General features: G+C 36.2%; 4 protein-coding genes across 5 annotated transcripts in view; 2 read left to right on the top strand and 2 right to left on the bottom strand.

Moving 5' to 3' along the window:
* LOC136811263 (nuclear pore complex protein DDB_G0274915-like) overlaps nucleotides 1-5,737 on the bottom strand; it is a 19,415-nt gene extending 13,678 nt beyond the window's left edge. The window contains exon 1 of the mRNA XM_067067878.1: nucleotides 5,587-5,737. The gene's annotated coding sequence lies outside the window, so the exon portion shown is untranslated. The remainder of the gene's footprint in view (nucleotides 1-5,586) is intronic.
* A 12,495-nt stretch (nucleotides 5,738-18,232) lies between these two features.
* On the bottom strand, nucleotides 18,233-39,549 carry LOC136811262 (mucosa-associated lymphoid tissue lymphoma translocation protein 1-like). The gene is made up of 17 exons (XM_067067877.1): nucleotides 39,340-39,549; nucleotides 32,145-32,301; nucleotides 31,144-31,343; nucleotides 30,659-30,731; nucleotides 30,317-30,370; nucleotides 29,724-29,960; nucleotides 29,290-29,433; nucleotides 28,921-28,983; nucleotides 27,517-27,729; nucleotides 26,291-26,480; nucleotides 24,914-25,003; nucleotides 21,944-22,065; nucleotides 21,379-21,528; nucleotides 20,731-20,888; nucleotides 20,396-20,446; nucleotides 19,683-19,784; nucleotides 18,233-18,436 (listed from the first exon to the last, which is right to left on the bottom strand). Exons 1-17 carry the CDS (start codon nucleotides 39,484-39,486, stop codon nucleotides 18,311-18,313), a joined length of 2,277 nt encoding a protein of 758 aa, XP_066923978.1. The 5' UTR covers nucleotides 39,487-39,549; the 3' UTR covers nucleotides 18,233-18,310.
* LOC136811312 (pre-mRNA-splicing factor CWC22 homolog) lies at nucleotides 34,938-37,977 on the top strand. Of its 2 annotated transcripts, none has more exons than XM_067067929.1 (5): nucleotides 34,938-35,061; nucleotides 35,390-35,794; nucleotides 36,302-36,475; nucleotides 36,843-36,959; nucleotides 37,265-37,977. In XM_067067929.1, exons 1-5 carry the CDS (start codon nucleotides 35,007-35,009, stop codon nucleotides 37,816-37,818), a joined length of 1,305 nt encoding a protein of 434 aa, XP_066924030.1. In that variant the 5' UTR covers nucleotides 34,938-35,006; the 3' UTR covers nucleotides 37,819-37,977. The 2 variants fall into 2 exon arrangements, with proteins under 2 accessions (XP_066924030.1, XP_066924028.1); XM_067067927.1 differs by having other exon boundaries at nucleotides 36,840-36,959.
* An 8,482-nt stretch (nucleotides 39,550-48,031) lies between the features above and the next one.
* Nucleotides 48,032-64,421, top strand: LOC136811261 (26S proteasome regulatory subunit 6A-B). The gene is made up of 6 exons (XM_067067876.1): nucleotides 48,032-48,458; nucleotides 60,060-60,224; nucleotides 61,189-61,314; nucleotides 61,706-62,040; nucleotides 62,705-62,857; nucleotides 63,818-64,421. The coding sequence occupies exons 1-6, from the start codon at nucleotides 48,134-48,136 to the stop codon at nucleotides 64,001-64,003; spliced, it is 1,290 nt and encodes a 429-aa protein (XP_066923977.1). The 5' UTR covers nucleotides 48,032-48,133; the 3' UTR covers nucleotides 64,004-64,421.
* The last annotated feature ends 7,668 nt before the right edge of the window (nucleotides 64,422-72,089 follow it).

Genomic DNA, 72,089 nt, shown 5'->3' with positions numbered 1-72,089 from the left:
TCATAAATGTGCCCTCCATCTTATGGTGGTGGAGGATGGAAAAATTCGAGGGAAAAACAACAATCGAAAACTAAAACACTTCTTTTCCCTTTTTTCCAGTTATTATGAGATTTTTTGTTGAGAATAAAATTTCCCTCTCTTTTACTCTACTTTTTGCACAATGTTGATGTAGATATTATGTTCTAATACTTTTAATAACACAAAAAAACTTTAATGGGAAAAGGAGACATCAAAAAATGTGAGAATAAAAACATAAAGGTCTAACCATGTGACATAAAAAGCTCATTACCAGGGGGTAAAACAGTAGTTGATTACAAAATAAAATAAATGTCTGACCCCCGTCTTTTCATTCAGTTATAAAGAGGCAGATATAAGAAGTCTGAAGGAAATTTCAACACTACAGTGTAAAAGAGTGTGTTTGAATGTACACAGAAAAGAAAAGTCAGTGACAATGTCGTTTAAAATATTATAATTCAAATCCAAATTTTTTAATATAAATATTTTTAGCATAAACCTTACCTCCCGTAAAACAAAATCCATTACTACCTTTACTGACTAGAGATCACTCTGTTCAAAGATTTTTAAAGTATTCTCCCATCAACAATATCTAAATACGAAAGTCAAAATGACTAACCAACAATTCACTCCCTCAATTTTGGTAGGTTTCTGTTTCATACCATGCAAAATGAAAAGCCAAACTCTGTCACTGCACACTGGATATTTTCTTGGTATAGTCTTTAATACTTTAAAACTCAAACTTCAAAATCCAAATTCAATAGGTGAAATTTCATATACAGTATCCTTAAAAATTTCCAACAAATGTTATGCTAAATTCTGTTTTTCTAGATCAAAAAGGCTAATTTTCATCAATGGCTCAAAATCTCAAAATCAAATCAATCAAAACTTTGACCAAATTCCACCGTTTTTATGTTCTGTATATACATAGTTCTGTAAGACTTGCTTTTCCATAACAAAATAACCTCTCCATCTTTGGTTACATCTTTATCTTTCAATTTTTCTCACATTATACCATGAGATCGGGTAACTTGCATTAGTGGAGGCTAACATGCATAGCCCTCAAATGAATGACCGGGCTGGTCATTAAAATACAACTACGCAGCTCCGCTCCCAGCTCTACTCTACCGTTTTTGTTTTGATTTATTTTTGTATTTAAATGACCAGTCAGGCCTTTCATTTGAGGGCTATGCATGATAGCCTCCACTGATGCAAGTTACTTGATCTCACGGTACAGACTTTTAAGACAGCACAAAAAAAATCCTACAGTATAATCTTTTCAAACTTCAGATTTATTTTTGATTCTTTCAAAATTTCTTTCAATGTTTCATCTGAGAATATATTTGAAGATCTAAGGAGTTTCTGGTATGAGAAATGAATTATTGTGAATGCGCTGCTAAAATGAAATGATAAAAGAAAATGTGTTTTTATATTTTGATTTTTTGATCCACAATCTTTGGCTATTTATGTTTGATTTATTGAAGATTTAAAATTTCCATTCTACCATCTACCATTTCTTTAGGGGGCAGTTAGGGGTTTCATTGTTGGTGCTTTTTGTGAATGAAGTGGCAGATCTCAACAGAACTTTGGAAATATAGGTAGGGTGGGGCGTCAAATGTCAAAGTCAGAAAATTCAAGATGTAGTGTTTTTTTATGAAAATTTAACCTATTGTGAGGTATTCTACGCAATTTTTAAGGTCAGAAGTTCAAAATTGGCCGAACCCCCCTGGGGGTACTGATTCGCACTACAGGCAAAAATTGGAAAAAATGGCATTTTCTGGCCTTTTCAGGCCTGTAAATATGTCAAAACTATTGCAAATCTTATTTTTTTCACTTGCTGTACTAAATTTTATGAAGAAACAACAAAATAATCATATTGGATTGAAAATTGTGCCCATTAGAGCCCTAAACGAGCCGTTTTAAGCCAATTTTGGGTAGCAAAATGCTTTTTAAGGCCAATTTTGCAAGCTCATAAACTTTAAACTGATTGATTCACATGCCTGAAATTTTCAGAGATGGAAGTCTTTAATAAAGTCTTTAAGCAAAATGAATTTCAAGTTTTTCACTGTTTTCAAAAAATCATAATGGCGTCTTCAAAATTCGCTTTTTAGCAAAAAGAAGTCAAATTTCTCAAAAAATATCATTTTATAAGGCAAGCTTCTACAAACTGAGTTTAAATGCTGACTGAAATTTTTTTTTCAGTGATAGTATACTGGAGATACTCCAGGGAAATCAAAATCATTTGGGTCTGGGATGCGTCTATGTCCGCCATTATGGAAATAAAATCCCTGCTAAGAGCCATTTTCAGGCCAAAAACTCAAATTTGGACTGAAAAAATCTCTAAAATGTCAATAGACATGGGTCCAAATTTTCTTGCAGCTGATAGTATTCTGGAAATACTACAGGAAAATCAAAGTCATCTGGGCTTGGGATTTGGGTATATCCACCATTTTGGAATTGAGATTCCTGCTAAAAAAACCAATATTTCAATCAAAAATCCAATTTTTGACTCAAAAAATCTTAAAAATGGCAATAGACATGAACCTAAAATCTTTTGCAGTGATAGTCTTCTGGAAATACTCCAGGGAAATCAAAATTGTTTGGGTTTAGGATTTGGGTATATCCGCCATTATGGAATTGAAATATGTGTTAAAACTGGCTAAAATACAACGTTTCAAGCAAAAGCCCCGTTTTTGAATAAAAATTGCTCTAAAATGACAATAGACATGGACCCAAAGTTTTTTGAAGTGATAGTATTCTGTGAATATTCCTGGAAAAACAAAATCATTTCAGTCTGAGATTTGTTTACATCCACCCTTATGGAAATGAAATCTCTGTTAAAATGCTACATATTTCCATCCGATACATCATAATTGACTAAATATTTTGTATATTATATTAAGCAAAGAATGTGAATTTACAATCCTTTAATTTAGAAATACTAGTTGAAATATATTATTTAAAAAATCCCATTTCAATCAACAATACTTTATAGCCCACTTACATTTCCATTTTCAAGACTTGTTTTGTCAAAAAAAGATTGAATTTTAGCTTGAAATATCATATACATTTTAAAACTGGCTTCAGTTTAAAAATTGCGGTCCCAGAAGCATGTTATACCTGAATAGTTTTTACCCCTAGAGTATTTACAGAACACTATAACTCCAAAAAGATTTTAGGTTCATATCTATTGCCATATTAGAGCAGTTTTTAAGTCAATATGGGATTTTTGCTTGAAATGTTGCAATTTAGCCAGTTTTAACACATATTTCAATTCCATAATGGCGGATATACCCAAATCCTAGACCCAAACAATTTTGATTTCCCTGGAGTATTTCCAGAAGACTATCACTGCAAAAAAATTTGGGTCCATGTCTATTGTCATTTTAGAGCAATTTTTATTCAAAAACGGGGTTTTTGCTTGAAACGTTGTATTTTAGCCAGTTTAAACACATATTTCAATTCCATAATGGCGGATATATCCAAATCCTAAACCCAAACAATTTTGATTTCCCTGGAGTATTTCCAGAAGACTATCACTGCAAAAAGATTTTAGGTTCATGTCTATTGCCATTTTTAAGATTTTTTGAGTGAAAAAGTGGATTTTTGATTGAAATATTGCGTTTTAGCAGGAATTTCAATTCCAAAATGGTGGATATACCCAAATCCCAAGCCCAGATGACTTTGATTTTCCTGTAGTATTTCCAGAATACTATCACTGCAAGAAAATTTGGACCCATGTCTATTGACATTTTAGAGATTTTTTCAGTCCAAATTTGGGTTTTTGGCCTGAAAAATGGCTCTTAGCAGGGATTTTATTTCCATAATGGCGGACATAGACCCATCCCAGACGCAAATGATTTTGATTTCCCTGGAGTATCTCCAGTATACTATCACTGCAAAAAAAATTTCAGTCAGCATTTAAACTCAGTTTGTAGAAGCTTGCCTTAAAAAAGGCTATTTTTTGAGAAATATGATTTTTTTTTGCTAAAAAGCAATTTTTGAAGACGCCATTATGATTTTTTGAAAATAGTGAAAAACTTGAAATTCATTTTGCTTAAAGACTTTATTGAAGACTTCCATCTCTGAAAATTTCAGGCATGTGAATCAATCAGTTTAAAGTTTAAGAGCTTGCAAAATTGGCCTTAAAAAGCATTTTGCTACCCAAAATTGGCTTAAAACGGCTCGTTTAGGGCTCTAATGGGCACAATTTTCAATCCAATATGATTATTTTGTTGTTTCTTCATAAAATTTAGTACAGCAAGTGAAAAAAATAAGATTTGCAATAGTTTTGACATATTTACAGGCCTGAAAAGGCCAGAAAATGCCATTTTTTCCAATTTTTGCCTGTAGTGCGAATCAGAACCCCCAGGGGGGTTCGGCCAATTTTGAACTTCTGACCTTAAAAATTGCGCAGAATGCCTCACAATAGGTTAAATTTTCATAAAAAAACACTACATCTTGAATTTTCCGACTTTGCCCCAAAAATGACTGTTGACGCCCTACCCTAATATAGGGTCCACTGTCAACTAAAGAAAATTTTAATGCTGAAAAACAGTATTAGCAACTAGTTTTGCAGAATACAGAAACTGGCAAATAAAAAATCAGAAATTGCTGTAATTTTTTACAAAACCTTGAATTTCAAAGGAACTTTTTTTGACCGAATTGTGGTTCTTTTCAAGACAGTTTGACAGAAATTGCCGGAAGTGCAGTAGTATTTCAGTTCTGTATTAACGGTTTCTCTGAAAACATCTTCATCTTCCCAGACTGCCACAGACTGCTATTTGGAATAGTAGTATAATGCGTACCGGGGGGGGGGGTACTTAGGCAAATGGAGGTTACAGTATGTGCCGCCCTTAAGGGTTTTTTAAGTTGGTGTTTCAGTGGTGTTTGAAGAAAAAGTTGTTTTAGCAATGTCTATCAGATAGAAAGAAAAAACAAAGATTTCTGGATTTCTGAATTTAAAAAATCCGTCAATATTTGAGTATTCAAAGTGGGTTGATATTTTGGCATTATGAAGACTTGGCTTATGAGGCCCTACCCCTCTATCTAACCACCCACTAACCAGTCAGAAGGCTGAAATGGCGAGGAAACTGAAACTGTGCCCTAACTGTCCAACCGTACGCCAGTCCATAAATGATAAAAAGACCAAGCTTTTGTCTTCCAAAAGCAAAGGGAACTCAAAATTCTTTTGACACAATCTGTCTTTTTTAAAGCTAAAAATTGTCATTTGAAGGGTAAAACCAGTACCACCGAATTGGATATCAGTTTCCAGTAGAGAGAAGGCAACAGACACAAATTAAAGCATAATCAAAGACAGGGGTGGTGGTGACAGAGGAGCAAAGGAGTCAAACTTCTTGATTTTGTTATGAAATAAATTCAAACGAGGATTCACAATCATAGACATTTTAAAAGGAAATATTCGAGTAAACAGTGCATTGAGTGAATGAGCATTCAACTCACGACTTGAATAAACTAAAAAAGCAAGGCCATTGGCAAGGAGAATTTTCATGGTGTAGACTAAACATTGTTGTATCGAAATAGTATTGCAAAATAGAAAAGTGCACTTACTATATATTTTCTAAATTCTTGACAGCAAATACTTCTATGTTTATGTGGATAAAAAACAGCAAAATATAACTTTTGACTTTTATAAATGATTCTTAGCTCTCAAAACACTTCTTTCTCGCTCGATGTAACACGGTGGAAGAAACATAACACTGATAAGCGAGGCAACCTACAAAATACATAATAGAGCCTATTTTTGTTTTTTTCTCGGGCCTATTCTTGGACGGCTCAAATTACTTATTAAATCAGTCAGGGGGTAACTTATATCAAACAAACCCTTGTAAGTGTGTGGCAAACTGACTGAAACCCTCAAAATTGCCCTCAAAATTATTTCAATATTATTTTTTGAAAGTATCACCTTTTAGACTAAAGAAAGATTTATCAAACTTGTAAAAATTGATGCTTATTTTTTTAAATTGAACCCCCTTACAAAATTAATCATTCAATACTCATATATTTTCAAAACAGCTGAATGGAACAAAAGGTCCAATCATTCACTTAGCGATAGCATTGGTTCAAAACATTTTTAACCAATCAGATTTAAGAAAACAGATATTATTTTCCAAATATGGAAAATAAAACAATAAGAGACCTTTCTCTTTCTCAGACAAAAAAAAACGCTGAGTGAAATAAAACGTTGTGGGACTTTGAGGAGATCAAAATATAAATAGCTTTTTTTTTCATTTACCGAAATCGCTCTCCTTTGTAGAGGCTGGAATCATTTTTATACAATTCAGGAATTTTTTATTAACATAAAAATATCTGATGTGACTTGACAAAGACTAAAACAAAACAGTTTGACCTCAGTTTTTTTTCTATAGTCGAGTATAACGCCTTTTTCATTATATATAAGAACAAGTTCCTTGGCTGGTGATTCTTGGCTGCTCTTAAAAGTAAATCTTCTGGCGAATTACTGTTTACAGTAATAAATATAAATAACTATAATATAATTAAACTATAAATATAATTAACTATAAATATTATTTTGATTTGATTTCCTAAGGAAAATTGAAAAAATACTAAGGAAGTTTTGAAAATACGAACATGAAATGTTAGGGACATTTTTAGGCTTAAACTCGAAAATATTCGCGGAGTTTACAGCCATTACGGCGACGCACAGCGGTCACTGAAAAAACAGCGGTGGTAAGTTCAGAACAAATATGTGAACACCTCATACTGTAAAATGTTTACAAATTACGTCGCCGTAATGACTGTAAACTCCGCGAATATTTTCGAGTTTAAGCCTAAAAATGTCCCTAACATTTCATGTTCGTATTTTCAAAACTTCCTTAGTATTTTTTCAATTTTCCTTAGGAAATCAAATCAAAATAATATTTATAGTTTGTTCCGTACATCCTGTGCCCAGGTTCAGGAGTTGCCATAAAGCCATTATGGTGATAACCGGGAGGGCACATTGCTATACATTGTAGTTTGTTCTTATAAAAAAATGTATATGAATTTCCCCGCTATCCATCTACCCACGATACACACGCTTTTTATATAAGAATACACTTTATAAGAATGTCCATGATGAAAATGGCCACAAAAACTAAGAATATGCTAAGAATATCATGGAATTTTGCTACTACACGTTTTTTTTTTATAAGGAACCTTAACTTTACTCTGAGCCTGGAGTTCCTTATTTTTACAGAGAATTTAAGCCTCAAAGTTCCTTATCGAGTTCCTTATTTACATAGCTGCTAAGTTTGGATAACCATCTCTTACTGTTCCTTAAAACTTGTTTTCTTATTCTCAGCCTGAGCAGTTCCTAAACAATTCGTTATTTTTTGGACCATTTTCAGCCTCGAGTTCCTTATATAAACGTGTTCCTTATATAAAAAAAAAACGTGTAAAGCTAAGCTAAGAATGTCATTTTAAGAGCATTTTCAATTATAAATTATCAATTATCCCCAAGTTATTAGGCCCAAGTTAGGCTCACTGCTTTTACAAAAGTGCCATTTTATGCTTGAGACGTATGTACTAAATGTTAAATCTATTATGAATTAGGATCATAACCTAAGAATGTGCTGTAAGAATATTTTAGGATGATTTTCCCAAAAACGTTAAGAATATCCATGATGAAATGGATTTACACCATTCTTATAAAAAAAAAGCGTGTAGCATCGTCTATTTTTTTGGCCAAAATTGAGCCTTGTGTTCTTATTATATTTCATCGCAGGATAAAGTCATCTTTCACAACGACAATTGGGGACGGCAATGGCTACTGATTTCTCGCTGTATTTAAATATATTTCATTTTTAGAAATGTTCTTTTCAATGAAACTTTAATGCAGTGAAATATTGACGCGAATATTTCGAATATTGAGAAGTCACAAGGAGGTCTGGGACCGTTTAGTTCACTACCAGTTGCTAGGAATTGTCGGCACAGTTTTCGCCTGCTGATAACCTCGCAGATAACAACGATTTTCAAAAGCGGCATATAAATAAACGTGTGAATTATTTCACGGTCTATTGGTTTTCTCGGTCTGTTCGCAAAACATCTTTTTAATAGATTAAATAATTTTGTTTGAGTATGGTGGCATGGGTGGCATGTTGGTAAATGAAAGCTCGGAAAACAGGGAGATGGGATCAGTGAGGAGTTGAAGTTCAATTGCCCTGAAAGTAACTATTAAAGAAATGATTTTGGTTAAAATATCGCCCTTGGGGGGGGGGGGTTGTACGGGGTTTGCAATTTCCGAAATACCGAATAATTTTGCCAAAATTTCCGAAATTCCGTAAAAAAATACCTGAAATTCCGATATCGTTTTGACTAATTTTTCATCAAATTTGGTTTTCCTTGTATGAATTCCGAAAAAAGGGGATAAAAACTTTATAATACCGAAATTTCGAAGCAAAAATTCATGGATTTCCGATTCCGAAACAATTTCAGAATTATACAAAAACAAAAATACCGAAGTAATTTTGCCTGATTTCCGAAATTCCTAAGAAAAAAGGGTCGATTTCCGATATTCCGAAAAACCGTACGCCCCCTTGGGATCCCAGCTAGTTTCGACTCAAATCAAAGGCCAAGTTTGACAGTGTTGTATTTAGTTTTTGCCCTTTTAAAATATACACGTTTTTTTTTATATAAGGAACACGTTTATAAGGAACTCGAGGCTGAAAATGGTCCAAAAAATAAGGAATTGTTTAGGAACTGCTCAGGCTGAGAATAAGAAAACAAGTTTTAAGGAACAGTAAGAGATGGTTATCCAAACTTAGCAGCTATGTAAATAAGGAACTCGATAAGGAACTTTGAGGCTTAAATTCTCTGTAAAAATAAGGAACTCCAGGCTCAGAGCAAAGTTAAGGTTCCTTATAAAAAAAAAACGTGTGATCTGAAGATAAGTCCAAGGTATAATCATAAACTGCATCTGCATCATAAAAAAGCTTTGCATGTGATATACAACTAACAATGCGATAAGAAAAGATTTCTAAACCACAGGAAAAATAGAAACCACAAAGCATCATATAACCAGTATTTCTTTATAACTCTTTATGGCCTGGTTTCCATTTACGATACTGTAAAAGAAAAAAGAGCGGAACTGCAATATTCGCCATGATCAAATCACGTGATTAGGAGGGTTTTGAGACGATTATCTCTCTGTCAAATATTTGTGTGACGTAGCATAAAAAAGATTAATAGCAGCAAAGATAATTTCGTTTCCAGCTGTCACAGAACGTCGAAACGACGTCCGTTTTACGTCAATAACGGACCCCGGTAAAGTCAACAACTTTGAGAAAAATTTTATGGAGTTTAAGGTAAAAGCAGTGTCGTCTTTGCTAGCTTATTATTCTTTAATGGCGTATTGGCGTATTGGCGGCCGCCCACGCTAGAAACTCTCATGGTAAACTTGTTGAAAATTCAACCATAAAATAAGAAAATAAGAAAATTAGAAAGAGGTTAATTGCCTTTTAATGGGTCAGTATAATGGCTGACACTGGTTCTTCTCGTAAGCAAAAAATACTGAGGTAAAAGGAAACGAAAATGAATAAATATAGTCTCGCTGCTAACAGCAACATACTTCCAGACACGTTTTAGTGGTACAGCTTATCTGAAAGTTTACCTGTTAAACTTGACGGAGAAAATCAATCATTTTTCTTGGAGAGTGACATAATTTATTTCATATAACAAGCCAAAGTCTGTCCATTGGCTTCAGGGAAATGTTTCGAATGGATGTGGGGGATTTCGAGTTTGTATTAATGGAGTTACTTTCTATGGAGTTTAATTGTGTATCAATTTACGCTTGTTATATGAAATATATGTTTTACAATGGAAAATCATGTTGGATGAAATGCTGTGCTGGTTTTCCCCAGCCTTTAGTTGCTTTTTTGTGATTCTGCTCAAAGCATTACTTTGACCACACTTTGGCGCTTTGGCCCACAAATTATTGTCTTGGCCGTCTGGCCTTACACAGGACCTAATAATATGAAATGCACTTTAAAGCAGCGGAAAAATCCCTCTGAATCCGCCTGGTAAAGTTTGTCCATAATAAAGTATCGAGAAAGCTCTCCATGCATACCACGACAGCATTTTTATTCACAATATTTGGTTGGTTTAGCGAGGCTTGTCATTAATCACATCAAATTATCGTTGTGTCATAAGAGGATTTGTAAAGCCAACTGATGTTTTATTTATAAGAATATCTTTCCCCTGCATACGAAGGAAGTGTCCGAAACTATGTTAATACCGGATTTTAATGCTTTTATGCAATAGAATGGGCTTTTATTTAAACATCCCGGTAATATCAGGGTTTTAAACCTGGTCCCAATGTATCCCAGACTTCATTTATATGACTGTTGGACACTAGAGAACATACTATGTGGTTCTATCCAAAGGCACTTAAAAAGTCGATAATACGTAGGGAGCGAGGATGGGACTAAAAGACAAATCCAATTTTGTAGTATAATCCATTTTGTCGAGTTTCTTCAATTAAATTGGGAAACTCTTGAGTAAGAATGTAGAATGCACCGCGTTTAGAATTGCGGATTGAAATTGAATCTAGCCTTTTTTTAATTTTTACACAGCAAATTTTTCAAAATCTGACGATGGACTTTACTTTCAATCTGGCGTTTGTGTGAAAAGCAAACCAAACAATTGCCCTTATTACCTATTCATGAATTTTGCGTCCAGCTCCTTCGGGGAAGATGCAAGAAGCTCTAAGGAGAAAACTAGTCTGAATCACAGACCTCTACAAAACCCAATGTACATGGGCCCCGGCGAGCCATTTTGAGTGAGGGGGCCAACATTTTGAAAAAGAATGTCGCCCACCATGGTTGGGCGGCGAAAATTTTTTTTCACTTTTTACACCCTCAAAACACCTTAAAACGATTTATATTTGGGGAGAATAATAGTTTTTGTGGTTCTCGGGGTACCTAAGGCACTCCCCAATGGTCGCATGAGGTTCCGCCCCTTAACGTAAATGTTTTTTAGGTTTTTTCGAAGCATTTTGATATAGGAAATAGGATGGGGCATGGTCAGATGGTCCCACTTGCTGAAAAATTGAAAATTTTTGAGAAAAACCTATTTTTTAGCCAATTTTCATAATTTTGATGACGTCACAGAAATAAGAATTTGAATAACTTCTAGTAGGTAAAAGCCTTTGACTTCAAATTTTCACCAAATGTGTAAATCAATAAAAGGAAGCGATTCAGGAAAAAAAAATAAGATTTTTTGCTGACGTCAGCATATTTCAGCAAAAACGGTTTTTTTGATAATTTTGCTGACGTCAGCAAAAATTGAAAAAAATTTTTTCGTACATCACTTTCTTTCGTCGATTTACACCATTGGTGAAAATTTGAAATCAAAAGCTTTCTCCAACTTAAAGTTATTCAAGATTTTCTTTTTATGACGTCATCAAAATGGGGCAAAAATGAGGTTTTCTCGAAATTTTTCAAATTTGGAGCAAGTGGGACCATCTGACCATGCCCCATCTCATTTTCTATATCAAAATGCTTCGAAAAAACCTAAAAAACGTTTACATTAAGGGGCGGAACCTCGTGCGACCATTGGGGAGTGCCTTAGGTACCCCGAGTTTGATTTGGTCTCAAACCAATTTAAAATAATACCTCTTAAAAACGTATGACATGGTCTTCCAAAAAGTGGGGGGGGGCATGGACCCCCCGGCCCCCCCCCCGTTGACGGGGCCCATGCAAGGTAGTATAAGGGGCATCCTAGCTGGCACACAACGTTGTTATAACGTTTATCTAACGTTCACAACGTCCATATAACGTTAGATAAACGCGTTGAACCATGTTCATAGTTGAACCAACGTTGTGTGCCAGCTGGGATGACTCCGTTTGTGGATGCCAGCAGCCTAAGGAGAGAAGGAAGTCAATTTTTCAGGTGTCATTTTGTTTACGAATTTGATGAAAAACAAAAGTGGCGCGATTATCAACTTACTAAGGAAACGACCGTTAGATATTTAGTGATCATGTCATCAAAAAATGTTGAAATTTGATTCTTGAAAAAATGTTGTTTGTCTAAACAGGTCTCTTCAGGTTAAATTAGTTTTCATACGAATATTGACTCACTCAAAAAAGTAGGATTTCATGTCAACTACAAAAAGATGATCCGTTTGATTTATTTTGCTTTTAGTTCATTTATTCAACCCACGCATCTGGAGAGTAAGATATGTTGAAAGCCTGCCCACGCAAAATCTCTATGAGAAGTGTTCTTGAGGTAAGAACCTGTCTTTTGTAAGAAAATGATGTTGATGATTGCTGTATTGTAAGCGTAGGCTGCTGGCATTCACTAACTGATTCGTGCTTCTTTTTTACTACCTGGGGTTTTGTAGAGGTCTGTGATTCAGACTATTGTAAGCGGGGAACACTTCATATGTCCGAGCAGATTCTGATACTCCATGCATGGCACGTATGTAGAACCCAGCCGTTTCCACTTTCGTCTTCAACCAAAAGACACAAGACCTACTTTTTCCCAAGCGGGGAATAGGTGAGATTTGGAACTCTATGATCAATTGTATGTGTTCTGTGTACAAAATGTTCTGTAGTGTAGCGCTTTTCTCATCGAAAATAATTAAATCGTATTTGAATGGACACGACTTTTCGTGGCCAGAAACGTACGAATATTCTGTCCTGTCCTATCCTACGTAGTCAATACAGAAAGTAGATTTCGTCTTGGCTAGTTTTGTAACAGTGACTAAACCCAAGTGACTAAAAGACCAAAAATTCCAATATCTTGACTACAGACCTCTAAAATTTGACGATTCAATCATAGTAATCAATAGATTTACTGTGCAAAAAAAAAACAGACAGATAAGTATGTTTAAGGCCTGAGGGGCACTCAAAGTACCGTAGGTGTGACTATTAAGGATCCTATTTTTCCAAACTTCCAAAAGTAAGGGTCGAAATGAGCAAAGTAGAGAAAAAGTGCACTCTAAAGATGTAAAATTTGGAAATCTGACCATATTTTGCCTTAAAATGGTCACAAATTTATTAGAAAATGCACCGTAAGGCTTTAGAGTCGATTTAACTCATCCATACCAATTGAATTCAAAGCATTTCTTATAAATCAAAGTAAAACTTATCGATAATTGATATTAGAAGCAGCTTAGAGTAGAGTAGTTGCTTAGACAGGATGCATAGGATGATGTTTACAGGGATTATTTTTTGTTTAAATGAATTGATGACGAAATCTTGAATGTATTGAATAAAGCAATATTGTCAACAAAACAGCGAGTTTAATCTTTGGCAGTTTCAAAATAAGCTAAAGAGAACGGACTTTGGAAATAAAAGAGCTATTATATATTTTTGTTTGGGTTCATTGCTTGTGATAGATTGATCATCTCAAATATGAATATTCCAATCTCTACACTACAGTTTTCATCCCCACTATGGAAAGAAGTTCCACCGGGGCTGAGAGACAGGGATGTACAATCATGGACAAAAATGTTTGACAAAAACACAGGAATTTGCAGTAAAAATGTAGGAAAAAAGCAATAGTTAAAACAATTCTGTCTTCAAATTACCCCCCTCCTCTCATTCCATCCCCCCCCCCACTTATTAGAATTTAGAAAATTTTCCTACCCCCCTGCTTATTCGGACTCCCCCGTCTATTCGGGAGACAAGAGTATTGACCCACAACGTCAAAATAACGACATTGATTTTCAAAGTTCGTATCCATCCTAAATTTAAAGCAGATTTAAAGCACAATTTTTTTATATTCTAAAAATTAATTTAATTTTAACTTTACTTATTTCTTTGAACTTTTCATTTGTTTAACTGTTTTTAACATTCTGTTTTAAGACGGAAGAACCCTATTTTATTTTGGGGAGGCCGATTTTTACGAGAAAAAAAAGATCTCTAAGCAAGGTCAATATCTTACAAGCCCCTTACAAGGGCACGATTCAATGAAAGGAGCTTTTAGGTATAAATCTACAAGCAAATTAGGTTAGCATAATACTCATAATTCAATAGGATTAAATAAAAGTTACAAACAAAGATACTTTGATACAAGTTGAGGAGGAAATTCAATGATTCGTCAAACTGGACACGAATCAAATCAAAACACATCAAGTTATTCACTGCGCATGCACATAAACATTTGTCGATTTGAAAGAACCATAGAATAAACTATAAGAAAAGAATGTTACAGGCACATACAAGTCTCCCAATATAAGTAAAGCTGATGTACGTTGATGAGGCAATATCTGTTAATAAAGCAGGAAGGTTTAAGACAAAAAATATTTACTCATAATACAACAGTGGTAAAAATTAGAACCAAATTAAAATAGATCTTAAACGAAGTCCAGAGTCCACGATTCTATGTTCTTGTAAAAAACAAATAGGATTAAAATTCATTTATTTATTTTTGACATTGTTGACGTCAGTTTTGCTAAGGGAAGCCGTATCTTTTTATAAGTGGATTTTATTCAACATTTTTGTCAAACTCTTAAGCCTGCATATATTATAGATATGCATAATTAATGCGTATTTTCTACATAATTTATGCAAAGGAAATGATTACTTTTTTTATTGGGAGGTCACGTTTAAGTGTCTATAGGAAAGTGAGTCATCATCATTATTTTTCTGTGGCGTGCATTTTAAAATGTGGAGAAAATTATGAAAGGAGAAATAATCACTTCTTGTCATAGCGCGAAAGATCTTTGAAGATAAAATGGTACGTTTTATTTTTTGGCTCAACTCCCAAGCTGTTCTTATTTCTGAAATATTTTCAGTCTCATAATTTTCTTAGGTTACCGTAGTACTTCGAGTAAACGCCCCCTTAAAAAAACGCCTCTCCTGGCACAGATTATTCTTAATTTAATAGCTCGTCGGAAAGATAATTTCGAGTGGAAATGTTCAAGGTTTTATTTCTCATAAACAATTTTTAAAATGGATTAGTTTTTACAAGGTTGTGAAGTAGTTATTTGATTTTGAATGTTTCATAAACAATTTCGATAATCCCCAGCTGGCATACAACGTTTTTTGGACGTTTATCTAACGTTCCCAACGTCCATATAACGTTAGATGAACGTTGAAACAACGTTTTGCTCGGTTCTGACCTTGGTTCCACTAATCTGGTACTCGATGTAGAAATTTTCTTCCGACACGCTAAAGCTCTGAAGGTCGGGAAAATTATAAACATCTGGAACCTTTGGATTACGGAATTTCTCCTGACCGCGTTCGTAAAATTTAGAAAGAGTCTGGGGACGGTAAAAAGTTACTAGTGCCCCGAACTAAGAGTACACATGCAAAAAAAATTTCCCGTGCGATTTCTACATAGTGCTCCGAACTGAAAAATGTAAACAAAGCAGGACGCGAACTAAAAATTTAGTGAGAGTGGCTCTAAACCCAAACTCAATTACAGTTTATAGCAATAAAATGCGAATTCTTTGCTGCTACTAGAATAAATAAGTTTGTCTCCTCACATCAAATGACAATTTCACCTATTCAAGATCTTTCACTGCCTAAAAAAAGTAAACAAGCAATGTCACGAACCAAACAATTAGAAGAGAGTGGCCATGGGCCAAATTTCCCTCAATCTAGTCCAATTTATACAGCAATATGTGAACTTTTTGCTATTTCCAGAATCACTAAGCTTGCCTCAACACACCAAATGAAAATTACACCTGCACTAGATCTTTCACTACCTGAAATATGCATGTCAGCCTCTAAAAATAGAGTTTGGCGAAACAGGCAAAGATGGTCCTATTACCAAAAAATAAAAGCTTTGTCCCCAAGATACTGATACAATATATGGGAACCTCCCTCCAACTTTGTTATTGATGAAGGAGGATTCTGGCTTTTCCAAATAAACAACACACAGGTCATGATCAACAAGTTTGTTGATGTCGGTTGGGGTTGGGCGGTCCGCTGCTCTGCATGGAGGGCGGTCGACAGGCTCTAAAGGTCTAAATTGGAATGCAGCAGTTTAAAATCCAAATTCCAGCATAAAAATTATTGGTAAAACTAAACAAAACATACCTGATATGCTTTCTTTGATATAACCAGTCAACCACGAAAAACAAATAAATAACAAAAGATAATAACCAATGTCAAGCATTTTTAACTTGGTGCACTTACTAAGAAATTACACTAGGTACTAAATATGATACTGAAAAAGTAATGAAACTGTCAAGTGTCAATAAATCTACCAAAATAAACCAAAAACAGCCAACAATCGAAGGTTTGAATATTTCTCAAGCCTTCTCAGGCAGCAGAGATTTTCATGCTAAATTCAGTCGGGTGCAACCGATAGTCAACCAAAAAGTGTAAGGACGGCTAGACACGACTGTGATGCGGTACATCAAACGATGACTACTATAGGTCTCCGATGGTATATTGGTCCGCTCCTTTAGAGCTTTAGCGTGGGCGGCCGCCAATACGCCATCGGAATATCAGATAATGGTTCCACTATCGATCAAACAAACCACGTATGTTTAAAGTATATTTTAGTGAAAGAATTTATAAAATACATATAGTTACTCTGAGGTTAAAAAATAATAAGAAAAAAAAGAACCAAAAAAATAGTTATTAAATCTACAGCACAAAAATGTTTTAAATAAAAAGTATTCTAGATTAAAATTTCAAAAAGTCGTTAAACTGTTAGTCAGCGGGGTACTTTTTGCACGACCTATCTCGATCGAGCGATAAACCAAAACTATTTCATGAAATTTTTGGGGCTTACTAAAAAAAATGATCTGGTCTAGCTGGACACTTTCCGTGAGCTCGATTTATGCGCAGAATCCTTTAATTGGTGTCCCGCAATCGCAGTTTGGCTGTTGTAGAGAAGGAACGTACGTAGAAAGTTCCGGATTGTTAGTGATAAAATGCATGCATAATATAATGTGTTATACAAGAGGATCAAATTAAAAAAAGTAAAAATTAAGATTTTAATAATATTCATTAAAATTAGATTTTACAATAATAGACCAGAGTTCGAAATTCAGAAAAGGCCTTAAAACAGGTTTTCGTAGGGCAGCCCTTAGATCAGGGCAAATTATTGATATTATGCTCCTAACAGGGTGTAGAATTGACAAAAAAAATTTGCCCTTCGAGTCTCCTCAAACTAATCAAGTTTTCTCAAAGTCTGAAAATTAAATATCTGATGCTACCAACGGATTCAGCGTGAAAAGTAGATAGAAAATAGGGTTATTTGTTAAGTTTCTACCACCTGGTGCCGAGAAATAGCATTTTAAGGCGAAAATCAACGTTTTTGGCGTTTTCCGATGATGTCAGCATTTTGCTGGGAGGATTTTCAGAAAGAATCATTCCCACAGCCGGATAGCCCTGAGTTAGTAGTATCTAAAAATGGTATGATTTGTTAACTTTCGATGTTTCGATCTCGACATATTTTGGTCTAAATATTGAAAATTATCGATAATTTTTGCTGAGTCAGCAGTTTTAAAAATGAAATATCTCGAGAGAGAACCACAGTAGTGAGGTTAATGTAAAATAAAAAAAAATCAATTGCCTTCTCGTGTCGACCAAGAACAATAAAGGGGGGGGGGGGGTTTCATGGTTGGCGGAGGAGCGGAATCGGCCCTTTTTTCAGACGGAGTGGCGGACTTTGGCGAAAATTTAGACAGAATTACGGAAATTGGGTTCTCTAACGGAGACGGAAAATTAGACAATTTTAGTGCGGAAAAAACGGAATTTAGCAAAAAAATTTGCGGAATTTCGGAATTGGTAAAAGATATTCAAAATTTGCGGAATTTTCGACAAAAATATTGAATTTCAAAGGAATTTTCGGTGACGGAAATTGGAGAAAAAATTGGCGGAATTGTGGAATCGGGTACCCCCTGAAACCCCCTCCCCAATAAATTTACATATAAACTATTCAAACAGCATTACGTTCTACTCTAAAGAGATGCACTGACCGTGATAAAGCTTGTGTGCTAATCAGAATCTGATCGGAGGTTAAAATATTTCGACAACTTAAAAGTGAGCTATCGTTGATTCGATCGAAGATTTCTTTGTAAACACCATCCTATCACAATCACCATCATTATATTACGTAATCAATAGCCAATCAGATTCACATATTCACATTTAAACAAAGCAAAGCCGAATGTTTAAAAAAAAAATTCGAAAGATTCCGTATTTTATTGGTCAGCAACATTCGAATATTGATATGTCTTTTAAACAACCAGAATCAAGTATTTTGTTTTAAGATTCCAAAGTTAGTTTTTTTATCCAATAACATTCGAATGAATGTTTTTAATGAACCAATCAGATTCGAGTATTTACAATTTTTAGCCAATCAGCTTTCAGGGATTGAAGAATTGCGCAATACCAAATTCATTATGAGAGAAGACGTGTTTCTCAGTGATTGTTTTGACATCATCGCGATTCTCCTTATAATATTTGACTTGGATGGTTAAAGCGATTGGACCCTGAAAAGGGAGTTGATTCAATAACTAACAAAATGCTGACAAACTTTGTGAAAGGGGACACCTTTCCGGAGAGGTTACTACTTTTGTGGTCTCATTGAACCGTACCAGATTCGAACTCAGACCTCCCCAGTGCTAAGGACAAGTGGTCCGGTAGGAGTCAAAACCGTCCAGCTTTAGTGCTCATAACCAAATCTTCAGACCTTGGGACCCGACGGCGGTCCTCCGTTGAGATTTTCATAATAGCTTTTGTGAAGAAAGACTTTTCTGTTTTCGTATTTTTGCAACCCACCCTGAGACTCGTGGGTCTAGGAAACAACCTGTCGCTACACTTCTCAAATGTTTGAGCGTGTAGTGTTTTTCATTTCCCGATGGAAGTGGAGAAGTGTAGCGGCAGGGTACAATAAATGAGCACCTAACTTTAATTTAAAGTACAATCGGTGCCGGAATATATTGACAATTTTAGGTATTTTAACTTTTTTCAGAATCTAAAAAATTTGGAAGAGAAAAGTGATTTCGGTACTCCTACTTTGTTTTATTGGACTATTCGATTCGGGAGGAGTTAAATGGCTTCCAGGCTATACTCTCAGCTATATTGGAATATTTTTGAGCTTATAGATCCTGATATCCTAAGGTCCTTGAGTCTAATGTTAAAACTCAGAGTTTAAACTTTTAAGCACTTAAAAATCACTTGCGTTTTAAAAGTTTTGAGGAATTCTCCTTTTGTGCCAAATATTATGGCGGTGATTGTACCTCAGTAGATTAATACATTTTTAAAACCATACCGTCAATTGGGGGGTTACTTTACAAATGTGAAGGGTAACTTTCATCACTTCATGACCACAGCATTTTCTGGTCCTCAATTTCAAAAATATAAAAGTCTTGTACTAAAACAAACATTAAGTTAATTACGGACCAGAGAAAAAGTTATGGCCTATGAGAATGATGAAAGTTACCCCGAACTTATGAAAGTTACCCCGAACTTATGAAAGTTACCCCGAACTTATGAAAGTTACCCCGAACTTATGAAAGTTACCCCGAACTTATGAAAGTTACCCCGAACTTATGAAAGTTACCCCGAACTTATGAAAGTTACCCCGAACTTATGAAAGTTACCCCCGAACTTATGAAAGTTACCCCGAACTTATGAAAGTTACCCCGAAACTTATGAAAGTTACCCCGAACTTATGAAAGTTACCCCGAACTTATGAAAGTTACCCCGAACTTATGAAAGTTACCCCGAACTTACGGTAAGCTTTTGGAGAGCAGAGACTTGAGTTAATTTTTCAAATTCGGACGAGCGTTGTACGGCGCTTTGGTTATTGAATGACACGCACTTGGATAGAAACTCCTAAAACGTAAAATGTATTAAATTATTTTCGGAAACAAGATGTGCAATACAATTTAGTCTCCATAACTCAAACAAGCACGGGGAACTTAAATTTGCTCGAGTTAAAGAAATTTCGAGTTATGGAGTAAGGTTTATAAGGCATTGTTTACTGAAGGTACCATGAAACTTGTTCGAGTTAAGGAGACAGTTTTGAGTTATGGAGTAAGGTTTATAAGGCATTGTTTACTGAAGGTACCATGAAACTTGTTCGAGTTAAGGAGACAGTTTTGAGTTATGGAGTAAGGTTTATAAGGCATTGTTTACTGAAGGTACCATGAAACTTGTTCGATTTAAGGAGACAGTTTCGAGTTAAAGAAACTCCACTGTAATAACTGTTAAAATCTTTTATTGTGTTTCTACTGAGACTGATAAAATGATTTAAAAAAGCCCCCATACTTCTGATGCAGGGATAAGGAACTCCAGGCGGTGAACCAAAAAAATAAAAAAGTTGACAGGCTAGAAGAAATCCAGGCTTCCTTAGCACGTAGTTTGCGGAAATGATAAAAATTACAGAAGAAATATTGCTAGGAAAAATAGTCTTTGACTGATACAGGAAGGGGAAGGGGTCTTACCGAAGAAACAGGGTGTTCTTGATTCATGGAGTTGTAGGGAACTTGAATCTCCTGAAAATGGAACAAAAATAAATTCGAAACTAAAACACAAAGTTATTGAATCGTAAGCTTGGTTTTCAAAGGAAAAATAAATTCAGCGCAGTTATCTGTTGGCAAAAATCTGTTGTTTTATTTGGGATAGGGTATTTGACCTGAGCTCTAAATAAGCTTTGGTGGATCAGGGGCTGGCTTAAAAGAGGCTTGTCTGTAAACAAATCCGATATCTACTTTGGTTTGGTACAGAGTAAAAAGGGCCGACGTCTACTCAACTAATAAAGATAAAGAAGAAAGCTTACTGCGTTTGACAATTCAATGATATTGGCATCGCACCAATGAGCTTTGCCGAAATTGACCACGTGAATGATAATGCAACAGACATTGGACGAAACAGGACTGAACTTGATATCAATCACAATCCCGTCCTTTAATGTCAACACTTTATGAGCTGGAAGTCCTAAAATCAAACAAGTGATCTCTAAAAATAATACACCACATCAGATATAGTCAACTCTCTCTAATTCGAATCTCTCTGTCATTCGAACTAAAATATTGGCCCTCTCAGCTGAAAATTGGTTTATTATTTTTATAATCTTTCTCTAATTCGAAGAAAACTTCTGGTCCCTTGAAGATCGAATTAGAGAGAGTCAACTGTACTTTACAACTGGGTACTTACAAAAGATTTTCCAGATTTGACGAGAAAATATGAAGGACGTGATTAGATATTACGGTTCTACGTCGTTCCAAAACGGAAGGGTTCCAAAAAACGTGTGAACGTCAAATATTCGTAACGTCAAAAAAAAACACAAATAAACAAGAACGCAAAACTGATTGAAACGGAACTGTTCTGTTTTATTTGCCCCAGAACATACCGAAACCAATACACGTCCTTAAAGAAATCTAAGCTGGAGCGAAGTGAAACTGTAACATATTTTTAGAGAGCTTACGGTGAATATTAAACCATTCATTTGTAGGGTCGCATTCAAAATCAATCGGCATGATAGGGTCAGTGAGAGTGAATATTTCAGTGGTAGTGGACTTGATGGATGGGGACATTCCTCTTGTTAAGTGATGCATGTCGGCTTCTTTTTTGACCGCTGTGGAGAAAAAAGAGCGGGAATCGTATATAATAGTTCTTAGAGTGTGTTAATGATCTAGTTTTATACGAAAAATCATGATGAAAACATGGTGATTCTGAACATAAGAGTTTTGGAATCCTAGCGAAGAATCTTAAAATCGACGGAAAAATTACAATTATTGTTTAATAACATATCCATTCGTGGATACTTTTCCTATACCACTAGTCCGAGATGAAGTGAAAACTTGAGCTTTTTTAAGGAATTAGGCTAACATCAGTGGTGCTCATGATAAAAATAACTGATATCTGATTGCTTTTATACGCAAGCAAACAAACAAAATTGTTGAAGTTTGCCAAAAAGCATATTTTCGGCTGACTGTTTCAGAATGAAGGATTGTGTCAACATTATCAAGATGAATAGCAAGGTAAATTACCTGCACCAACTAAATGAAGCAAATTTTCAATTTGTATTCGTTCTCTGAGGTGAGCGGCAAGATGCTTCATGTAAAGACCATTTTTATCACTTCGCTTTTCGAACGCCATTGATTGCGGACAACTAGAAATGGAAGAGAAGTTATAATAAAAACAAGCTAGATGCTGAATGGACCTACCTGATGATGAAAGTTAGATAGCAATGCGAGGAGAAAAATGAAAAAAATCAGTCAGAAAATATAGCATTTAGCAAAAAATGCATAACGCAATAAATTCATCATTGATTGTTGATGGGGGAAGAGGGAAGGGTTGTAGGGAAAAAAATAAATATAAAGTTCTGATCGCAAAAATCAGTTTTATTGACAATTGAATCATGCTTGATGATGGTGAGCATTGTTATCAATAATGTTTTTATGTGAAAAACATAGAAATATAAGGAAAAAATCCAATGAAAATCTGCAAAAACGGCGATTTCCGGCATTTCCAACCAGAAAATTTTTTTTCTCAAAAATCGAACTCGGCCATGTTTGGAGCATTGCGAATACGCATCTTACTGAAAAAAATTAGAAAAACTAAGGATGAAAATTCGAGAAAATGTCAAAAAACCGGTTTTTCCGGCATATTTCCGGCATTTTCGGCCGGAAAAAAATGTTTTTCGAAAATCGGGCTCCGTTACATTTTAGGTATTGTGATGTTGCATCGGTGTGCAAAATTACATAAAAAAATATAAAGTACAGCTCGAGAAATTCAAGAAATACTGTCTTTCCGGCGAAAATAGATTGTTCCGGCAATTTTTAAATAGTTTCGGCTTCAAAAATCAATCCGATCGTCCTGGTAATTCTACATTCTCTGAAAAACTCGAGTCTGTTCGATATGATGCTTGTCTTGCTATTACTGGATGCTTCAGAGAAACATCCAGAGAAAAAATTTATCTTGAGTTAGGCTTTGAAAGCCTGGCAGACAGGCGGTTAATTGGAAGACTCGTATTTTTTTATAAAATTATAAAAGGCTTTACGAATCTTACGAATATTCTTCCTCCCCAGAAAGGAGAGGAAGAACGCAATGCAGGGCGAAGGATAAAACCACCACTCGAGGCACCTTTCTGTATAACCGAGCGTTATCGTGCCTCTTTCCTTCCTTTTCGCATAAATGAATGGAATAACCTCGGTGATCATATACGAAATCTTCCTACAATTAAGTCTTTTAAGCAAGCAATTCTCCGATTTCTCAGACCCAGTGCTAACTCAGTTTTCAGAGCTAGTGACAACAATGGCGTTGTTCTCCTGAACCGTTTAAGGGTTGGTTTCAGTCATCTTCGTGAACATAAGTTCAGGCATAATTTTGCAGACACAGTTGACCTTTTCTGCAACTGTCGACAAAATTCAGTAGAAACAACACAGCATTTTTTGATGCATTGCTCTGATTACTCTAACGACAGACTTGTGATGTTTGACAGCCTTCTTCAACTTGACATAACCTTGTTTCCATTTAATCCCAAAACATTGTGTAGAATACTTCTTCATGGCGGCCCCGATTTTAGCATTGTCCAAAATCATGATATATTGAACATAACGATAAAATTCATCAGTGATATTAGCTTTTTACTCTAACTGCTCTCCTAGCTCTTTTTGTTTTTGTTGTTTCATTTTTCATTTTTGTTATGTCAATTATCCTTTGTAGTTAGTTTTTCTTTCATTTGTTAATCATTATTGGTCATTTTATGTTATCTTATTTGGGTTCCTTCCTCCTGGCGGTATGATCTGGTGGTCCTTTTGCGGGAGGTTAGGAACCTTTAGTTTTGTGCTAATTGTTCGTGTTACCTATTATAGATTAAAAAAAAAAATCAATTTTATTGAAAATTGAAACATGCTTGATGGTGGGCATTGCTACTAATAATGTTTTTGAATGAAAAAACAACCAATTATAAGGAAAAACTCCAATGAAAATCTAGAAAAATGGCAATTTCCGGCATGTTTCCGGCATTTTCGGCCGGAAAAAAAATTGGGCATTGTTAATACGCATCTTTGAGCAAAAAATCAGAAAAAACTAATGATAAAATCTCGAGAAAATGCCAAAAAAACAGTTTTTCCGTTCGGCTGGAAATTTTTTTTTCTTCGAACATTTGGCTCCGTCACATTTTGGCCATTGCCATTTTGCATCTTTGTGCCAAAAATCAGAAAAAACTAATGAGCCAATCTCGAGAAAAGCTGGTAACAGACGAACGGACGAACGAACGGACAACGGTTAATTTATAGGACCTCCACCGGGGTACCCGGAGGTAGGTCCAATAATAATAATAATATTATTAATAATGACTAATATTTTAAGTGGCTGGCCATAAAATAATGAATAAGCTTTTAGGCAGCTGAGACATTGTCTCCCCCCAGGGGCCACTTGTATAACATAACAGAACAACAACTGGAACGATAGAATTAGTTACGAGTTGGCTATCGAAAAAATGTCTATTTTAAGCAAGGTCCACAATACTAAACTTGATTTCAGTGATCTTGCAATCACTCTGAGGTATGTATTCTCCCAACCCTTTCCTCTAAAAAATAACCAGATATTCAACCAGGGAACAAATGTAAAACATCTAATTTTTTTTCTCAAAATCTTGAAGTTATTTCAAAGCCTTCGACATTCTAACTTAATTTTTGATATTTATGACGTAATGTTTTATACAGAAGAATCAGATGATGATTTTCAGTGTAAACATGAATATCATTGCCAGGGATGAAGGGTGATTTTGACGAATAGACGATATCGGCTTAACGAAATTCTCCCCGAATGATTACCCATGATGCATTGCGCAAAAAAATTCACGGACAATATTGACTTACTGAATTTTTTTGCGCAATGCATCATGGGTAATCATTCGGGGAGAATTCGGAAAGCCGATATCGTCTATTGCACGCTAACAATCTCAAGCCCAGTCCCCTTGTGAAATCCAGGGTCAATAAGTAAAAACTTACGTAGCGTATCCAAAGACACATTGTTTGCCAGGGATGAATGGTGGTTCGTACGATGATGTATTCGATTGACCCAATGTGTCATTGTCCAGTCTAGAAGAAGAAAGAAAAATAACGTTTGAGTCAAAAGAAGAGCAATTGGCTGTCTCCTTGGAGGGCTCAAATCGCCGTGTCAATTCAAGACAGACTTAAGTCCATTTTTTCGAAAATTGACTTGAGACCATAACCCCATATTTCAGCATGCACGCTTTCCAAAAACGGCCTTAAGTCCACAGAATTCTAATGGGAAAGAGCTGTATTTTGCAGTTCAAAAAAAATAAGAATTTAGAATGTTCCATAATATATCAACCATAAACAGCCTTAAGTCCTAAATTTTAGTGCAAATTTTATTTTCTTTGAAGCATATTGTCATGAAATGAGTAGCCTTAAGTCCAACACATCTCAACCTTTAATGTCAATAATCTCAAAATGGAAAAAATGGACTTAAGGCTGTCTTGAATTGACACGGCGAAATATGGAACATGTAAACATTGTACATTCAGAATCTGAAGAGAAATATTCATAAAAAGTTGAAAACAGCATGTCGTAAGCATCGTTGCTATTGAAGCACTCTGGAGACCTTGCTGGCAAACTCGTTCCCAGTCCCATGGTTCATGAAAGATTCTATTACGTCTATCAGTAAAAAACATGTAAGTAAAGTGGCGTGTGAGTTTTATGATTTTAGCCATTTAGTTCTTTACGGTACGTCCTAAAGAAGTACAATTAACCCTCTCCAATTCGATTTTCAAGTGGAATACACGGGTTGCAAAATTATATCAGTGCAGTTAAAACATGTGATTACTCGAAAAAGTTCACGTGATTTTATTCCCATGTTGCTTGCTTTAAAACTTACAGCTGATAACTTTATTAGTGTCAATAAATTCAAACCAATCAGAAATAAATGTCATGTAACAAGCAGATAAAAATTTCGAGTGAAAGCGTCATTAGTTTCATCGAATAAAGTAGCGTATCGAATAGTAGAGTGTTATTTATGAGAGTTTCTTGTTGACGATGACTTTCAATATTATCGAATAATTGAGCGTATCGAATAGTAGGGGACAAGCTGGAGGTTTTACAAGCTCTTATTTGATTTGGTTGGTCGTTAAGATGTAAGAAAAGAATCTCATTACTTTTTCTAAAGAACGCGTCATCTCTATCACTTTAAATGACCAATTAGTGAAGTATCTTGTAAAAACTCCAACTCATCCCAATAGTAGAGCGTATCGAATAGTAGAACGTCGAATTAGAGAGCGACATTTACGAGTTTCTTTTTGACGACGATTTTCAATATTATTGAATAAACGTCGAGTTAGAGAGCGTCAACTGTAGAAATAAACCGACCTGACACGACAAACATCAAGCAGCATAACATCCAATTTGGTGGTCCTACAATGTTGAATCTTGGACAACACATATTCTGCAGAAATCGCTGATTCCGCTGTCCATTGAGTATCCACGTCAACCGGCATCAAAAAAGTTTTTCCGGCTTCTTCAAAACCGTGCCCACAGAAATAGAATAACGAATAAAGACCTGTAAAAAAAGGACGAAGAAATATGAAAACTATTATAACCGGAGATGATTTCTCCATAGTTTTCCCATTTCCTATCTGAGCCAGAATTTAGGTGCACCCTTAACCCTTTAAGTGCCAATGTTGTATATATCAGACATTGCCCAGTTTGAGTTAGAAATCGTAATTTTTGGTCTAACTCGTAGGAATCGGATTGGGCTTCATGGCCAGGCAAAAAAAAATCAAAAGTGAGTCTTTTCAGCGAGATTTTAGAAAAAAAAGTCAAAGTCAAAAAAATGCAAAAATTTGACAAAAATCTACTTTTTTAAGATTTTGACCGTTTTTTGATCATTTTTGGTCAACGAGTGATCCAAGAACCTCCAAATTTGGCCCTGATTAACTTGATTCTGTCCTCCAGCGAATTAGTTTGAAGTTTTACCACTCGGCACCTTTCTATCATTCAGTCAGGTCCGCGCAGCGGGCCTGCTTTAATTTCCCTTACCTACCCCCTTAGCCTCTGCCCACCCCGCCCTTCCTAAATCAGGCGGCGCCAAAGGCGCCTAAAAGAAAGAGGAGGCTCTAAGCTATCCAACGGACTATAAACGAGCTTCTAACTCTTTCTAGATCCGGAGATATAAGCCTTAAAGTTTGAACTAGCGATTTTCTTTAAAAAACTTAGAAAAAATGACCGTGGCACTTAAAGGGTTAAAAAATATTCGTAATCGAAAGCTTTTTATGGCTGAATGGCATGTGGAAATAATCCAAAAGAATCTCACAAGTAAAAAAAAACATTGTCTAATCAAAGCTGTAGGAAGAGGCCCCCAAGCGGTTTTCGCGATAGCGTGAACTTTTTCTTGCGTGATTACGTGATTTGGAAAATTTTTCTTCGTGATTGCGTGATCAGAGGTCAGAGGTCAAAGCGTGATCGTGATTTGAAAGATTTTTGAGCCGTGATGCGTGATTTTGACTTTATTTCGTGATCGTGATTGGAGGCAAAAAATTGCACACCGGACCCTTTGAGAAATCAGGGACAGAATATAACAGAACCAAAAGTTATACCTTTAGCGGATTTCAGGATTTTACAAAACCCTTCCAAAGCGGTCTCCATTTCCCGTTTCGTAAGATCAAATAATCGGATAACTTTGAATCCGATTTCTTCTAAGGAGTTTTCCAAAAGGGTAGCATCATCGTGTGGGTGAACGAGAACTTCGTTGGGATATCGAGGACTGATGTAGTTCTGGTTAGCGATAACTAACGCAAACTTTCCAGTGGCTGAAACAGTAAAAAGAAGTGTCAGATAGTCGGCAAGCGGAGTAGTGCAGAAAGTTTTCACGTTTTAGAACATCATCGTGAAACAATAGCAATATATGCCAAGTAAGTAAGTCTGCGACCCGAAGGTTCCTCTTTCAATAGCTATCTACCCGAAGGTAGGGGCGGGCGCCACTCTTTTTCCCTGGACTGCTCCACTTACCCTTGATCCTTCTCTTAATTGCTGAGCATCAAGCAGAGAGGGATTGAACCCACGACCTTGTGAACCGTAGTTGGATACTCTACCACTGCACTACAGTTGCTCATCGGCCAAAGCGTTTGTAGAATGTAGTATCAATAGAATAGAATATAATCTTGTTTTGAAAATAAGTCTTTTTTCTCTTATTAAAACAATTTCATAAAAATAACGCAGCTCAAAAAACCGTCTAAAGGGAGAACAGTTTCAGAAAAATAGCGAGCCTGGAATGGCTCTATTATGGCTCCATTAAGAAAATAGTCGAACTTCAGTGGCTTCAAATTATTCATAGGCCCAGTTGTAGACCCCTAGATATTCACCCAAGGAACAAGTGTGCCAAATTTCAGCCAAATCCGATCATTTTTGAAGTCTCCAGGCTTGCCCAAAGTTTTAGCCTCGTTTTGGCGAAAAACTCGTCCCCAGGCCCCAAAAATCAAAATTTTCAAAAAATGAAAGAAACACCCCCAGATATTCACCCAAGGAACAAGTGTGCCAAATTTCAGCGAAATCCGATCATTTTTGAAGTCTCCAGGCTGCCCCAAAGTTTTAGCCTCGTTTTGGCGAAAAACTCGTCCCCAGGCCCCAAAAATTAAAATTTTCAAAAAATGAAAGAAACACCCCCATGGATTTGCCCAAGGATCAAGTGTGCAAAATTTCAGCCCGATCGGACCATTTTTGAAGTCTCCAGCCTGCCCCAAAGTTTTGGTGACAGACAGACAGACCACACACACAGACAGACATTCTCAGATTCTACTCTAGCTCAACTGAAGTTGAGAATAAACAGCGTAATGAGTGAAATTATGGTAAAAAAGCCTAAATACATCAATTTGTCTAACATAAGAACACGTTAAGAGCATTTGAGGTTTAACTTTCGAAATAAAGGTCTTATGAAACAACAGAGTACCCTAGACGGAGAGTGTCGATGCGGAATATTGTTTTTTTCCGAGAAAATTTCTTACCAAAAGCAGTTGGACCAGCTTGAGGTACTAGACTTGTTGTTCCTGACATGGAATTGGACATTACTGAAACAAAACAAAAAAATGGAGTTAAAAATTATGGAGTTTGAAAAGTGCTTTGTTATAAACTGTGTTTTTTTTCTCAAAATTTACAACTCCCTGAATATTAAGTGAAGCAAGTATATCTTATGGGTTAAGAAAAGTTTTTTTTTAGAGTGGGCAACAGGAATGACAAATGTTTTTATTCTATATTTTTGTGAAACCACCTATTATTACACCTCACGGATTCTATTTTGAGATGAGTTATTTGAGAGATAGGTAGGTAGGTTATTCCAGTGCGGCAGGTGAAACAAACACTAAAATTTATCTTACCTTTGCCAGCACCTTTGCCAAGAGTGCCATCAATGGAAGAATGGTTACTAGTGACGTCATTACTAAGCTGATGTTGGTGTTGATGTTGATAGTGATTTATCAAGGGAGGAGAGTTGTCGTATTGGTTTCCCAATTGGTTGTTGACTAGAGATAGAAAGAAAACAAATTTAAAGTTGCTAAAAGTTGTCTACTAGGGGTTTGGGCTAAAAGTTGTCTACTAGGGGTTTGGGCTAAAAGTTGTTTACTAGGGGTTTGGGCTAAAAGTTGTCTATTAGGGGTTTGGGCTAAAAGTTGTCTACTAGGGGTTTGGGCTAAAAGTTGTGTTTAAGTCCTTCTCTAAAAGAAGGCTTTTGTTATTAGTCCAGTCAAATCAACCTTTATGTAAAAATAAAACCTTTAAAACTGTAAAACCTTTAAAACTGAAAACAACATACCAGTTTGAAGGTGAATAATATTGGTTGTGATGACAAGTCCATTGTGATTGGTGACTTTGCACGAATATCGACCTTCATTGTTCATGTTGAACGCCCTGAAAATGAGTTTGGGTTGACATTCCCCTGGCATCGGATATCCATTCTTTTGCCATTGGAAATAACTAGCATCAAGGGTATCGCAATTTAAGATAAACTCTTGACCAGGGAGCATGGGGACAAGTTCTTCTGCATTTTTGACTGAAAATAGTAATTTGAGTAAAATGAAATTTTTGATTCTTATAAATCTGGAAATAGACGGTTGGATGTGGAAAGGAATACGAAAGTTTGTAGAACAAAATACATATTTTCGACCGTAGCCACCAATTGCCACGCGGGGATTTTTTTGTCCGCTATATCCCAATAAATAAAACCTTCCCAGTCATTTTTTGGACCTATAGACAATAGGAAAATGTGTCAAAAAAGGATTGGATCGAGTTTAAGGGGATGATTAAATAATTAAGTAGCACGCACCTGACCGCGCGACTACGGTCGAAAAGGTGTATAGGGACAAAATTATTATGGATTTGAAGACAGGAAGTTTTTTAGAGACTTACTTGTAGACAAAGGAATTTCTCTGACGTAATCGTGAGCTGCTGTGACTCCATCAACTAAAAAAAAACAGGATTTCAATCCTTGCCATATGAAGGAAAATGAAAAAATTCTTCGAGACGAGTTTGTCCTAAATTTTGAGGAAATTAATCCAATTTAACGCGTTGTTCCAAATAAAACGAGCGGCTAACATGCGCGAGCCTTTATACAAAAACACTTAAATTTCTTTCGAAAACATTTCAGCTACAGTGTGAAAAGTTAAAATACTGTAGAACCAGCGAGTAAAAGGGACAAAGTAATTTGGTGCATATATATTGAAGTTTTACGATATCATCGATCCTACATACCTATATGTATATTGGAAGGTGAAACTTGAATCCTTGCAGGGTGTGAATAAACTGATCCCATGGGATTACTGACCTAGTTAGATAAAATGGAGAGTTAGAGCTTAGCTTAAGGGCTACCAAAGAAAGAATAATGTTTGGGGAAGTTAGAGAGCCCACGAGGCTATTTCCTCACTGTCCTTTTTATTAGGTATATCCCTCGATTTTTACTTCAACCCCGGGGATGTGACGATTTCTCTTCGTTCACATTCTTTCCAAAACCACAAAGAACTCTCTTAGTTTTACAATGCCTCAGATTTCAATTGGCTAAGAAAATACTGATGTTGAACCCCTTAAGTCATTAAGTAAATAAAATTGGCATTATTAAGAACATCATAAGTACATTTAAGCCTGAAAGTCACAAAGAAAAAAAGCTGAGTCCAGCCTAACTTTAGTTTCTTATAAAAAATGCGGCATTAAGTTTCGTTTTTTAGATGAATTTATCTTACCTTGCACATGTACTCCCCATTATCAAGGATGGAGATTTTCGTGAATTTCAAAGTCTGCGTTCGTGCGTCGGAAATCGGCACGTTATTTTTCAGCCATTCGTAGCGAGGTAGCGGAAAACCAGTGGCTTCACATCTTAAAACATATTCCTGGCGTTCAGGTACGGTGTCCGATAAAGGATGCTGAGTGATGACAACCGGTTCTAAAATTCGGACAAAAATCCAGATGAAGAAATGGCGATCAAGAAAGTCCTATACAGTTTTTCATATAAGCAAAATTGTCAGCAAGAGGGGTTTGTTAATGCCAAAATTAGAACTTCAGTAAAAATAACTGAGAATTTTTTCAAGTAAATATAGATAATCAATGATAAAAACCAAGCTTTTCATTTCAGACAAAATATAATTTTGTGAGATGAAAAACACAGATGTTTACTCTCTTTAACATTGGTTCAAAGTTAAGGTTTTGAAGATCCCTATATCATTTTATGGGGATAAGATTTTTGATTAGTAAAGTAGAGACAGAGAGAGTCGATATTTTACGCTAATAATTTTGAAGTCTTTCGATTGTTTTCACGGGGTCTATGGTCAACCAGCTGAACCGTATGGGATACGAAGAATCTAATCGGGACAGACCGGGAACACCTAGTTAGTGGCACGTGTGCATTAGCCCACTAAACCATCACTCCATAAAAGATACTAAAGTAAGTAAGTTTGTGACCGCAGTCGAGGGCGACCCGAAGGCTCCCTTATCGTATATAGCTGTCTATCCGAAGGTAGGAGAGGGCGCCACTCTTTTTTCTGGATTTCTCCACTTACCCTTGATCCGTCTCTTTAGTTGCTGAGCATCAAGCAGAGAGACATCAAGCACCATTTTGGGAATCTTTAGTATTACCCGGCTGGGGATCGAGCCCACAACCTTGCGCACCGTAGCTGGATGCTCTCCCTTCATGCTACGGTTGATATGCTAAACTATACTAACCGTCGATATACTAAACTACACTAACCGTGAGGTTTCAATATGAGGAGTGCTTCTTGATTTCCAATCGACTTCAAATAAGTGATCAGCTGATCAACAGTGTACAGTTGTTGTGAAAGATCTTGTAATACGGAGAAAGCTGGACTACCTCCCGGTGCGATGGCTTGTCGCTCAAAAGCTGCTATCTGAAAAAGAAAAATTATAAGTTGTGTTTTACTGATCTGAATAATTGTAGATCCTTAAACGAGTCGAGTTACATATGAAAAGATATGAAATTGGCTTAACTGTTTGGAAAAGTTGCTAGGGAAAAGTTGTAAGCAACTCGCTTTTTTGACCAGTTCCGTAGGTAGCATTTTGCCAGCGTAATGGCAAATCATGGTTTAGCCCGAGGGGGGCGGGGTGGGGAATTAGACCTCTACATTGCTGGAAAATACATCAATTAGTTTTTCAACGTGAATTCACCCCGAATGTCATGGTAAAGTTCTTCTTTCCAATCATCAAAAGTAATTCTGTCAACATTAAAGAACACCATTTAACAGGGGCCACGGCTCCACTATCAAAGTGATGGGGGATGATAATTAAATAATTTAAATATATTAAACAGAATTTGGCTTGATTAGGTAATTTTCTTTTTGCTTTGAAAAAAATAAAAAATGTGAACGCCCCCTCCCATTACCATGTCTAACGCATCTCAACCACTTTCTTTAGTGCAGCTAAACTTTGATTTAGACAACCCACGTCTCGCCCTGTCTATTCCAGTTGTGAATTAAATGGGCAGAAAATTGGGTGCCTAAACTCAATGCGTCGTCTTTTTTATGTCAATGCTCAATGCAATGACTTCTTGCAATCTTTTTTAACTGCCCGCTTTTTACCTACTCTAACTATTAGAATGGACAAGGCAGCGAGTCGGCCGTTTAAACTAGAGGTAAGCTCTAGTTTAGACGGCCGACTATCTGCCCTGCCTATTCTAATTGTTAGAGTAGGCAGAATGTGGGCACAAAGTTGGCAGTTAAAATCTTTGCTTGGAAAAGGTTGAAAGAAGACATTGCATTGACGTCAAAAGAGGGCAATGCATTGACTTTAGACAGCCCACTTTAAGCCCATTTTAATTCACAATTAGAATAGGCAGGACAGAAAGTCGGCCGTCTAAACTAGAGCTAATAACCTTTTGAAACTAATGAATCCGGAATTTATTTTTCGATCAATACATAGCACCCATTGAAACAGTATGAAAACTATGCTCAGTTTTAATGTTCATCTAACGTTAAATGAATGTTATGGGCCTTAGATGGACGTTACTTGTACGTTGTATGCGAACTGGGAAAACTATTTCCTAACACGGAAAAGGATACAGATTCGAAATTGCGCATTGATAATTTTACACAATCTATTGGATTGAATATCGTTAATTAGAAAGTTGTAAACAACATAAATGTTTTGTTATTCGGAAATATCATCTTCATTTGAAATAGTTTGATATTTGCTATGCTTCCGTATCTTTTGGGAGTTTAGAAGGTTTAAAAAGCTTTTCTATAAGGAAGTGAAGAAGATAGAAAAAACGACCTCGATACTTTTTTTACAAACCAAAATAGTTCAATTCAAACAATTTTCAACTCAAACTAAGTTGTTCTCTCTTAAAGTTCTATAAGTCCTTATTGTGTGGTCTCCATGGGCTGGGTGGTTGATATTGGTGAATGTCAGGGAATCCTTTTTAAGAAAGGCTCCCGAGAATATGGGGCACCAGGAAAGCACTTCCAGGTACCCCTCACAAACGAATGACATTTACAAGCCATTAAACTAGGGCCCTCATTAGTCATCAAAACTTTTCACTTCTTAAGAAAGACATATAGATGGAGTACTAAACATCAAACTTTTGTATCCTTGTTAGCCTTGTCAGGCGGCCCAAAGGATTTTGCCCACCCCAAATTCAATTCCCAGTTTTCTGGGACAAAATCCTAAAAAACACAAGCGTATGAGTGCTCTTTTTAAAAAAGATACCATAGCATGGACGTGTTAAAGTAACGTCACTTTAGTTGAGCTACAATCATGGTCGTAATATTTGAGAAAAAAGGGAAATCCACCGGGAAGTTTTGAAACCACAATCGACTTGTAAGTGCTCTAAAGTAGTTTTGAAGAGTAGAGTTTTAACTCTGAGTTTTAACACTAGACTTAACACTTAGAACCTTAGGATCTCAGGATCCAAAAGTTCAAAAATAGTCCAATAAGGCTCAGAATATAGCCTGGAAGTCTGCCAACCCGTCCCAAATTGAAATATTCGATTAAGTTAAAAAGATAGCCCAAAATCGACTTTCTCGCCAGAACTTCAAATCTTGAAAAACGTTAAAATAACCGGAATTCTCATTCTATTTCGACCATGATTGTAGATTGGATGCTAAAAATAGCTACACTCCGCTGCAGGGCGATATGTAGAAAAAAGCGTGTGTGAGACACGGAACGTTGCCTAACCGTAACAACAACTTCGCGTTATTTTTTCAGTCAGCGAAAAAGAGTTTGGTACAGGCTAGGCCGGGCTGGAATTGCTAATAGTTGATATAAAAACTATTTACATTCGAAGATTACGGTAATGTCATTAAAGATTAAATATGTTAAGGATGTAATCCTTAAAAAGCAGGTTGCACAATTTTCATATAAATAAGAGATAAGATAATCAAAAAGTTGAATCACCTATTTATCGATTTCCCCTGAATTCGGAAAATTGGACTGCGTTCATCAAAACAACAGGGCGGTATGCGGACTTCCTTGTCTCAAAAGCTATATAAAACATGCAAAATTACCAATAGAAACATCTCAGAAGCTTCTTTTGGAAGAAGAAGAAGATTTTTCTCTCTTTTGTACACATGAAGTTCTGAAGTTCTGTCACTTGACCAGGATGAGGACGTGGAAAAGTTTTTTGGTGTTGGTGTTTTGTGTTTACACAGTACAATGTAAGTAACACTTGAAGAGTTTTTAAACCAATACCTTAATCTAATTAATTTTCGAGCGCCTTTTATTTTCGCGTAGTGAACCTTGTTTCTTGTTTCGCACCGGGGATTAACGTACTTTATCTAAAAATGTGTTTTAGTATTTCGCCAAATGGCAGGTAGTTTAGGATTAGGTAGTTTCACAAGGCAGCTCCTTAACCACTTAAAACCTTGACATGACACTCTTCGTAAAGTGATTCATATTGGGTCCTTTTACCGAAATTTAACTCAACTTAAGCTTTTTACCTAAAGCTCTACAGGTGCAGTAAATGCTTTATTCTTCATTTGACAGGTGATGAACAGCGAGACATTACACAACAAAATAATATTATTCAAGATGATGCTACAAAACAACTGACAACAGCCGATGAAAATGTTGCTGACACTGCAGAAAGTACAGCTGACGCTGTTGTAGAAAATACTGCTGACACTGCAGAAAATACTGCTGACCCTGCAGAAAACACTGCTGATGCTGCAGAAGAAAGTGCTGACACTGCAGAAAATACTGCTGACACTGCAGAAGAAAATGCTGACGCTGCAGAAAATGAAGAAGCAGCAGCAGATACATCAAAAGAAGAAAATGGCGAGCCAGAAAATGAGGAAAATGACGCTGAAGAAGATGAACAAAAAAATGACGAAGTTATTGATAAAGTTGAACAAGAAGATGACTTGGATGATGAAGAGGAAGACGAAACAGGTATGATTAAAATATACTTCTTTATTCATAAAGCTAGTCAATCGACTGAAACAATTTTTATCTCTTTTGATGGATTGTGAGAATCTTTTTTTGACTGACTGAATCTAAATGCATAATTAAAACGATCAATATTTCCCCTTTTTATAATTATATCGTTTAAGCATAATAAACTTTCAATGTAATACTTTGAAGGAAGTTCAAAGAAAAACCTCAGGAGCTGAAGGGATTTTTTAAGCACCCAAACAGTCGTTATTTTGGTTATAATAAGAAAATCTCTAACAACTAAAGAATTATCAGCCACCAGTTTCTAAAGTAGTGTCTCTATAACTCGAAAGCCCACGGGGAACGCAAATTTTTTGGAGTTAAGGAAATTTCAAGTTATAGAGTAAGGTTTATAAAGTTATTGTTAGTTGAAGGGCTCAGTAAACTTGTTCGAATTAAGGAGACATTAAATATTAAAGGTTCGGTATGATGATTTCATTGTATCTTATCACTACTGTTATATAGAAGCTGCAAATGAACAAGAAGATCCATCAACAAAAGAATCGACATCATCTTCGGACGAACAAGAAGAACAAAATAACGATGAAGATGAAGAAGAAGACATTGAAAAAGATGAATTCTCAACTTTGTTGAAAAACGATGATGTTAATGCTCAAAAAGATGCAACAAGTACTTCAGGTAACTTCTATACAAATATATCTTGAAAATGTTTGAATGAATAGACTTTGTTGAAAAACGACGTTGCTAAATAAGACGTTGGTACGAGTACTTCAGGTAACTTGGGAGTGTTTGAATGAATGAATGAATGAATGAATGAATGAATGAATGAATGAATAAACAAATGAATGAATGGATGAAGACCATCTGTCTGATAGAGACAAAACCATATATATGATGAAAGCAAATTGACTCTATCATGAATGCCACTGTCCCATTTCATCGGTTTCGTCCCTTAAATGGTATGTTTTAAGTACATTCTGAAAATTTGAATTTGCAGAATTGAATTAGCCAGCTATTCTTAAGATTAAAACTTCTTTTTCAGCAGAATTAGAAACAAAATCACAAACATCATTAGATGAAGAACAGGAACAAGACAACGATGAAGAAAATGAAAAAGATGAAGTTATCGAAAAAAATATTGCAGCAGATAGCACTTCTTCAGGTATCTTCATTATTATTTCGGTAACAATTCCAGATATGTTTAAAGTTCAAGATTTCTGAGACACAGTACGGAGTAATCTTGATAAAGAGAGCTAGGGTAGGAGAAATATCAAACTTTCTTTCAAATATTGAACGGTTTTTTGACAGAAATTATGATAGAACTCCAAAGTGGTTTATATACGACGAAAGTTCTAAGCAGACTTTTAATGTTTTGATGCAAATCTTGTTTAAAGTTTTTGACTTTAAATTTTCTATAAAAAATGAGGCGTCCTATAACGTCAAAAATAATTTTGTTTTTCGTATCAGACAAAAAATCAGACGCCTCGAAATACAAACCACGGAGACGTAGCCATCGCAGGAGACGTTCCCACCCCAGGAGACGTTCCCAACCAAGAAGACGTTCCCACCCAAGGAGACGTAGCCAACCCAGGAGACGGTCCCACCCAAGAAGACGTTCCCACCCCAGGAGACGTTCCCACCCCAGAAGACGTACCCACCCCAGGAGACGTTCCCAGCCCAGAAGACGTTCCCACCCCAGAAGACGTTCCCACCACAGAAGACGTTCCCAACCCAGGAGACGTATCCACCCAAGACGTCGTATAGGGTTCCGAAGACGATTCCACCCCAGGAGACGTATCCATCCAAGACGTCGAATCTTCCCAAGACGTCGAATCGGATTCCGTCGAAGATTCCATCCACGAAGACGTCTTGGCTTTCGCAGACGTTTTGGATTCCGTAGGAGACGGCCTTATGTTCCATACCCAGGACCCTACCCTGCTGGAGGGTACCCTATCGGAGGTTATCCCCCATATGGCGGATACCCATACCCAGGAACCCCAAAAAAAGTGTACAAAAATTAATGAGAGAGCTGCTGAAGCAAAAGGAAGCAACGAAGATCGAAGATAATGGTGATGGGAAGTCTTTTTAAAGACAAAAACACAATATTTTTATAATTTTTGTATAACAATCTTATTATAATCTTTGAAAGAAAAAATAGTCAGTAATACATGAAAAATTAATCACTTGTTAATTCTTTTCTGTAAATAATATTCAAATGTTTGTTTTTGAAACTACAAGGGACTACAAGGGACTCTATCTATTCAAACTTAAGGGACTCATAAGTTTTCTTAGAAAAGAGAAGATTCTGTGGAAAATGTGTGGATCGTTGCCCATATCTTTAGGCTGAAAGCAAATTTCTAATATACTCGAGAACCACACACATTCCTAAGATTAATAAAGTTATGGGATATCTGCAAGCAAGATAATTAGGTAAGTCTGTGGCTGCATTCGGAAGCAACGCGAAGGCTCCTCTTTCGATGGTTACCCGAAGGTAGGATTGAGTCTGCGGCTGCATTCGGAAGCAACCCGAAGGCTCCTCTTTCGATGGTTACCCGAAGGTAGGATTGGGGCCACTCTTTCTCCTTGGATTTTTCTACATACCCTTGATACTTTTCTTTCATTGCTGAGCATCAAGCAGAGAGGGATCAAGTACCATTTGCAAGGTAATTAAAAATATTCTTCTTTAAAAAACAATTAATGAGTTCTTCCTTGTCCAGCTGTCTCATGCGAGCTGTGCACTAGAGTTAATGAGGTCTAAGTTTTATTTAAAAGGATAAACAGTTATTTTACAACTTTGACATTTGTGATAATATTGAAAGCAGAAGTCTAATTCAAACAGCATTACCTCCCCCATAGTTTGTTTCATCAATCAAGCTCTGTTTCATATTCTCATGTTACCACACGGTGTATCTGAGTTTAAGCTCTAGTTTAGACGGCCCACTTTTTGCCCTGCCTATTCTAATTGTGAATTAAAGTTGGCATAAAGTGGGCTGTCTAAAGTCAATGCATTGCCATCTTTTGACGTCAATGTAATGAGTTCTTTCAATCTTTTCCAAAGAATTTAACTGCACTTTTGTGCAACAATTAGAATAGGCAGGGCGGAAAGTCGGCCGTCTAAACTAGAGCTAAAGCGCCAAAGGCTAGTAAGGAAGAATCTTCTACCTTCCCAAAGCAAGAAAAAGTAACGCCTTAAGATTTACACCACATGTCAAATGACCTAGTCACGATTTCATGTTCGAGAATCAAATGTTCGAGAATCAAACAAAAGATGCATGATAATTAGTAATAAGTTTTTCTTGTCTGGAGGAGTATTTAATTATTCAACACGGCATAGGGATAGAAAAAAGATCTATGCTAATGAGGTGATATTCTAAATCATTGGAATCCAATTTATCCATTGGTCATTGAAAATTATTCAACATGACATTGTAATTAGGAAAATGGTTTCTCCCAATATGAAGATTATTCTAAATGATTGGTTTCGAATTTATGCCATTTAGGCTATCTAACACGCTATTTAACAAGAAATTAGATTAACAAACCTGTCCTCTTGAGTAGATTTCCAATTCGGCAGCAAGGGCTTTCCAATCTCTTGGTCCAGGGATATCCAAGATCTCAGCTAATTGCCGTAAAACTTTGTAAGATAATTTGATCAATCGAGACTCTGGAGTAATATTCTGCTGTACCATAACGATAAAATTCTATGTTTTACTTACTTAGAATATTGACATTCATTTATACTATGTTCTTCTGAAAAATAAAGAAAATTATTTGATTGAAGAATGTATTTAAAAAAATATTGTCTAAAAATAGGGTCTAAAAACCAGAAGTAAGCTTAAATCACTTGAACTTGACAGTCGACTGTACAAAATCCTTTGTCTTTGGACAAGGTAAAGTCATTACACTCATATACAAATAAATATTTTCTTGAGATTTCTAAACAAATTGAAATACAATCAGCGAAATCTTCATAGCCCTGGCAATCATGAAATTATGACCATCAATATTAATTCAAAGTGCTGAATCAAAGTGTTGAAATGATTTTTGGATGTCACCCTAATGTCTTAAGGTCTCACTGTTGACATGATCAAAACCTCCCAGTTATTCAAGCTTTTCTGTATTGGCTAAGAAGAAAGACTTGCTTAGGGCTTCCTGTATACAAAAAAACAAAACTACAATAACTTTCTACAACTTTTAACAATAAGTTTTTTTGTCCCTGTTGGTAGAATTAAATCACCAGAACTTTTTTATATAAAGGATCAAGCCAAGCAAGATCAGATTCACTGAATTAAACTTTGAATTGAAATCAATTTTACAATTACAATTTGTTAAATATGGCATCACAGGCAAAAATTGTCGTTTCAAGCATCCAAAAATCTGTACCAAATCTTCCTCAATCAGAAAAGGTGAATGTTTTAATACAGGGGGGCAGCCAAGCAAAATGACTGACAGGTATGTGCGGGCACTAAGGGTGTGTTTTTCAAGGCATCCGAAATGCACTGTAAGGGTGGGTTTTTTGCCGCCTGCACTGTACGAATTTCTAAATTCTAACAAAAATGAAATTTTCCAGTCAAAGTTTTTTTAAGGGATTCAATCCCCTTATTACCTAATTCTTTTCAAATATTGGATCAAGTACCTATTGGATCCCTTTTTAGATGCAAAATTACATATATACTGTATAGAAAATTCACACCTAAATTCACAAACGAAATCTTTGTTTGACCCATTTCAATCACTTCAGGGAAAAAAGCTAGACTGCACTGTAAGGGTATTCAACTTGGCGAAAAAATGCCCTGTAAGGGTGTATTTTTCGGGAAAAACCACTGCACTGTAAGGGTGCAATTTTGAATGCCAATTTTTAGCCCGCACATACCGTCAGTCCAAAATCCGACTGCCCCCCCCCCGACCAACAACAGCCCCAATTTCGGGACTATCCACTCACTCAACCCATAGTGCGGAAAGGGGTCTGACCCCCCCTTCTTGGCATCCCCCTAACCTTTAATTTATATCCCCAAAAGATTTTGGACAAAAATAGCTAACAAATATATGGTGAAATATCTTAGAGAGAAAGCAAAATAATAAACTTCTTTCTTCTTTTTGACTCAGACTTCTCTAACAGAAAACTTCATTTCATGAAGACCAAATTTCATAATCTGTGCTTGAAAAAAATCAACAGTATATATGTAAGCTCCCCTTCTTAAACTACCCCCCTTTCCTTGCTATCACCCCCCCCCTTCCTTGCTACCCCCCCCCCCCTTTTTTATGAAAATTTCTGATCCCCCTTCTTCAACTTTTCGGAAGGTGTCATCCACCCTTAAGAAAGGGGGGAGGGAACGAACTATGCAACCAATACTAATTTCACTGCAACGAACAAAGGATAAAACACCAATGAATACTTTTTTCATTAACGAATATTTATGTCCCCAAACCACTCAATCATCAGTTCCTCTACTGGCGAAAATTCTTCATTCAGAAAGCCACATTGTTATGGGCCTAACTGAGACATGGCTACCATCTTTGCACAAGAAAGCAGAGCTTGAAATTAGTTGCTTTGCCGTAAGGATAGAAATTGCATCAAATTAAAATATGGCAGAGATAATGGAGGTGTTGCATTTTATCTAAGGAACGACATATCTCCAATGTTAAAAAAGGCAATACTTGAATTTTCAAATGGAGTCAAAGAAGCTCTTCTACTTTATGCAAAAAACCTTATTATTTATAGGCAGGCAACAAATATTCTGCACAAATCAGAAGCCTCAGAATTCTTGGACCTTATCTCAGGAGGGCAGGACATTGCTGAATCAATTAAGGGAAATACCCCAAACATCATACCCAACTTCTATTATGATCTTGAAAATTGATCGGGATATTACCAATGCAAAATTTGAAAGACACTGATTGGCATGAAATTCTAAATGTTGGGTATAGATTTTATAAATCTTCATGTTTTATCATTGTATCTTCTGTATGTATCATATGTTATATGAAAGTGTTATATATTATGTACATAGTAAGTTTGTTACATGTATATTATATTTTATGATTGATAGCTAGGTCTACCATCTTGCCCTCTGCAATGGAGATCATATGTTTGTGTCTGAGAGTCTTGATCTCCATTGTCCCCCCTGTGCACTCCTTCTTTGGGTCCTTGGTGGAAGAATGGGCCTGAGCGAGCTCTCCTCCCTGCCATGTGTTTTTATAAGAGCCTGTTCTATTTTTTTTTCTATTTGGTTGAGTTGCAGGAGGCTTTAGAGGCCTATTCTCGCAACTATAGACGCTTACTAATGCACCTTGAACTGACTACCCAATTCACCTCACATGGCATGGGTTAACACAGGCGAAGGAACGTTCACTTGCCAAGTGAACTGCCGTGAGTGGGAATCGAACCCTGGCCTCCTGCACAGAAGCCAAGGTCGACTACCACTATACCACGGCACCTGTTCTCTCCAGCAAGGATGAGTAGAAGCCTGATCATAACAAGACATGAAGGATGAATCTCTTATACTGATATGTTAACACACGAGGATCAACTTAATATGGAAGTAGGATTTATTCAGACAGATGTCTTTTATGTTCAATATATTCAGTTTTTAAAGATAACATCATTGGTCTCTACCATATTTAAGATCAAAACAGCCACCCAACATAAACCCACTTGAATCAGACCCTGACACCCAATTTATGATGCTTTTATCAAACAATGCATAACCATTTATCTTCAAATAATGTACCTCCAAAAAAACGAAAGCGAGTCTAGGCTGCTGCTCGCCTAGAGAGCGCGAGCCGTAATAGACCTTTTTTCAAAGAGGCCACCCTGTTGAATAATTATGTAGTCCTGCAGAAAAACAATGATACACCCATGCATAATTATTACGATATGCATGAAACAGTAATTATGCTTTGCTGTATCATTGTTTGTATGGCTGGACTACATAATTATTCAACAGGGTTGCCTCTTTGAAAAAAGGTCTATATTTTTTCTCTCGCGGCCTTCAGGGGAAAACAAAAGTGATCGATATTCTTCAAAGGAAGAACTTGCCAAAAAAAACCCTAGACAAAAAGATGTCTTTCGAGGTTGGGAATGGATCCTGTGAAGATAAAAAAATTTTGACTAGACGTTTTTTTGGCAAACCCAAAAACTCTAATTTTTGTCTTCCCTCAAGCTAAAAAGGTTGCGGGTTTTGGGCAATCGAGGCAAAAATCAGCAAAAAGCTGGTGTTTTCCGTAGAGAATCGCGATAAGATCCTCACTACCAAGTGAAAAAAAACCCTGTCGTCCACAGGGGGGTAATGGCTTTTTTCTGGAACTGCCCAATTAAGGGGTCATCGACAATCGACAATCCTTTTTTTTTAACGGCACGGCAAGTCTGAGTTTTGGAAGGCTCCTCTAACTGGCTTAAAATACAATCTTATAATAACAATACTTAATTAATGTAAATACATTTCAGAAACAAATACTGGTTAAATAAGTGGTGTAATAAATAATTAGAGCAAACCAATCAATGAAAACAACCCAAAATATTGATACGATCGACACACGATATCAAACGATAGAAATGAAAATACCTGAAAAGACCATGAATATGAGTATTCAAAAAACCCTGTAAAAAGATACGATTGTACCTATATAAATACTATATTATCAAACACTGCAAAGAGATTGCACACACTCTCACTCAAACAACCATCGACACGTACCGTGAGTGGTCCTAAATTCGACAGTCCTGCTTAAATCCGATGGGCAGTGCGTCACAAACAGCGATATTTCGATCGCACGGAGGCGCTTCAAAACACCAGCTTTTTTGGAGTTTTGTCTCGTTTACCCAAACGCTTCAATCTCGCGTAGGCTTAGGGGTCAAGACTAGAACCCCCAATACGAGACATTTGCCTGACCGAAAAAAAATCATCATCATCAACTTTTTTAATTGTCAGAATCGTTTACTCACTGGAAATACGCAACTTTCTGAAGTTTCGTTTTTTTCTCGGTTGTGCTTCATTTAAAAAATAACAAAGATGAAAAGTTACCATCAATCCCGCGAGTAAAAAAAAGTATTCTGACTAGTCTACGAAAAGTGCACTCGCGCGGCGAATAGAATATCTTGCAAATTAATATATGCATAAAACTGACGAAATCCTTACTTTTTTATGCTTAGGTGACGTCACCATTGATCCTGACTTGACAATGGAGAACCAAATTTGGCAATGCATAATTATTACGAGCGGCCAAGAAAGTTTGTGACGCAAAAATTGCGCGATAAACAAAGCCCTAGAAAAACGCCCACTGAAAATTGAAACTAGGAATTTATTGAATATTCCACTGATGAAGTATCAAACTTTTTGTTTTTTGTAATTATTATAAATTCATAATTTTTAAATACTATTTTCTGAAAGTCAAAGGACAATTAAAGTGAATTTAAGCTGATTGGGTGGATATTGGGCGGATGGGCGTTTTGCAAGTTTCGAGATCGGAATTTAAACGAGAGTAAAAAACGGGGGCGTCTTAGTATGTAATATTAATTCATTATTTTTATTTTTTTATTTTTCGCGAATGAAAAATGAATTTTTGATTTTTTAATTAAGGAAATACAGGGCTGCAAATAAGCGTCAGTCATCGGTCAATGTCCGACTGAAAAAGCTATTTGACCGACTGAAAATCTTTTGTGTCGGTCATGATGTCCGAATGAAAAAAGGAATAAACCATTAACTTGAGAGTTGAAAATAAATCTCTTACACCCCTGTCTCCTACTTAGCATATTCTTTTAATACTCGCTTTCTTTGTAGCTTTCAGGGTGTTTCTAAGATCACTTTTATCAATTCGCTTTCTTCGTAACTTTCATTCAAGGGTGTTTCAAAGTTAAACTTTTATCGACTCGCTTTCTTCATAACTTTCAAGAGTTTTTTTAAGACCATTTTCATCAACTTGCTTACTTAATAACTTTCAAGAGTGTTTCTAAGCTAACTTTTATCGTCTTGCTTTCTTCGTTACTTTCTTTGTTTCTAAGATCACTTTTATCAGCCCGCTTTCTTTGTAACTCTTTTAAGGGTGTTTCTAAATTACTTTTGTCAACTTGCTTTCTTCGTAACCTTCTTTGTTTCTAAGATCACTTTTATCGACTCGCTTTCTTCGTAACTTTCGAGAGTGTTTCTAAGATCACTTTTATCAATTCGCTTTCTTCATAACTTTCAAGAGTGTTTCTAAGTTAACTTTTATCAACTCGCTTTCTTCGTAACTATTAAGAGTGCTTCTAAGTTAACTTTTATCAACTCGCTTTCTTCGTAACTATTAAGAGTGTTTCTAAGTAAACTTTTATCAACTCACTTTCTCTTAACTATTAAGAGTGTTTCTAAGTAAACTTTTATCAACTTGCTTTCTTCTTAACTATTAAGAGTGTTTCTAAGTTAACTTTTATCAACTCGCTTTCTTCTTAACTATTAAGAGTGTCTCTAAGATCACTTTTAACTCGCTTTCTTCGTTACTATTAAGAGTGTTTGTAAGTTAACTTTTACCAACTCGCTTTCTTCTTAACTATTAAGAGTGTTTCTAAGTTAACTTTTATCAACTTGCTTTCTTCTTAACTATTAAAAAGAGTGTTTCTAAGATCACTTTTATTAACTTGCTTTCTTCGTAACTATTAAGAGTGTTTCTAAGTTAACTTTTATCAACTCGCTTTCTTCTTAACTATTAAGAGTGTTTCTAAGATCACTTTTACCAACTCGCTTTCTTCGTTACTATTAAGAGTGTTTCAAGTTAACTTTTATCAACTTGCTTTCTTCGTAACTTCCAAAGGTGTTTCTAAGATCACTTTTATCGAATCAATTTCTCTGTTATATACAGTAACAAACTGTTTAAAGGTAACTTTTATTTTTCCTACTCGCTTTCTTCGTAACTTTAAAAAAAATATACACTGAATAACCGACAGGATTTCATTTCTGTCGGACATGATGTCCGATTGACTAAAAATATTTATTTGTAGCCCTGGAAATATAATATAATATATTATATTTGATTGTCAATTCCAAAAGATATTTCTTTACTTTACGAATAATCTGCTGTGTTGCTTACCCCCGGATTCTTTTAGTAGACACTTCGGTCACGTAAATAAAAACACGTGTATATGTTGAAGCCGACTGTGGACTGACCGAAATTGCAATTTACATAAATTATTGTGGAAGTGAACGCTTTACAGTAGACGAATGTTTGGGAAATCAAAAAGACAACTTTTGTGAGAATGTTGAGTTTTGTTTATATGGCGGTTTGTGACGCACTGATGGGGTCTTTCAAAGATACAAACTAAAATGAAAACAAACCTTTCATTGTTGTGACGCAACGAAGATATCAAAGTGTCAACTAAACTGAGATTTGATACACTGAACCAATTGAGCCAAAGAACAATATATAATAGACCTTTTTTCAAAGAGGCCACCCTGTTGAATAATTATGTAGTCCAGCAGAAAAACAATGATAAAACCATGCATAATTATTACAATATGCATGATACAGTAATTATGCATGGCTCTATCATTGTTATTATGGCTGGACTACATAATTATTCAACAGGACGTCCTCTTTGAAAAAAGGTCTATTGCTTCTTCTTATGTTATACGAGACATAATCTTTTATTGCAATATAGTACAAACGTCATAAATGACAACAATAGTAACAGCATCAAAAAAAGGAATGAACTGAATCCAGAACAAAAGATAATTATTTTTACAACTCACACTTTTTAAATTACATTAATTGACATCTTGACATTATAGCCATCATCTTGTTAGATATTTTGATTCAAGAGTTCTTGTATTAGTTTATTGTTCAACTTGGAGAATGTTTGTAAACATAGAATTTTTTTTCATAGCAGTTACTTGGGGGATAAGAATTAGGCAGGGCTGTTGGATTTAGGACCACTCACCACGCACGGTACGGACGTCTCAAGCAGTTACATCAAAATGCCTCGAAAATGTCAATATAAAAATTGCGCAATCAGAGAACGTATGTCTCGCTCATTATAAAAAGGCTGAGACAAACTTTCAATAATTGGATTGTAACATCGAGTTAAGTCTCTTTTGTTAAGTCACCAGGGGGTAAATAAAACAGACCTTGATACATTTATCGTTCGTTTCAACTTGACGATTCGTTTAAAACTCAGCCTCCTAAATATTTGGGGTAGGTAAAATATGTACAAAGAAATTCATACTTTTCCAACCCGGCGAATCTTTAAAAAAGAAAGCGAACAATAAAATATAATTACCCTTTCCAAATAAACCTCTTCGGTGGCGAGCGTAGTCTACTCTGACGTAATTGTAAAATCTATGTGATGGGAGTTTGACATAGTAATGTAATGTTGTTTGGGGAATTACGAAGTTCTCTGGAATTTCGATTGCATTTATTCAGGTTGATTTTTTATGACTTCTAATGGTACTTTTTCTAACGAGTTTGATTACTCTGTTCTCACACTTATGTCTTTTTTTTTCGCGTCCTTTTCCGTGATTACTTTTATTTATATTTTTAAAGACAGGTAGGACCCTGCCGACGCACCGGACTGTCCGGTGTATTTGTCCGGTGGCAAAAAGTATCCTTTCGCTACACCGGACACAGTAAGTCCGGTGTCAGTCCGGTGTTGCATACAGGGAATTTTGGACGCCGGACATTTATGAAACAAAAAATTAAGAAACACCGGACGCACCGGACTGGTCATGTCCGGTGTTTTTGATTGTCCGGTGGGAAAAAAATATCCTTCTCTGACACCGGACATCCGACTTCCTTAAGTCCGGTGTAGAAATTGTCCGGTGGTAAAAAAAATTCTCATTTTACACCGGACTTTTGCGTGTCCGGTGTTCGTTAAGTCCGGTGCGTCGGCAGGGTCCTAGACAGGTAAGAAGGCATATTGATGTAACTGTCAATCAAGATCTCTGTCAATTTCAGATCCTTCAATGCAACCTGCTCTGGGGTAAACAAACGACTCGATCGTTCACCTCTCAGACAAATAAAAACCATTGATACCTTAAAAATGTTCAATTAAAAATATTCAATTTTCACCATAAGAATATAGGCCATTTTCGTGTCCTACCTGGTCCGACTGTCCGACGAGAAAAAAGTCCAAAAATATTTCGAAAAAAAATCCGGTTTCGGTTTCGATTTCACTAGGCTGTGTACCTACATTTTTATTGTTCTCGATCGAGCACAGCCTAGCTTTCAATCTGCAAAATCATCATCTAAAAGCCATGACCCACAACCACCCATAACAAAAAACACCGCGGCCAGCGACTGAACGGAAGACATCGAAAAAGGGAAGCAAACGACTTGCAGACATTTTGTTCTTTATTTTCAATAACTAAAATGACAACATCGTTGGAAGACAAAGAGATCTTTAAGAATGCTGAAGAAGGACTTGATGCTGAGGTGCTGCGTATGTCAAATGATGAACTGTTAAGAAGAACACGTCTTCTTGATAATGAAATCAAAATCATGAGGAATGATATTTTACGAGTCTCCCACGAACAGCAAGCTATGAAAGATAAAATAAAAGAGAATACAGAGAAAATTAAAGTAAATAAAACTTTACCGTACTTGGTATCCAATGTAGTGGAGATTTTAGATGTTGATCCCCAAGATCAAGAGGAAATAGATGGTGCAAATGTAGATTTAGATTCTCAAAGAAAAGGTATAAAAATTGTGCCAACTTATTTGGATCTTTCTTTCTAGATCATGGCGATACAAAAATTGTTATCCAATTCCTGAGATAAGAGGACTTTAGAGCTCCTACAAGACTGTGTCATTGTATATTCTTTTGTCAAATATAAATTATTGATTTTGGTCAACAACATCAATCAATAGAGCAGAATAGGACCCTGGGCCAAAAAAAAAAGTAGTTTTGTTTCCGGAAATGCGGGTGACGAAAAAAAATCTCACCCGGGCGGCCGGAAAATATTTTTTTTTTTCAATTTTCCTAGAAAAACTCTAATTGACGTGTACGAAAAAATAATCCAGGTTCGATGTCTCTTTACTTGAAAAAACGAAATTTTAAGAAGAAGCTGTACTCTAAGGTAATTCTATTCACAACAACATAAAACAGGAAAGTAGAAAACATTTGTGACAGAAGATTTTCTTTTTCAAAACACAAGTGACATACGTAAATCTTTGAATACAATCGTTAAATGGATCGTGCACAACTAATACATATTGTTACTACGAAGAACTAAATAATGTTGAGAAAACGTTTTGCGTTCTTTAGCTTACTTGTCTGAAATATTCAGTTTGAAAAAAAGTTTTCTTTCTTCGATTGCACAAAAAAAAAAGTTTTTTTCTATTTGCGGCCGGGTGAGATATATTTTTTTCTAAAAAAAAGTTCACCCGGCCGATTTCCGGAAACTTTTTTTCTTACTTTTTTTTTTGGCCCTGCCGACGCACCGGACTGTCCGGTGTATTTGTCCGGTGGTAAAAAGTATCCTTTCGCTACACCGGACATAATAAGTCCGGTGTCAGTCCGGTGTTGCATACAGGGAATTTCGGACACCGGACATTTATGAAACAAAAAATTAAGAAACAGTCCGGACGCACCGGACTGGTCATGTCCGGTGTTTTGATTGTCCGGTGGAAAAAATATCCTTCTCCAACACCGGACATACGACTTTCTTAAGTCCGGTGTAGAGATTGTCCGGTGGTAAAAAAAATTCTCATTTTACACCGGACTTTCGCGTGTCCGGTGTTCGTTAAGTCCGGTGCGTCGGCAGGGTCCTAGCAGAATTCAGTGAGCTTTCAAGGAATATGTATCAAATCTTCATGTAATGTTGAAATGTTGTCTAATCCTGCCATAGCAACTATCTGGTCTGCAAGATAGTTACAAAGTAGTAAGTGATTTTTTAAACAGCTTATTCAAAAGTTTTTATGTGGACATGTTCATAAATGGTGAGTAAAATGGAAACATTTGAAAAATGGCAAAAATCAGCAAAAAAGTGGATAATTTTGTAACAAATCAAATTTGAGATTTCAAAATTTGTGAACGGGTGACAATTATTGTTTAGCAGAACTTAGAAGCGGTTTCAGAAAAAAATATGTGTTCAAAGGTCTGCTATTGATAAAAATGTAACAATTGTAACTTTTTTATCAATAAAAAAAATCAATGTTGTTTCCATTGTTCAATTTTCTTCAAATGTTTAGTTTTATCCATTAAAAAATCAATAAAGGGTCATACAGTTAGCCACACTAGCGTCCCGCCAAAATGCGTATCAAAGATTAATGCTGCGAAAGCGCTATATCGTTTACTTGACTCTCAAGCAAAAAAATGCACCGCAAAACTTCTAAAGGGATTCATGAAAAAATAACCCGGCGCTTTTTAATGAAATTAACATTTTCAAAAACTTTGAGAAATTGCCTAAAATTTGAGCCATAGATGAAAAAATTTGAGCCAAGCCAACCTTGAAAACTAATTTGAAGATCAACTTACCAAGAAAAAGATCTACGGGGGAGGCGGAACCCACCTAGATCCGCGCACTGCCGGATATGCTATCTCCCGGAAATTTTGCCGGACCTCAAACAATGACCCATTTACATGTGCGTAATTGTTTTTACTTTAGCGTATAAACAAGGCCTTAAAAATCGAAGCGCTGTCTCGGGAATTGAATGACAAATTTTGGTTGGTTGATTTTGGCTGCTGCACGTTTTATTTTGTTTCCAACTTTCAAGTTTTAATTAATATTGTCTTGCGAACTTGATTCAGGTAACTCTCATCCTTGTTGTTGAACAGGGGGGGTCATGCAGTTATTATATAAACACTATGACAATTACTACCGTGGTGGTATATAAACCAAAATTTGGGAAAACAGTTACTCCACCAGTGGACTAACTGCAACATGGGTGGTGCCTAAGCCCAAAATTGTCGATTTTGGGAAAATATGGTGTATTAAGTGAGCACATTTTTCAATTTTTCACTTAAAATTTTAGGTTTTCAAAAATTCCAGAAGCAAAAAAATTCAAATCATTTTTTTCAAAAGTCAAAAAAATCACAAAATTTTTTCTTCAATCAAGGCATGAAAGATATTTTAACAAACTTGGAAAATGGTTGAGATATTTAACTTTTGAATGGTCGTTAATAAGACGTACCCAGTAAAATGGTATCAAAAATGAGGAATTCAGTGAAAAAATTGCCAAATTTGGCATTTTTGGGGTGGTATACACCAATTTTGAGGGTAAAATCAGTTAGTACACTATGGAATAACTGCAAGGGTGGTGGTGTCTGAAGAAAATGTCCAAAATTGCAGTTACTCCACATAGTGTCAAGGAGTAACTGCAAGACCCCCCCGATGTTGTTTTTTCTGAAAGCTAGATTTCCTAGTGTGACTAACTGTCATAGCGTAACAGGGTCTACGGCTAAGAAAAAGATGAAATAGTAACAGTATCAGCAACTAGCAAATTGCAAATAGCATGTCAATCTCACCAAAAAAGGCCCTGTTTAAGGGAAATATTAAATGACCTTTAGAAATATGTCTTTAATTTCCAAAAACGTTTCATTTGGGTAAAAATGTAACACCACAAACTTGTTTAGTACTGTAACTTGGTCTAATGTCGACATCCCTCCTCTAATTTTGACATCCTTCTTTAGAGATAGGAATAATAGGAAGGTCGAAATCACTGATGGACTCCTCAACTGATTGCTTAGCAAAAAAGATAAGTTTCAATCAGCGATTCCGACCTTTCTATCATTCATATCTCTAAAAAAGGATGTCAAAATTAGAAGAGTAATGTCGACATTAGACCAAGTTACGGTACCGAACAAGGTGCGGACTTGTTAAAAGGCCATTAAAGAAATTTAAATGGTGACAAGAATGCTATTTCTTTAACCTAAATTAACCCTAAGACCAATATCATATTTTTTGCATTGTCATGCTTCCTTTGTCAATTTTAAAATGGTAAATCTGTAACAAACAGGGTCTATACTTCAAGTTTAGACTCATGTTTGTTTGTACTCATGAACTACTGTTACATTTTAATCAAATTGAGACTCTTTTACTTACTTTTTGATACTTTTTGAAGGCTTCTTTGTTCGTCTCAACAATCATCCAATTTGAGAAATCCGACGATGGACCATGACTTTGATGCTATTTGAATCAGCTCTCCTAAGAGGAAAGGCCTTCTATATACGTTTTCAGATTTCATCTTTGATGTGTTTCAGCAAATTCTCTGCTCACTCAACCCGTGGGGTCCGGTGTTTGACCATTTCAACAATTGAATTCGAGTCAGCCATCCTGTAAGGGAGATAGGCAGGGAGCAGTGGCTGGTCGGGAACATCTTGGAGAAATTGATCAAGTTGTTTTTTGAAGGAATTTTTGGAACATTTGGTCATGTCACGTATTTTTCTTGGTAACACATTGAATAATTTTGGACCGGTGTCTGAAAGGCAGCTCTTCCAAATGTTCTTGTTCGTTATTCACTGGTTTGAGGTCGCATTTTCTTCCCAGGCGTTGGTTTGTATATGAATAAATACCGCCTTCCCTTTCACCATAGTTAAAATTGGGCACCAGTTGTTCGATTATACACCATGTATATATAATTTGGTATCTTTCGCGTCTTCTCTCGAGACTGTACATATTGAGGTGTTTGAGCTTCTCCCAATAATTCAAATTGGGTGGAAGTTGGATCCCTTTTATAAAGGATTTTTGCAGATACTCCAGTTCTTGCATCAGGGATCGCTTTGTAGGAGACCATAGCCATAGTATCCTCCAGGGTTTGTTCCCCCCACCAAATTCTTGATTTTTTTTAATCTCCCCCCTCTTTTTTTTCCCCCTATGACTTTTCGGTTTTTTAGTTTCCCCCCTCTTTTTTGCTTTCCCCCCAGAAAATTCTGAAAATATCAGTTCCCCCCATATACCGATATAAATTTCTCAAATTTCAACCTGACACAAACATAAAATTTTGCTACAAAAGGAATACGAGACAAAATAGAACGAAAATTGGTTAATTTTTCAATCATGATCTAATCACATGATATCATGTGGACTAACCTTGGTTGCTGAGATAAAGTTGAAGTGACTTCACACTTCCCCCCACCAAATTTGCCAACTATCGATGTTTTCCCCCCTCTTTTTTTCCCCTCTTTACTATTCAAATTTTCATTTCCCCCCCTCACCCATTCAAAATTGGAAAATTGGTTTCCCCCCCTTTATAAAGGGGGGGGGAGGACACTATGATAGCTGGGAGCAGTATTCCAGATGTTGAAGTAACAATGTCCAAAGAGTAATCATTACTGATTTATCTCTGGACTTGAAGGTTCTGTATATCCAGGCACTTATACCCTTGACTCTGTCAGTGATCGTTTGAATGTGCATTTCATATGACAGGTTGTTTGAGAGTAGGATACCCAGGTCTTTCACTGCACTTTTTATTTCGATTGGCTGCTGTACATCTGATTTGTAGACTGAGTGTACTTTCAGTTGTTCATTATTTCCATATGCAATGTGTTCAAACTTTTTTCCATTGAGCTCCATATTGTTGATGGATGTCCAGTCATAGACAATGTCTAGATCATCTTGAAGCAGACTCACAGCTGCAGCGCAAGATATTGCCTTCATAAGTCTTGTGTCTTCAGCAAAAGATGAGAGGATGGAATGTTTAATCTTTTTGTTGATGTCACTAATCATTACCAGAAACAAGAGGGGGCCCAGAACTGAGCCTTGTGGAACTCCGCTCGTAACTTTCGCTTCATCTGACAGGAACGTGTTTATGGAAATTTTTTGGTATCTCTCAGTAAGGAAGGATTGTATCTAGTTCAATAGTTGTCCTTTGATTCCATTGATTTTTAGCTTGTAGATTACATCAACACTTTCATTGTTTTGTAGGTGAGATATCAGTCTTTCTACATGAGCCAATAGTTGACTCAAGCAAGATCGCCCTGGTCTGAAACCGTGTTGTGTTGGATTGTATAGGTTGTTTTCTTCAAGGTGGGTTTGCAATTTCCCTCTGATTATTTTCTCAAATATTTAAAACGTCCAGAAGCTGTTTATTGCAATTTCGTGTTGGGGTTGAAGTATATTCAATGAAAAAAAATATATAAAAGCACAATTCCAACCTATTTTGTTCAATAAACCACAAAAGAAAAATGATTTTACTTGGATTTTGTATGGTTCAAGGGCTCTTAAAAGTATCAATTTCAAGGATTTAAAATGTTACTTATTTATCAATGAGCAGCCATTGGTGCATGAAACTAATAATTATTATAGGAGTATATTTCGCAGGTCTATTGACCTCTATGAAACAATCTAATTCAAATTCACAGTTCATCAATAACGGTCTTTTTACATATTTTCTTAAAGTAGAGCTTAGCCCAAGGGCTACCTCTCACTTTCCATACACAGCATTCATCCTTCTCATTCTTCGTTTTCTCTTTAGCTTTTTCATGCCATTCTCAGTGAGGCTGGAACTTTGATTTTTGAGGATTACGATTTTACCAGTTTTTTAGCGATTTTTGCCTCGCTAGCCCAAATCTCGCAACCTCTTTACCTTAAGGAAGATCGAAATTAGAGTTTTTCAGCGTTCCGCAGAAATTTTTTCATCTTCACAGGATCGATTCTCAACAACAAAATACATCTTTTGGTCTTTGGGTTTCTTTCTGACGTTTTTTCTTCAAAGAATATCGATCACTTTCCTTTTCCCCTTGAGCACGCAAGAAAAAAATGACTAAAAAAAATGACTAGCTCGTTTTCGTGCGGGCGAATAAAGATGAGGCGGCAATCTTGCACTGAGGGTGCTACTTAGTTTCCGTCCTATTTTGCGTCCACGATGGTTCAAACACGGGGGTAGTCTAAATGATAAACTATGTCGTTCTGTAAGTGTTTATTTTCTGAGAGATAAAAATAGTATATTTGAATATTATTAACTTATTTATTAAAGTATTTTTGAGTGCAAATTTAAATATACGGTTAAATAAAAAACGAATGATAACAGTTTATTCCTCAAACCCCCAGGAAAAGTTTTTTTGCTGACTTAACTATTTTACAAATCTCGGAAAAGAACTCCCATAGGAATTCCGATACCTAACCCGATTGGTTAATTTCGGAACGGCTTCAAGAAAGTCATAATGGCAGATAATTTTAAAAGTTTCTGAGGGAATGTGTGTAATTTATCGATGTTGATGGCTTGTTGATTCTTTAAAGAAAAAAGATAACAGGTATAGCTTTTTCTAATTCTGGAATATCGAGGTTCCAGCTACACTGATTCTTTAATGGTTTCACGTTCTTTCTTGGAGAAGTCATCTGTTACACTGAAATTATCTTCGTTTAGTTTATGGACTGAGGCCATAATTCTTTTCTTGTCTTCTTCATTGGCCAACGTTACTTTCAATGGCCGCCATCTTTTCGTCTTGAACATATCATCCTTTCGAGCACCGATTCGTTCTGCAGTGACAACATTTATCTTTAATCCCATACGATTTCCTACAACTTCCTCCACGTAATCTTTGTCACCGGCCCGCTGTTCCTCTTTGTTCTCATCTTTATTTTCATCTTTATTTTCACCTAAATGATGGACAATGATGTTACATCTAGTTAAGTTCTTCCAGCGATCTTCTTCTCTTTCTTCTTTTTCATTTTTGATGAATTTCTTGATGATAACCTCCTGTTTCTTCACCTCTTCCTTTCTGATATCTGCATATGTTGCCCGTTTTGGTTCTTTAGCGACATCTTCTTTGTTCATAGCTATAAGTTCCTCCATTTTCTTCTCTAGATTATGCAATCTAGTGTTGAAAACAGATTCAAATATTTGCTGACCTCCATCTTGACATTCTGCTTCCGTTATTGTTTGCGTTATTTGGTTACTTCTGACTCTTTGCTTACTTGTTTTGTTTTTTTCCAAAAGTATTGGCGTGACTGTACCACATTTTTTACATTCGAAGCGTCGGCTTTTGTATTGCAGACAAAGCTGAATTTGGTATGCGGGAAGCTCTGAACAAGCATAATGAACGAATCTCTGGCATTTCCTACATTGTAACATGTCATTATCCTTTATTATTTCATTTGTGAAGCATTTATTGGCGGTACAGGATCCATATTTTTCAGCATTTTCAGTGGATTTTTCATCGATTGTTGCCATTCTTTTTCATTCATTCGCAAGAGGTCCGTGTAGAGGTCTAATGTAGGTCCGTGAGAGGTCTATAATGTAGGTCTAATGTAGGTCCGTGTGATGTGTAACATTTTCACATCTTTAAAATACATATTTCATGAGTTATGGCCATTTTTATCATTTTATTTATTTCTTACTTGTTACTTTTTTATCATTTCACTGACCCTGAAACAAACCTCCATAGCTACATAGCTTAACCACTGCAGCAGTGAGGACCTCTGAAATTTTGTTACATTTTTATCATAAAGTAAAATTGTAACAGTCATTTCAAATGTTTCCAAAAGGCCAATATTTACTCATCATTTATGAACATGTCCATGTATAAACATTTTGAAGACCAGATAGTTGCTACGATGGAATTAGACAACGTACCGTGAAGTCAGGTAGCTTGCATCAGTGGAGGCTAACATGCATACCCCTCCAATGACTGACCAATCAAAGCATCAAAATTTCAAAACAAATGAACTACACAGCTCCGCTCGCAGCTCTACTCTACTTGATTTAACTTTGTATTTTAAGGACCAGCCAGGTCATTCATTTGAGGGCTATGCATGTTAGCCTCCACTGATGCAAGTTAACCTACTGATATTACACAAAGTTACAATCTATTTAAAACAGCTGTATACTGAAAAGTCAGCCCAAAAAGCTTTTAGAATTGTTAAGCCGGCCAAAGAACAAATATATAAGAAATATAAGTGGACCCTTTCCAACTCCCTAAACTGGCTAAATCTTCATGATGTACTGACCTTGCAAATGTAGGAATGGCGATCACAACAGTTAGCCTAACTTGTAAGGTCTGTTCACATAATACATATGTTACTCTAAATAAAACCTTGAATTTCGGAAAACTCAGCAGTCTGTGTGGCCTAGTGGTATAGACTACATGTTTCGTAATCAGAAACATGTATGTTCGAACAGTAATCTATACTTTCTCGACCTCAACCTCAACCCTGACGCTATCTGTCACTGTGTGCGGTCCTTGGATTTCACGATATGGCCATTCTTTTTTTCAAATGCATTATCTCTGTTTTTATGACTAGGGAGATTAGAGCACATTCCCCAAACCAAATAGGAAATAGTTTAATATGATCTCTGTTATATTTTAAAATCAAATTTTTCTGTAAAACAATGTAATGTGCGATTGATAATACATAGGTTTTGAATTAAACTACCCATGCCAAAAAAGACTCAAGAAGTAAAAACACATTATAAGATGTCGATAGATGTTTTTATTTCTCTTTTTATTTCATTCAAAAAAAGTTTTTCTATCTTTAAATTCAATAAAAGAAATAAGGTTATACAATGGCCTTATCATTTTATGTTTTTGGCTGATAAAGGGCCCATACAGTATGCCAAAAATGGAAAAATGAGCTAAAATTGCTTGTAGCACAGCAACTTTCTGTTTTGGTTACCTAATTCCATTAATTTTCTCGCCCCTTTTATTTTCGCACAGAATACGTGCGCAAAAATAAAAGGGGCACAAAATAGGCCTATTTTCGTCCACTTGGCCGCGCGAAGATTAAAGGGTGCGCGAACTAGTAATCGTTCTGAACGTGTAGAAATCTCATCTTAGGACTCTTTTAATAAAATGGGATCTCGATTCATGGTAAATATGCCTCAGGGATGTAAAATCTAGCTTGAATACACACTAAAAGTGAGTAAAACTCACTTAAAATGGTAAAAAACACTCAGAAAATATCCCAGAAATTGCAAGATGCGAGAAAATTAAAGGATGCACAAATATTCTATTTTACGAGCTGCGCGAAAATTAAAGGCACAAAAATTAGAGGCGCGAAAATAAAAGGCGCGCGAAAATTAAGGGAACTAAGGTACTTGATTTTTTTGTGCAAATTACACGGAATCAAAGCAAAAGCTACAAAAAAATCTAATTCGAAATCCGTGTCTTGAAGTAATGAAGGATGGAATTAGATAAAAATCCATGTTATTTATGATACCAGCCTTATGTTCTTAATAAAACAAATAAAGGAATGTCTGAGATGGTTTTGAGAATTTATGTAAATGTAAGACTAAAAATCTTAGAATTGAGATTAAAGCCAATTGGTTGAGGTCGAAAATGACTATAGTTGTGGTTTCAGACTGAAAATCTTAGATTGAGATTTTTAAAGCCAAGGTTGAACTTGGAATATACAATACAATTCTAAATTATAATGATAAATATAGTGACAATTTTTTACAATACAATAGTTTAAGTTAATTGTTCTAAAAATGTTCAATAAGTTTGGTTCTGAAGAGATCCTCTTTTGTAGTCTTTCTCAAATCAGTTAGTAATTTGTTCCACCTTTTTGTGGCTGTCCGGATAAGTGAGTTTGCATAAGCAAAAATTCTGCCAAATGTTTGCTTTAATTTAGTATTATCTCTGGAATGACTTGGTAGCATACCCAGGGCCGGCGAATCGGTTTTAAAAGTGAGGGGGCTAAATGATATAGTGACTAAGGAGGCCCCACCATGGTTGGGGCTGACGGGCCGAAAAATTTTTGAAATTATAGTACACTACATTGGCCTAGAAGTGGTCTAAATTTAATTTTTGTGCAGTTATTGGTATGAAAAAATTAAAAAAGTTTGGCGTTTTTTTATACTAATAATCACCAATAAGAATATACTACTACATAATAACAAAATGAAACCTTTAAGTAAATAAAGCGGACTTTTACATCTTCAAAATTCATAAGTAAAAGTAGATTGATAGTATGCTTTAACAGTAAGTATACAGTAATAAAAATTAAAAATTTCCAAAGTAATTAAAGCAATGCTCTCGAGTCGGCACATACTCTCTACCAACTTCATCTAAATCAAGTTTATCCGTTAGATTTTTATATGGATATGGAGCAAAGAAAGATTGTTAAACCGTTTTGGCTTCATTGTTGAACGTAGCCAAGTCTTTTTTCTCACCCTCTCTTTCTCTCTCTCGCTCTTTTTTTTTTGCAAAAAAGTGGGGGGGCTACAGCCCCCCCTAGCCCCCCCGGTTTCGCCGGCCCTGATACCGAGAGGATAGCAATTTTCTTGTGCAGAAATTTATGTAGCATGGCAAGGCTTGAGATTTTATGCAGGTTGTGCAATTAAAATCCTTTCAATCATTGTTGAAGGACCATTCGTTGTTGATGAAACGAGCTGCTTTACGCTGTACCATTTCCAGATCAGCGTATAGACCTGCATCTGAGGGTCCTGTAGGGTTTCAAACACTGGAGGCATACATGACAATTGGTAAAATAAAATACAAGACTTTCTTTGAGGTCAAGACCGCTCTTACACAAAGATTTGAAAAGCTCCTAAGGGGCCTACAGTTGAACTCTTGGATGGGAAAGCAACTTATATCTCATCTGAAACCTGTGACCTGTATATGAGTCAGGTAGAAACTAAATTTATCAGAAATTCCATACAAATGCTGTGCTGCAAATAACGACTGTTGATCGGTAATTACCGGACACTTTTTGGTCATTCCCTAAAACCCCTGTCAGGGGCCTTAGAGTGCCCCCAGAACCCCACTCCATTTTTTCTTGCTATACTCGAAAAATCCGGCCAAGTCACAATTCCTTATTTGCAGCAAAATTGAATGTTTCGATTGGGTAAGAAAGAATTGATTTGAACGTTGTAGCCTTTGATAATAAAAAACAACAGTAGAAATAAAGCAAACATACTTTGAAGAAAGATACCAATAGACCTTATCATAAATTACATTACGAACATCACTTGCCTCGTTTCGAAATTATTGCCATGGTGATTAACGCCTAGCGGATTTTATTTACTTTCTATTCATAAAAATATCATTTAATGTCTCAAGGGACATAATCACCATGGTAATTGTTTGAATACGAGGCAAGTGATGGTTGGGATGTAATATATGAAAAGGTCTATTCCGACACTTAATATGGCCCGTGATAATAATGGAAAAATAACATATTGTTTGGGTTATTTTAAAATTAATAACCCTTCCTTCGCTCACTACATTGAGACCAATTCGAAATATTTTCAATGAACATTCGGGTGATCTACCTTCATACCACCATGTTATTTCTAGTACTTCCCTTTCAATAAAAAAAATCCTGAACCCAGTACTAAAATTACGTCAGTTACCTAAAGGTATGCCAAAACATTTTTCAAAATTTTCTGACAATATCATCATTTTTTTTTCTAGGTAAGTGTGCAGTAGTGAAGACTTCTACAAGACAAACCTACTTTCTACCGGTTATTGGTCTAGTTGATGCGGAAAACCTGAAACCTGGCGATCTGGTTGGTGTTAATAAAGATTCATATTTGATCTTGGAAACATTACCCTCAGAATATGATGCTCGTGTCAAAGGTAGGCAAACCACTCATTCTCTTATAGTCAATTCTTATTATTTTCCAGTTTTGGACGTGTTAAAAGAATCTTTATCGCCCGTTATGAGGCATTGACTCGTGTAAACTTGAGCTGTGTACCCAACACCATGAGAACTCTTTAGAAAAGTAAAATCTAACCTTAAAATCCTATTTGTATGGAAAATTTGAAAAGTATCACCCCATATTTTAAGTTAAAATGTATTTTAAAAACTCCATAAAATTTAGGATATTCCCTATACCTCGAGACGTCAAAAACTATCAAAATTCTTTTGTGGGTCAACACATTGCATGCATTCCCCCTGAGCTTAGGGGGCTAAACCATTTTTGCTTGATTGAGCGCTGTATTATTTTCTGGGGGCTAGCTGGCTAGGGAGTTGAGTGTCGAGTAATGGAACTGGAGACAGAGCTGATATAACAGTAATGCAAGCTAAATTTCTTCGATATTTTGCTTTGTGAGGAAGGGGGTTACATTTTTAAAATTTCGCCGGGGGCTATGTTCCTTAGCCCCCCCCCCCCCCTCCTGAAAAATGCTGGGAGTTGGACCCCTCTGCATTCTATGCACCAGTGGTTTAGTAATAGAAATCCTAAAAGAATCAGCTCATTTAAAAATCACTGCATCATATCATGATTACTAGGGCATTACAAATGGCCTCTGGCCATTAATTTATTAGAGAATCATTATTAGTCTCAAATTCCTATTCTTTTCAACACCACAGTGAAATGACGTTTATATTAGGTGAACTGATTCTATGAGTTTCCATCCATTCATCTCTTTATCTTAATATGCTCCTTCTCTTCTTTCTATCCAACACACTTTCCTTACAAATGACCCCCTTAGTCATTGAACCTTTTAAAAATTTATATATGGTAAATCATTGGTTGTTCAGAGAACACTTTTTTTGTAAATAAACTCTTTACCAGCGTCCGAATTTTTTCTTTTTCAGCTATGGAGGTTGATGAGAGGCCGACTGAACAATACAGTGACATCGGTGGGCTAGATACACAAATTCAAGAACTGATCGAAGCTATCGTCCTCCCAATGACGCATCAAGAACGATTCGAACGTCTAGGTATTTATTCTGTTTAAAATGTTCTCATGGTAATCATACTATTCTTTTATTGTTTGAAAAAAATTGTATAATTTGAACGAACACCCTGTTCAATATGAACACCCTGTTCAATACGAACACCCTGTTCAATATGGACACATCTTCTCAAAGTCTCCTCAGAAAATTTTGAGATCGTACCTTATCCGGTATATTGTTGTAGAGATTTATTATTGTCTGGATAGCAACTTAAAAACCAAAACTTGTGTCCGCATCTGGTTCAAATTGACAAGGGAAATTTTAGTCAGGGGAAATTATGTACACTTAACATTATGTTCAATGAAAATGTATTGTTTAATTTCTGCATCAAATATTTATCTTAGAAAAAAATCTGTCTATGTTCTGTTCAATTCAGGTGTTGCACCACCCAAAGGTGTTCTTCTGTTTGGCCCGCCTGGTACCGGAAAAACTCTACTAGCAAGGGCGTGTGCCGCCCAAACAAAAGCTACGTTCTTGAAATTGGCTGGTCCACAACTTGTACAAATGTTTATCGGAGATGGTGCGAAATTGGTGAGAGATGCATTCGCACTTGCCAAAGAGAAGCTTCCAGCTATCATCTTTATTGACGAATTGGATGCTATCGGTACAAAACGTTTCGACAGCGAGAAAGCTGGCGACCGTGAAGTTCAACGTACTATGTTGGAGCTGTTGAATCAATTAGATGGGTTCAGCTCTACATCACAAATTAAAGTAAGATGATTTTTGCGTTTTTTTTTTTATTTATAAGACAGAAAGGGAAAAGTGTCAATCACCCAAGTTTGGGTAGTTTTGGGTGATAAAATGGTAAAATACGCTGCACCTTTTCGCATTCATTAGTGTTTTAGATATAAGCACTGCGGTATATATCCCCCAAACGTAAGGGACCCCCAATAGTAGGTTTTGTTTGATTCAAATGACAATTGAAACCTGTAGATGAGTCGAAATGGGGCGATTTTTGATTACTTTGGTTGGTTAGTATTTCTTCTTTAAGAAAAACATGTTTTTGGTTGTCTGAAACATTTTGGAAGTAGCCTAATCTTCTATATGAAAAATTGTTCATCTAAATCTGCCAAAAATTGCATAGAACTCTCTTTAACTCCTTAGACGTCGAAATTAAGTTATGAAGAAGGAGTATAGGAAGCTTTCTATAATTCCTAAGAACATATCCCAAAATCCAGGTGAGAATTTGAATGAGCATTCTCGGGCCCATAAATTGACATTAAAAAACTAAAAATTCTCAAGATGGGTAGTAGATAAAAGCTGTGGAATTCTTTTGCTGCCGACATGACATAGTTTGCAACGGAAAATTACATTTATATACAAATTATTTTTTCTGAATCAGCATTTATGGCAAAAATTTTGAAAAATATTTCAGGTTATCGCAGCAACCAATCGTGTGGACATCTTGGATCCAGCTTTACTTCGATCCGGACGTTTAGATAGAAAGATCGAATTCCCCAATCCTACGGAGGAAGCACGTGCTCGTATTTTGCAAATCCATTCCAGAAAAATGAATTTCAGCTCTAACGTATGTACTTTTGAACTCTGATACACCTTTATCGACGCGGTCCGCTTTTCAGGGGACTGGTAATGAATTTACAAGGAAATTTTTTCTCGTTAAAACCTTCTTAATGAGAGAATTTCCCTGAGATTCTGGAGTTGCAGGACGTGGATTGCTTAGCATTCGAAAAGTTCAATCTAAATGACGGGAGTATCTGGTTTCTTTAAGCGGGTTCTTACATGGTTCTTACGTCAGAATTTCATTGTTTTGATATCTTTCTGTTTAAGGGCTTTGACCATAGTCGAAAAATTGATTTTAGTATTTGAACATAAAAGTTATGTTTAGGTTCTTTAACACTTTTAACAAAGAATTGCCTTTACAAATTGCTTTTAAATCAAATCCCTTAAGAGTAATTAAGAATTTAATTGCAAAAATGACGCTGTGAACTTTAAAAAGACGTTAATAATATGTTGCATTGCCTTCTTTTATAAAAAAGTGCTAAAAGTTTTAATGGGTAATTAACCTTTTTGTTTTGAAGTTTTATTAAACTGTCCGCGAAGAATTGAACTGTTTCAAATTTTTCGGAAAATTTTTCTAAATTAATGCATCAGAAGTTATGGCTGTTTTTCTATGAAAAAATATACACCATCTACCGCAAAAAAAAATTCAAAAAGTTTTTTCTTCGCCGAAAATGCTCTTCATAGTTGAAATACTCTTCTTCGCAAAAGTCTTCATTTTCTTCTTCGTCTAATTTTTTCATTGCGATTCTTAAATTTTCAGACTCAAGGATAAATTGGCCTAAAAGAAAATGTATAACATGCCACAGTTTTGTATGCTACATTAAGTAGAAATTTATATTTTGTACGTGGCAAATATTAAAAATTCACTATGGTCAGAGCCCTTAATTTAACATGAGTATCTAGACTTGACAAACGGTAGAGAATACGTGAATTGATATCCTTTAACTTAATCTCTTAATCTCTTCAGGTCAATTTCGAAGAGTTGGCGCGTTGTACGGAAGATTTTAACGGAGCACAACTGAAAGCTGTATGTGTGGAAGCCGGTATGATTGCGTTGAGAAGGGAAGCTACAGAACTTCAACATGAAGATTATATGGACGGTATCATGGAGGTCCAATCCAAAAAGAAAAACAATCTTCAATATTACGCTTAAAACGTTTTTCCATTCATTATAATAAAGATTGTTCCATTTTTGCTAACGGTGGCATTTTGAATTAGGCGTAAATTCGTAAATTCAAAAATATAAGTTTCAATAGTAGTTCTGAATTTTCACGATTCTGGCTTAGCTTACCGGAGGTTTGAATAAATTTTTGAATAAAGAAATTTGACAAGTTTTTGGACGGATTTGGTGCGACTTTTACCAACAGAACATATATGAGAAGAACATTTAAGGGCATGTTTCCCTAGATCATTCGGTACTTGAAAGTAGAAAATCTAGTTTCATTGAATTAGTATTTTTTTTGGTTAACTCGTGTTTTTTATCAGTAGCTTAACATTATTTACAGAAACAATTTCGACGTCAAATATGCGGCATCAGTTTTTGAATTGAAAAGAAAATTGAAAACATACAACTCTATTTGTTATCTTTTAAATTTTGTTTCAGCTTCATCCGAATCGCAGGAACTCTACAAAATTCGCTGGTACAATAATAGTTGAAATATATAGATATTTATGTACACTCTAAAATTCGCGCCAGAATTGCGATTTTAGTATAAATTCATTTTTATTTCATTCGTTTTATTTCGATTTCGGAGTGGTTCCAGGCTATATTCACAGCCTTGTTGGACAAATTTTGAGCATTCATAAATCCCGAGATCCCAATAAGGTCTTCAAAGTCTCATTTTAAAACTTTGCGTTGGTGTATTAAAACTTTGCAAAGAAATTCCCTCTGCAATGAATATTTTATCCATGATTGTACTGTAGGAGCTCGAAGCACGAATCCATTAGTGGATACCAGCAGCCTAGCGACAATTTGTCTGAAATCTTTGCCCTAATTAGGCTACGCCATATCTTCCTTCGTTTCGAGTGTAAAACTCCTACTTAACTTTTTAAGAGTAAGGCCTCTAAAAGCCTGGGCTTTCTATTATGTGTAAACTATCTTTGCCCTTTTTTCAATAGACCTTCTCATAAATTACCTCATTAGCATCGTGTACCTGGTTTTCACAATACTGATTTGGTTATTCCCAGAGGAGTTTATAATGTTAATGCGGTGGTATTAAGGTGGTAGCAAACCAATACCGTAGTCTGGGTTTCAAAATCTTGTCTGTGAAATGTCTGTTTGGAATATATGTGCACCCTCGCGAGCCCAGGGCCGATAAACGATTCTACGACTTAAAGAGGCCAGTACCGTATAATTGGAGGAATCGTTTAGGGCCCTGGTACTTTAGAAGAGAAAATATCAAGAATCTTGATATTTTTCGACCTTTGGACTCTATCAGGGGGGATCGGGTTCAATAATCCGAAATGATAAGCCGTCGTCGAACATAGAGGTCGTCGTCGCCGCGCATAGAGGCCGTGGTCGGACATAGAGGTCGTCGCCGGACATAGAGGTCGTGGCCGGACATAGAAGTCGTCGTCGTTCATAGAGGTCTCAGCCCAATTTTTTTCGGTCTTTATTTTATAAGTTCTGGTCTGGAAATTTGACAACACAGTCTTCAAAATAACACCTTATCGTATTTGTGTATAGCAAAGTCACGGCAGAACGTCGTCTTCTTCGATAACATAGAGGTCTTGGCCGGACATAGAGGTCGTCGTCGAACATAGAGGTCTTGGCTGGACATAGAGGTCGTCGTCGAACATAGAGGTCTTGGCCGGACATAGAGGTCTTGGCCGGACATAGAGGTCTTGGCCGGACATAGAGGTCGTCGTCGAACATAGAGGTCTTGGCCGGACATAGAGGTCTTGGCCGGACATAGAGGTCGTCGTCGAACATAGAGGTCTTGGCCGGACATAGAGGTCGTCGTCGAACATAGAGGTCTTGGCCGGACATAGAAGTCGCCGTCGAACAACGGGATCATTAGCCTGGAGGTCACTTAGAGCTTTTTGATAGACTGGATGACGCAGATAAGTGGCCATTCTGATTTTTATTCTGCCCAGCCAGACTCTAAAGTCGTCTGGAAGATTTCAGATGTTTTGGAAATTAATCAATGATCAATGAATGGGGTGATGATTTTTTTTCTCAATATAAGTCATTGTAGGCATTTCTGTTGGTTCTTCGCTTCGTTTTTAGTCAAGCAAGCTCGACGCTCGCTAATGCTTCTTACTCGATGTCTTGAAATTGCCATCGAGCGCGAAGTAAGAAGCAAGCGAGCGTCGAGCTTGCTTGGCTACTTCGTTTTCAACTCTAAAAAGTTTTTTTGTTATTTTGAAATTTTGGTCAAAATGGCGTTTGCGTCAATAGCTCCTAGTCTACAAATTTTTTTAAAAAGCAATTCCATTTTTCGCTAAGGATTTTTCGAAATCCAGGAGGGCAAAAGATTTTCAAACTTAAAATAGTTGAAAAGCACAATTTTGAATTTTTCGACAATTTTTCAATTTAAATGGACAGTAAAGGCATCTTTCGAATGTTTGCAAGGCTCTCTTCTAAAATTGTGCCCGAGTTTTTTTTATTGCTGAGGAAAAAAAGTTGCTAATTTGGATTTGAGGATTTGAGGCCTGAGCCCTTAGCAACCCAGTTGCTTATAAAAAATGTGTACCGCAAGTATTTTTCTAGAGAGATTAATCCGCTGTTTTTCCTGGGCTTACCAATAAGTTGATTTACAAAGAAATTTCTTCCCTTAAGGCATATACGCAATCTTAAAAGGAAAAAATGATTTTCAGTTTTCAATATTAGCAAACTGATGGATCGAAATGATGTTTTCGGTACCGTAGAAAACGCACATCAAGTTTACCTTGGTGCTCCCCTGGTATATAGAATTTAAAGGTACATGCACACGATAGCAAAACTGCTTCGCTCATGTATATTCGCTTCGCAAAAACCACCCCGCCAGATAAACCGCCTTCGTTGATGCGAACCGCCCCGGCGAATTCTATGTTCGACGACGACCTCTATGTCCCTATGTCCGGCCAAGACCTCTATGTTCGACGACGACCTCTATGTCCGGCCAAGACCTCTATGTTCGACGACGACCTCTATGTCCGGCCAAGACCTCTATGTCCGGCCAAGACCTCTATGTTCGACGACGACCTCTATGTCCGGCCAAGACCTCTATGTCCGGCCAAGACCTCTATGTTCGACGACGACCTCTATGTCCAGCCAAGACCTCTATGTTCGACGACGACCTCTATGTCCGGCCAAGACCTCTATGTTATCGAAGAAGACGACGTTCTGCCGTGACTTTGCTATACACAAATACGATAAGGTGTTATTTTGAAGACTGTGTTGTCAAATTTCCAGACCAGAACTTATAAAATAAAGACCGAAAAAAATTGGGCTGAGACCTCTATGAACGACGACGACTTCTATATCCGACCACGACCTCTATGTCCGGCGACGACCTCTATGTCCGACCACGGCCTCTATGCGCGGCGACGACGACCTCTATGTTCGACGAAGGCTTATCATTTCGGATTATTGAACCCGATCCCCCCTGATAGGACTCTGGCAGCTTGAGTGTGGGCAATATGTTGCGAAGACAAGTACAGCCGAGCTGCGAGCACACTTACTAAGTTGATTTGGACATTTGGAAGGGAAATGCAAGTAGAAAATGACTGTGTTTGCTGTTTGGAATAGAGAATGGCTTTCCTCTGTCTTTTAATGTTTTTTTACTGGCTCAAAATAAATTAGTACCCTTGCAATAAGTCTCAACTTCCAATTACTGTTTTTTAAATTTGGCTCTCTGATATGGATATTTTTTTGTGGTGAAGTTTTAGGGTTGGTGTAAACACACTCAGCAAATCTAAAGAAATTTCAACCTTGAAATTATTGCTTTCTTTCTCACTTTTAGATTATGTGAAAAATAAACAAAACATTTTCAACAGCTCTAATGCTTTGCTGCTGACTCTGCTGATGCTGCTCATCCAAAAAGTAGCCGATATAATTTTTATATCCAGCCTCAAGAACGTAAACTCCAATTGTCCACCCATATCATGTCACCACAGCTGGGAACGATGAACGACAGTGACAGTAGCAGTAGGATGAATTCAATCAGATTTTTGTACAACAACATAATGTTTTTGTGTGTAAAGGTAAAAACATGAAAAGTATCATGTCCTCAACATCATCATTGCATCTTGCTTTTGTGACTAATTGGCTGATTGGAATAAGCATGAGCTATAAAAACTCTGAGAGATTGCACTATTTGTTAGCCCTGGTTTTCCAGGATGCTAAATAACTAAATGCATTGCTCAGTCATCAGTGTCAGTTGAAGTTAATTTTAAACATTTGGCCACTGTTATGATGTTTAACTGGTTTAAATAATAAGAAAGAAAATATTGATGGACACTTTATGCACTGTGTAACAATTAAAATTGAAAATGCTTGATCTTTGTTACTTTCACTTCACTGAAAAACAATTATTTAACGAAAAGGGACAATTGGAGATAAAATGGTGAAATCAGCAAGAGGCAAAAATTGCGAAAAAATAAGAATTTGGGGAATACAATTACTTTGGAGAGAACTTATTTTGGCAAGGAGCTAAATAAAATAGAATTTTTTATAAATGTGGTTTTGAAGAGAAATGCAATTTTTAATTTTGGCAAAAACTAATTTGGGCAAATAGCACAGTATATAAAGTGGTTCTTTTATGCTAAAAATTAGTGTTTCAAATAGAACTTTGGGGTTACTTAGGGGCCATCCACATAGTACGTACGCACTAAAATGTCAAAAATTGAGTATATATATACCCCTCCCCCTATAGGCAAGCAGATGCAAATAGCTATACCCCCTGGTGAGTACGTACTTTTTTCATTCACACCCCCCCCCCCCCTGGCTGAAAAAAAAATCAAATTCAAAAGGCTTGGGTTTTCCCCTTTTCCCATGAGAGAGAAACAGCTGATATTTTGTAAAGGTCGCTACCCACTCAGCATTTTATGGTCGTCGAACAAGGCGCACAGCTCGGGCGCTTTGGTCGCAGAACGCTTTTCCCATTCCACTGATCCGAAATAAAGGGGAGATATGCTGCACATTTTTTCTTTTTTCTATTGTTGATATCTTTTTGCACACGGTACAAGAGAGTTAAATGTCTCTTCTGATTGGCTATTTAAAAAAGAACAATAGGGAAGCCGCACAGCCTAGCGAAAAAAGTTGAAAAGTTTCAACTCTTGTTGCGCTCAAGGCGACCTTTGAAGGCTTGATTTATGTAATTTATGCAATAATTAAGCCGCGCGCCTTGTTCGACGACCATAAAATGCTGAGTGGGTAGCGACCTTAAGGAACAAGCGAATAATAATTCTCTTTTTATTCTCTTTCAATCAATTTTACAAGCAAAAAAAGGGCTGTGAATTTTTTTTTCTGCGTACTTACTTTTTCTTTCTTTTTTCTAGCAATCCGCCAAATTAAATTCCTCTGAAAAAACTTTTTCAACCACCCGCCAAATTAAATTCCTGCCAAAATTTCTTCCTTCAAGGTATTATTATCAATTTTGTCAAGTCTCGAGAACAGTGAAGGTAAAGTACAAATTCCAAATTTTATTTTTGCCTTTAATGGTTCGTAATTTTTGATTGAAAAAAGTTCCAAAAATTAATCTTGTTTTATCAGTCCTTTCAGCTTCAAAGTATCAGATGCTTTAAAATGAAACAGCTTTGCTCCAAAGAAAATGTGACATTTACAAAAAAAAAGCAGAGATATGTATTCAATTTTTTGTAGTAATTTTCTCAATCATTTTGTATCAAAATAACAGAACTTGAACTGAAAAGACATATATAATCTTAAAGTTCTATTCTGAAATTTTGACCAAAATGTAGTTGATTGCTATCTTTTGAAACAATGTCCTAGTGAGGTCTGTTAGCACAAAAATACTTCAGATGGTGATTAAAGCATGAAATTTGGCACAGATGATCCTTAGAGGGTCTAAAACTTAATTTTAAACAGTAACACCAAATTTTGCCACCTGGCCACCTGCCAGATGACGTCATCAGGTGGCTTAGCAAAAATTTATTATTTTGAAAATATTTAAAATCTGATGGTATCAGCGGAAAGAGCATGAAATGCTGACGAAAATCGAGGTATAAAACATGCTTTCAAAATCTTCCTATCAAAAGTTATGAAGGTTTAAAGTTTTGTGATGACGTCATCATAAGCCTTTTCAGGCAAAACCTAAAATCCCGTAATAACGGAAATAGTTGACCAAATTTAGTGTTTTATACATCCATCCACTGACCACTATCCAGAAATATTCATCTATAAAATAATAAAATTTGACACTTAATACAGCTTATGAAAAAAAATTTGTCAATGTTACTTTAGATGACTGTACTCCTCAAAATAGGTTAAAAACTGAAGACTCTATGGAAAACTTTCCAAAAATTTTTTTATGTAGTAAATCAGAACATGATGACGACAGTGAAACATAATCTTTAGGTCAGAATAAATTCAACTGAAATCCAAAAAAGTCTAAATGTCATTAATTGATAATCTAGATGACAGATTTGTTATATGTTTGCATAAATTTTATCCCGATAAAAAAAATACTTCCAGCTTCAACATTTTTTGTCAAATTTAGTCCAATATACACACTGTATATACCATACTAATTTGTATACTTTTTGACGGTCAATATAAATAAATTTTCAGTCTGGTAATAGAATATGTTTAAAGAATTGTTTCATGGTAAACATTAAAGAAACAGATTTATTTCTTTTTCAATACTTGAAGTTTCTTGCTTTTACACATTCATCAGTTGATTAGAATTGTTCACATAATTGCCAAGCTTTTAATTGTATAAACCATAACCAGAACATTTTTGCAGTGAGTTTGTATTGTACGTAATCTCAAGTTTTTCTGAAAAAGCTTCTTCACCGATCAGTTCATTTTGACTACCAGTCAAGCAATCACTGGAGATGTATGCTTTTTTCTTTTTCATACTCCTGATGCCCATGGTCATGGACAAGATAGATGTCAAAATGTATAAACATCAGTCAGTCATTCATCACGAGTGATCAGATTATAAAGAAACATGCAAGATTGCTGTTGGAAATCAGTTCAAGCAAAACAATTATATGTGGACAGCAGAGGGTCTTTTCGAGTGAATCTTTAAACTATTTTCCATAGTCCTTTTGTCTTTCTGTAAAAAATCGTTTTACAAGCAGTTCCAGTTCGCTCAGTGCAGGGATAGACTGCTTATCAAGGTCTCGTAGTATCTTTCTCTGCCAATCAAGTTTCATTTAAATGACATTTTGCAATTTTGTCAATTGATTGGTTTGCCAAGAGTTCTTCATACTTCAACTTCTTCATTTTGAGAATCTGTCTTTGACTTTTAAATTTACTATTTACATCAGCCATTATTTAGCTTGTTTTGATTTTTTCAAATTCTCGGAATTTGTAAAATGGCGGGATTATGCTAATCGACATACGTTTCGCGTACATGCCTAAATGTACTTTCGTTTTTAAAGTGCACCAGGGCTTATATCCCCCGTCAACGCGTCCATCAGAATCATCAATAGCGTAAGGGGGTTAGATAAGCCATGGGGTCGAGGGTGATATATGTGAGCATTGATTGGTTAGTCATGTAAACCTAAGTAAAAAGCCCTAAACCCGCAAACCCAGGTTTTAAAGCACAAACCTAGGTTTACGGGGCGCAAACCTAGTACATTTGGGCTTCCGCCATAGGAATGAGGCTGTCCCACAGATATCTAAGCCCGAAGGGCTAGATAGGCAACTTTAAGCTTTCTCCAGCAAAAAAAAATGAAGCTAAATTTGGACTTTTCAAATTTCGTGCCGATGGATAGGATCTAGTATTTTAATTGTTTTCGGAGCGCGAGATCAAAAAACGTAGGTGGCAAACGCTATTTCACATCTCTCAAACCGGTGAAATTGCATATTTTAGTCACGTGACTTTGGTAGGAAATCCTTCCAAACCTAGGCTTCACTTTTCGATTAAAGCCGCAAATCTAGCCCTTCGGGCTTTACAGATATCTGTGGGCTGTCCGGTATTTTGAACTGGACCTATCGAGTTCCGGTCATTTGAATGCCCGCTGCTATAGTTGAGAAGCATTTATAAATGGCGGATTCGCTGCAGTCGTCTCTAGAGCGCCAGAAATCACAGGTGAGAGGTGAAAGGGGTGACAAATCACAAAACCCA

This window comes from Clytia hemisphaerica, unplaced genomic scaffold (genome assembly GCF_902728285.1).
Source record: "Clytia hemisphaerica strain Z4C2 unplaced genomic scaffold, Clytia hemisphaerica genome assembly, whole genome shotgun sequence".
NCBI classification, from domain to species: Eukaryota; Metazoa; Cnidaria; class Hydrozoa; order Leptothecata; family Clytiidae; genus Clytia; species Clytia hemisphaerica.
This window is presented reverse-complemented; position numbering and strand designations above follow the sequence as displayed.

Bases quoted from the DNA above. Each gene is read 5' to 3' on its own strand.
- LOC136811261 (XM_067067876.1), top strand. From the start codon at position 48,134: ATGACAACATCGTTGGAAGACAAAGAGATCTTTAAGAATGCTGAAGAA. The intron at 48,459-60,059 runs GTATAAAAATTG...TTTTTTTTCTAG, and splicing joins TTTAGATTCTCAAAGAAAAG to GTAAGTGTGCAGTAGTGAAG. The intron at 61,315-61,705 runs GTATTTATTCTG...TGTTCAATTCAG, and splicing joins AGAACGATTCGAACGTCTAG to GTGTTGCACCACCCAAAGGT.
- LOC136811312 (XM_067067927.1), top strand. From the start codon at position 35,007: ATGAGGACGTGGAAAAGTTTTTTGGTGTTGGTGTTTTGTGTTTACACA. The intron at 35,062-35,389 runs GTAAGTAACACT...TTCATTTGACAG, and splicing joins TTGTGTTTACACAGTACAAT to GTGATGAACAGCGAGACATT. The intron at 36,960-37,264 runs GTATCTTCATTA...TTTTCGTATCAG, and splicing joins AGCAGATAGCACTTCTTCAG to ACAAAAAATCAGACGCCTCG.
- LOC136811262 (XM_067067877.1), bottom strand. From the start codon at position 39,486: ATGGTACAGCAGAATATTACTCCAGAGTCTCGATTGATCAAATTATCT. The intron at 29,961-30,316 runs GTAAGTCTCTAA...TACTATTTTCAG, and splicing joins AGAAATTCCTTTGTCTACAA to TCAAAAATGCAGAAGAACTT. The intron at 28,984-29,289 runs GTAAGATAAATT...GTTTTGTTTCAG, and splicing joins TGGCAAAGGTGCTGGCAAAG to TAATGTCCAATTCCATGTCA.